The sequence below is a fragment of the Lepisosteus platostomus genome, chromosome 17 (genome assembly GCF_059453375.1).
Source record: "Lepisosteus platostomus isolate fLepPlt1 chromosome 17, fLepPlt1.hap1, whole genome shotgun sequence".
NCBI lineage: Eukaryota > Metazoa > Chordata > Actinopteri > Semionotiformes > Lepisosteidae > Lepisosteus > Lepisosteus platostomus.
Window position 1 is genome coordinate 13,249,679 of NC_142627.1, and position 54,989 is coordinate 13,304,667.

General features: G+C 39.6%; 1 protein-coding gene across 3 annotated transcripts; it reads left to right on the forward strand.

Annotated features, from left to right (window-relative positions):
• The first annotated feature begins 2,951 nt into the window (after positions 1-2,951).
• On the forward strand, positions 2,952-46,593 carry spred2b (sprouty related EVH1 domain containing 2b). 3 transcript variants are annotated; one of them, XM_088610106.1, is made up of 6 exons: positions 2,952-3,387; positions 30,683-30,860; positions 32,073-32,241; positions 33,969-34,033; positions 42,566-42,721; positions 43,210-46,593. In XM_088610106.1, exons 1-6 carry the CDS (start codon positions 3,362-3,364, stop codon positions 43,876-43,878), a joined length of 1,263 nt encoding a protein of 420 aa, XP_088466232.1. In that variant the 5' UTR covers positions 2,952-3,361; the 3' UTR covers positions 43,879-46,593. The 3 variants fall into 3 exon arrangements, with proteins under 3 accessions (XP_088466232.1, XP_088466233.1, XP_088466234.1); XM_088610107.1 differs by lacking the exon at positions 2,952-3,387 and adding an exon at positions 18,287-18,432; XM_088610108.1 differs by lacking the exon at positions 2,952-3,387 and adding an exon at positions 21,422-21,513.
• Positions 46,594-54,989: the final 8,396 nt, after the last annotated feature.

Sequence of the window (54,989 nt, forward strand, 5' to 3'; positions counted from 1 at the left end):
GGCAAGGACTTTTAATGGTTAGATAAATACATTTAACTCATGGGACATGCAGTCTAAGTCCTTTTCTTTATGAATTCCATTCCAGCAGAGCAGATGCTTGATCAATTCTAACAAAACAAAATGTTTAAATATGTGTGATATTAGGGCATTGTGTTTATCGGCAATACATTAACAGAGTGTCCAGCAATTTGAGGCTACTGTTGGAATACAATAATTATTGTTCTTCTAATTGTTCTTCACAAACTTAGATACAAGAAAAACACCTGTTAGTATACCAGCAACTTTCTGTTCACCTTTAGAATGACCTTTAAAAATTGACCACATGCATATCACTGCATCACAACTTCCAGCCTATAACATAATTGAAGTTTCAAATTGTACACAATATTGAAGATGTCAGCATTATATTTTACTGAAGTTTTATAAAGGCGAGTCACTTTTTCAATATCATCTACAACACGTTTACACTGAACATCAAATTAAACCAACTTTAATTGAATGTATGATTGTATTTCAGTAAAAAATAAATAAATAAATTGCTTACACTTACATAGCGCTTTTCTGGACAGTATAACGGGGACACTATACTGTAAACAGGCACCGTCCTTCGGATGAGACATAAAACTGAGGTCCTGACTCTCTGTGGTCATTAAAAATCCCAGGGCGTTTCTCAAAAAGAGTAGGGGTATAACCCCGGTGTCCTGGCCAAATTCCCCATTGGCCCTTACCAATCATGGCCTCCTAATAATCCCCATCTATGAATTGGCTTCATTACTCCTCCCCACTGATACCTGATGTGTGGTGAGCGTTCTGGCGCACTATGGCTGCCTTCGCATCATCCAGGTGGATGCTGCACATTGGTGGTGGTGGAGGGGAGTTCCCATTACCTGTAAAGCGCTTTGAGTTGAGTGGAGAGAAAAGCGCTATATAAGTGTAAGCAATTATTATTATTAAACTGAGAAAACTAGGCACCTGTTTACACAAAGGGTTGTGGGAGTCTGGAACAAGGTACTCTGCCATGTTGTCAAAGCCAGTACCCTGGCTTTCAAGAACTGACTGAAAAGAAATTGTGTAAGAGCAGTCAATCGAGATTGTTTTATGTTCTTGTGTTGTTCCATTTTTGAGTGTCTGCAATTGAGATGTTAATGGAATCCAAGCCTAGGATGGTTCTACCCAGAATAATGTCACATGGGAAATCAGCAAGGTGTTCTTCAGTTTACAAAACAATTTTCATCCTTTGCAAGCTTAATGGGGCTAAAATTGAATACAGTTGTAAGACAGAACCTCATCCCCTGCATTTTGTGCAATTTGTCTTATAATACACTAGAATACTGAATGTAAATATTTATGAAATGGCATCAGTACCTTCTCTCACACAGTTTGAATATGATGAACCTCTACTGCTTATTTATGGGTAATTTTAGACCTGTTGGAGGATTTCATTCTTACAAAGCAAGGGCTCTACCTCCTTTTAACTGTGTTGCTCTCATGGGTAATTAATAACATGTCTGTAATAGGTCTTTAGTTCGAATTGCAGTATTTCAGGTTAACCTTCAATACGTTAAATACATCTCCTCAATGTTTCCACTTGTTTGCACAGTCTTTTCTAGTGTAGTATTTCTACTCTAAGCGTTTCACTTGATATACGGGGTATGAGAAGACGTTTCATTGTGGTTTGGCAGCAGCTCGTTGTCTGACCCGAAGGTATTACAGGGAGTGATCAGGTCGGCCCAGTCCATGTTTCGAGTTAGCCCCCCTCTGCTGTGGACATTTTTACAAGGCTGGAAGGATTGCTAAAGATAACAATCATCCTGGTTTCTCACTTTTGTCTCCCCTTCTCTCTGGTAAGCGTTATAGGAGCATAAAGGCAAGTACGTCCAGATACAGCGACAGCTTTTCCCCTGCACTGTCAGATTATTGAACTCTATACCTCTATCTTCGACTCACGCTGATGTTTTTTTGCACACTGCGTGTGCTGACTTGCATTTAAATTGTGTGTTATTTAACAATGTTGTTGCTGTGGCTGTCCTGTGTTAATGTTCGGTGTTTCCTTAATGTATCTATATTGTAGTATTCGTGCAAATAAGCATTCCATTGCACTCTAAAAGACGATGTATGTTAAATTTGGACTGCCACTCGGTTGAAGGACAAAACATTTTGGTTAAAAATCCCATGCGTTCTTAGAAGGGAGTGCAAAAAAATAAATACCACCACGAGAGACATCGGGAATTGGGACATACGTTTCAATCAATGTGACAGAACAAATTGCTGGTATCTGCTTAAAATTAAGCATAGGCTTCACTTTCTGCTTTTTATCATGAGAAGAGTCTCCTTTATGTCCAAAAAGGTCAGTTCTTATTCGATTCCAAAAGTTGCCGATATACTGCAGAATTCAATAAGACGATTTCGCAAATTATCGTCTTATATTTTTGTGTGTGGTTGGGAAGAATATAAAGTACGACGCAACTGTTAAGGCAAAAAGCCTGTACTACGAGGCGTTTTAGTGGTTACAATGCATGCACGTTTTTCAAAAGGGCCGATAAACTAAACCTACGCCCAAATTAACGTTTTTAAAACTTTTAAGACTCCCCCAACTTTAACCATTTTAACACCCACGGTAATGTGTGCGGTCTATTCGCTGTTTTCAGTCAGTTGTTTCTACCATTAAACATTATTTTATTGGCAGGAACGGCTAAAAAAAAATGATTGCTGCGCTGGTGCCATAACGTGGAAATCCGCAAAGCCCGGGAAGCAGTCTATTCAGTACGAGCAGTTATAATTAGACGTGAAACAGGATGGCACCCGTCTTTAGAATAACTTGGCTCCTATGACAGCCTAGCACTATTTCATGAAGAGGTGTCCCGGACGACGAGCTGCCGCGGACGGTTACGGCTCTCCAGTCTCTTGACACGGGCGGGCGGCCCGCAGTCGAGCTGGTTGCTAAGCTGACGTCATCGCTTCCGCCCTGCTTCTCCTCCTCCCGTGTCGGCGGCGCTGCTGCCGAGAGAATCCAACATGGAGTAACAGGAGATGGGGCTCGTACGGGGCCACCCTCAGCAACATCACCGCACACTCACAACGACGGGCTTTCGGTAATCAAATTCACACTCCAGCACGGCGGAAAAAAGGGGAGGAGGAGGACGACGAGGAGGAGGAGGAGGAGGAGAAGGTGGTGGTGGTGGAGGGGGAAACGTGTGTGTGTGTGGGGGGGGAATCACACATTCGGTGGACCTGCACATCCAAAACAGCAACAAGAAAGCAACAGGAAAACCGGTACAATGTGAAAAACACCGGAGAGAGGAAAATGAAGAGCGCCGAGTGTTCACCCGCTGTGGGAAATTATTGTAGGTGAAAAGAGAAAATGACCGAAGAAACACACCCAGACGAGTAAGTTGGTTGCTGTTTCTTTTTTTTTCCCCCTTGTTTGTGGATTTTGCACTGGAGCTGGCGTGTGTCTGTGTGTGGTGTGGTGGTGGTGGGGTTGTTAGTGAAGCTCTCTTTACGACTTTGCATCTGCTGTTGGGCTTTGCGTTTCGGAGAAGTGAAGTTTGGCCAAGTTGCGGCACTGTTCCGGAGTTGGGAAAAGCTTTGTGCTGCCGCAGGCATGACAGGGAAGAGGGGGAAGATCGGGCCTCTTTCTCTGTCATAGAGCGAGTCTTCAGAGCGGAGTGGAGAGAGAGGGGGGGGCAGAGAGGGTGGAGGTGGATTGGAAACATTTGGTGAAAAAAAGGGATAAACGGTAAACAGATTTGGTTTCGTAGGAAAGTGGCGGACGACCTGCGGGTCGCTGTGCAGGCGCCGATGCCGTGTTGTTGTCGTTGCGGGTTGTGTTGTGCGTCTTGGCGGAGCGGGCGGCGCGCCGGGGTGCGGGGAAGAGGGCAGGGGCTCCTGCGGGCTTTGTGGTGTTTGTTTTGACAAAGACGAGGCATGAAAAGGGGCTTTCTCTCCGTGGAAGTGAATCAACTGATAGGCAATATCCGCCATTTCTTTTCTTGAATCGCTCTCATTTGCATACCGCACTCATTCATAAAAACGCGACCCGGAGGAGCGGTGTGTGTGTGTGTGGTGGTGGTGTGTATATCGGGGGGGCTGCTGTTTACAGGAAGCAGTTTTGACTTTTAAAACCAAAACACCTTTTTCATTTTGCTGGAAGACGCACGGTTTGCTGCTTCAGCCTGAATGTTTCATAATGCCGCTGTAGGACGGATCCCGAAAATGATGGTCTTTGCACAGTGAACCCGAAACTTAAATACCCACATCACATTTCTGCGTTTATTTTCACGGTGTAGCATTAATGGAAGACACTCTACTGTAATATTCTACGCATGTTAAAACGTCATTAAAGGGTTTGCGCGACAAGATATGTTGGGTGCCTTTTATTCGAAAACGTTAGCTGACGTTCTCTGATTGTTTTTTTTTACCTAAGAGAGTGCATCTGTGCATCATTGAAATCCGTGGAGTGATGGGCACAGTCCGGTCCAGTTCGGTTTAATGGGTGACGCGAACGCACGTTGAGTTACAGGCATGAGGAGGGGTGGGTGTGTTCTTGAACAATGCGGTGGCGGTCACATGACCCTGGTCATTCATTAATGCGGTAACCTTCAGCCTCCTCCATTCATGCTTGGACCTGCCGCACCTTGAGAGTCAGCAGGATGCAAAACAGTACCCCCTCCCGCCCTGCGAGGATCGCTGTAACACTTTAATGTCATTAGGATCACAGGAGACACTGGCCAGGTTCACACCCCCGTTTTGAGTGCGCATTAAAGGTCTGGAAAACGCGCGTTATCTTCCGACAGAAGTGTCTCCTGTCCTTGGCGTCACGGTAGTTTACCCTGCATTGTAATCTAAATAGATACGCAAACGTTAGGAATGAAAGCCGATTCCTTTCGGTAGTAACCTAATTCAGGACATTGTCGGTCATTTTTGTCTAACTAGTGTAACTTAATCGGTCGTGCTAAACGCAATTAGCACCCTTTGGGGGGACAGAAGCAGGTTCTTTTTTTAAACTCCTGGGTATTGGTTCAGAGAATTACGAACTTTAATACAAAGTAATTACTGTATGTAATGTGACTTGTCACACACCATGTTATCGGATTCCCCACACACCCTGCCGAGTACACAAATGAGTCAAGCTCAAGCAGGAAATGGGAAGATCCAGAAACGTGTTGATTTATGGTGCACGATGTGTACCTGCTAAGGGAGGAAAGGATACTTGTGTTAACTGGTGTTTAGTGGCAGCTGAGTAGTGATGAGGGTTCTGGATACCGCAGTGGGTGTTGTGGGTTTCAGTCCCAGACAGGGAGCTCCTATTGCACCCTGAAGCTAGTTACTTAACTAAGATTGCCCCCACTAAAGTCCCTACAGTAAAACTGGGTACTCCAGGTACATGAAAGTTAGTTCTCTCTAATTGTTTGAGTAGGTAAAGAGTGAAAGTAAATAACCCAGGTGTAGACATAAGTCCCTTTACTCACCTGTCAGTGTTGGCCACTGTTCTTGTTGATCAGAGCCCACCCCCTTCTCTGGGCTTTTTCTGTCCCTTTCAGTGATATAAAAAACCCACTGGTAATCTCTACCCAAGCAGTTGGCTGCATTATTTTAAAACTCATGTCTACGTCTTATAATATAGTGCAGGCTACTAATTAAATCTATTGAAGATAGTTCGCTCTCTGGTGATGGAGTCATCTTTAAGGGTTTGAATGGTTTGGCTCTTGTCTTCAGCTGTAAACTCCATGTGCACACTTGTGCTCCTTGGACTCTGGCCTTCCGATTGTTCCCAGTACAAGGCCATGTTCCCTGGGAGGCTGTGCTGTTTGTTCTGTTCCTCCGAAGATGTGTAGGAGAATGATCTCCCAGCCTCTCATCTCCCAGAGTGACCTAATCAAAAAATCCTGTTTAAAAACCTACCTTTATAGCCTAGTGTTTAATTGCTTCATTTGTTATGGTGCGTTTTCGTGTGTTTCAAATATTATTTTTGCTTTGTTTTATTGGAAAGCACCTTGAGATGGTATCATGGAAGTCGCAATATAAAATATTTATTTTCATCCTTACGGAAGGTGGTGGAAGAGTATAGAGAAGCAGGAGTAGCTTTCAAGCAACCCTTTTGTCTGGGAGTAGTGAAGTGAAGAGTGAGTAATATTTTAGGGTCTTCTTCACCCTTTTATATAATTTGGTGTATACATGTATTTTATCAACTTTAAGGAAGGCAGAATGAAGTTCTGTCAATACACGTGATAACCACATGAATTGTGTTTCCCATTTATTTGCTATTAGTGCAGGGGAAATCTGCTTGTAAACTTCTTCGTATGTTTTTTCTAAAATTGACATATAATTGACATAAGATCAGGAAAGTTGGAGTGACGCAATTAAAGTTGTTAAGAATATCGCACAACATTTATTTAGCAGTGGGTCATCTACATTTTTCTGTATTCAAATATTCCTTTCACAGATGAGATATTTGATCATAATTAGTTACCAGACCACAATCGGATCTGTATTTGCCTGTGTAAACTCTGCTGCTTTAAAGAGTCCAAAAAACTCAACAGGCACCCTACCATCCCTTTGGAACCAGGACTGGATATCCTTAGCACAAGGTGAAAAGAATGGTGGAATGCACACCTTGGTCTTTTGCATATGGTGCTTCTTCAGGGATAGCATTTCTCCATCTTAGTTTTCTATTTTGTATCTGCTCCTGTGTGCAACACTTAAAATTACTCCACAGGTATTTGCAATTGCTTTTGACCCCCCATTTGGAATTGTGTAGGCCTATCCTCAGTGTGCGGGTAAGATCATGTCCAAAACCAGCTTCCAAATAGCCTTTACCTTCATGAGCACAGCTAAGAGGTAAGATACATGTGGCGCTGGTTATTTTGCCCTCTGCTCTTGAGAGCCGTGGGTGAGCTGCTTAAGGTAGCCATAAGGTGCTCCTTTGCTTCCATCTGGCTTATGAAACCTGAAGAGAGAAACCAGTGTCAACCTGGTCAGAGAGTGGATTAATTTCTCCAACACATTTCTCCATTTAAAATGAAACTTTAATGTTTATCGCATGTCCTGTTTGGAGTATTTCCAGCACATTTGGATAAAGAGGAGTTTTAACATTTAAGTGACTTGTGTATTTAAGACATTTGTCTTAGTTTTTCTCGTTCTTATGTATACACAGGGTGCCACATGATGTTAAATAGTGTACGATTCCATTGACAAATTTACACCCAAAGATGTGACTGTTATAGGCACAACTGTCACCATTTATCTGCAGCCAGAGTGTTCAGACAGTATTTTTAATCTGACAGAACATGTATGTAATGTATGCAAAGATTGTGTTTTTTGCAATAGTTTTTTCCCCCCATTGGACCTTTTATTCACTACACCATTGTCTCATGCAGTAAACGTAAGGCTTGCATTTATGAATAAGAGAGAGCATTAAATGGGAATGTTTAGACATTGAAACTGTGGGCAGCTGAAAATTACTGGTGGAATACCATAATTCCTCTTTTGGTAGCCCACTCGACCATGCAATGTAGCATCAACCCTAGATATATAATTTACTACAGAGTCATTCTTGGGTGCACATTAAACTCAAACTCTGCATGCTCCCTTTTTAACAGTGGCACCGCAAGCCTCAGTAGCTGCATTGATTACAGAAATGATGCTCCTCAACCACTGCAGCTCCAGCTCTGTCGATAAAAACAAAAACAATAACAGAAAGTGACATTCAGAAAAGGTCATTTTGTCCCTCTCCTGTTTCCAGTCTTATATAACCAGATTGATTTCAGATCATCCCTCTTGTGCGAGTTAGTGTGCCACTTTTTCGTCCCGGGCCCTGGGACATCAGAAATGTACAAGGCACTATTTCACAGTAGGACTGGAAATTAAAACAAAAAGGGCCCCAAGTAGACATGCTTACATTACCTGCTTATGGTATAAGAACAAATGAGAGGAGGAGCATTTGGACCATTTAGCATTTTTGGTAGGTAACTGATCCAAGGATCTCATCAAGCCTTTTCTTGAAAGAAACGAGTGTTTTATCTTCAGCAGCATAGCTGGATTGCCTCTTCTATACTTTCACATACTCCTGTTCTTAATTTTAAGTGCATCTGCTTGTAGTTCCCACTTGTGTCCTCTTCTTGACATATTTCACTGTTTATTTAGAAGAAACACACTGAGTTGCCATTGGCATTTTGCTACCCTTTTCATCACTTTCCCAATTATGGCCATATACTCCCTGTTATCGTTAATGTAGCCATAATATGCACACTGTAGAGCCTTGAATACACCATTTTCATTGAATCAGCTTTCCTTGTTCTGATTAATGATTTGGACTTCTAGAGAATGAGTGCATCTGTTGTCTGGAGAAGCCTACCTGGACGCAAGGGGTTAAACATCCAAAAAGAAAAAAGCCTGAATAGAAACCTGCCCTCAGCCAATAGCTGGGCCCATCAACACATTTTAATAAGAGCTCTGCTGCACGCAGCTGTGTCGCTGATCAGGTGTGTGAGAGCAGAAGGGGAAGAGGACTCTGGGCTGATGGTTCCTGACGCCAAGCTTTCAATCCATTATTCAAAGTATTAAGAAAAATGTATTTCCATATGCTGTCAGATCTTGAGATTTGAATATACCTTTGGCATGCATTACTGTTGCAGTTTTAGCTCCCCTAAATGACATTTACAGTATTTCTCATCTGTAGTGGTGGGGGTAGCAGGGGGGTCAAATAAATACAATGCTTACGGTGTCTGCCAGATTAAAATGCATAGCAATGCATTTTGTAAACCCTACATTTTAATTTAATGTAATAGTCATAATGTTATTCTTTAAATAGTTTTAAGCAGATGTGCTGTGTATGACTTTTCCATAACTCCCAGCTCCCCGTAAGTGCTTCTACAGATCTGCTTACTTCTAATATCATCAGATGGGAAAGACATATGTACGATAAAGTTGCCCTAGGACAATATTATAACCAATTTGCTTTTGGTGATATTACATTATCAAGTTCTAAACTTTTCTGAGCTAGTTTAAAATTCTTACATTTAATAGTTTTGTGGGTGTGAAGATGGTCACTGTCCTTTTTTCTTTGTGGTTACCACATCAGAGGGTTGAAGAGTTTTTGTTTATTGTAATGGAGTGCTACTTACTGGCCCAGTACACGACTTTAGCCCTGACTGTGCCATAATCACAGTTCAAGTTTTGGTAAACGGCAAATATGGACATGAATGGAGCAATTTGTAGTTTCTTCTGGAGTTTTCAAGGAAGATGAAAGGAATTTGGAAAATGAAAAAAATGGTCGCTGACTCGCATAGGTGAAGAACACTACGATATTTTAATAATACGAATTGCATGATGTTTGTAATGTGTACAATGGGCTTTGAACTGAAACGGTACATTTTTTCATATGCTATGATAGGCTTACATAGGGCAAAGAAAACTTGGTAAAGTAACAATTGAGTCACTTTTATGTATAGTTCAATTTTTGGTTTATAGTTTATATTCTACATCCATTCAAGTTTGTTGGCTCTGTTGGCAGACTTGTACAGACAGTGATAATCTGGAAAACTCTTCATTGATGGCTCCCTGATGTAACTTGTATTTAATAATCACCTCTCGGGTTTCTCTGAACCCTGAAGCTGCGCACACCTGTGTCAAACACACGCAGCCAAAAGACAAACCTAACTTAGAAACGCCTTTTAAGTTCAAGGGGGTTTCATCACCCTAACAGGGTTATTATCACTAGTGAACCCTGTTACACCAATATAATTGCCCATTATCTACCAGCACAATAAAGTGTTTTTTCTTGTACTTCATCCCTTCTTTGGCAGCACTACTGCCCAGGAAATGCCTTGATTAGTGTGCTGATGGCTTAACCAGGTCCAAGTTAGTACAGGTGAACCTTAATTCTATGCACATTTCTTTGGAGCACCAGGAACATATGCAGTATGGAAGCATTGCCCATCCTTCTGTAGGATAAAAGGATCTAATTATTTTAAGGAGCTAGAAACACTCTAAAATTGTAATTGTCACAGTATATTGAAGAGGTTATCCTGCAATGAACACAGAAAAGGTAACATGGATATCTTCTATAATATTGCTGCAAATTAACTGCGTTGAACAGATTGCTTCTCATTAGTCACAGTGATGCTTGTTATATACATGAATTACTGCTGTCGAGAAACCTTGACGTCTGCTAATGCCATGTTGTTCTAAGGAGGAATAAACCCCTTTTCATGTCTATCCAGGAGGAAAATAACCCTGCTTTTGCCCAATATACATAGTGGTGCCCACAGAATTCACCCAGCAAGTGAATGTGAAGAGTTAAAAACAGACCAATTTACCAACCATCTGTTAAGTTAAAAGCCACTTCAAATTATATTGGTACCTGCTCATTTTTAAATGACTTATTTTTAGGAATTTTCTTAACTTTTTTTGTTCATATGCTATAAAGTTTATAGTTTATTTACTCAAGCAGCTTAACTGCACTGTAAACATGCCTGTACAAACAAGGCCTTTGGTCTTTCTATGACTCAGGCCCAGGGTGTTTCTTTTGAATAGAAAATACTGGAGAGGAGTCTCCCAAATGATCAGCAGGACTCATGAATGGGAATGGTTTCTTTTTTCTTTGTTTTTCTTTCTGTATAGGCTTTGGTCTGGTAGCATATCAAACGTTTTTTTTTTCATCCATGCTTTGTGTCTCTTTCCTGAGCTTCATGTCTGGTGGCAGTGTTCCATCGTGACTCTTATTTTAAGCACTATTGCCAGTAGTGTTAAAGCTAAATATAAAAACATGTTACTGGAAGACCATTCTAGTAATCGGCCGAAAGGTTTTCAAGTGCAGAAATAAAAAGGGCAGATCCATGAGTCTTCTGATTGCTTCTAAAAGTAAATGGAAGTACAGAACTATTGGGCAATAGGGTTTAGGTTAGGAAGAAGGGAAACAGATTTTCTTAATGCATTAAAGTACCATTCTTAATGTTGCAGCATTTTATCTAAACTAGCATTCGGTACATTTTCCTGGTGTTAATTCCTGAGAAGCAAGTATAGAGGTATTTCTCTTCAAATGTCTTTGCATTCTGTTCTTTTTTTAAAAGGAAGCACAAAAAGCTAAAACACATCTTATATAAAAGGAAATACAAAATAATTCAACGATGGAAATTTCTGGGAGAAAAAAGCTTCACAGTTATCGTTTCCAGGGAACATGAGGTCGCTGAGCTAATTTTCCTGCTTTGACACATTACGTTTTTCTTATTTTCTCATTCTTTTCGATTTTTTTTATCCCATAATGTAAGGAAATTAAAAGAGCTGCAATTAAGTGGCAAAAATGACAAAACAAAGAATCAGTGTGGATGTTAGATTTATATTACTTGTAGTAAAGAAAAAGAATTATGAAATGCACATGATTGTTTTAAGCAGATTATCAGTACTAGATACGACTGATAAACCATTGGCACTCTTATATATATATATACTTCACTCTTAGATATACTATATTTCAGTCATAGGTAAAATGTGGTGTTTTTGGGAACACAATGTTGTGGCCTTTAAGTGCAGTCTCTTAGAGTGCTCTGCTTCTCGGGAAAGAGCTTAGTCTTATAAGGGCTAGACCTAAATGCGTATATGGCTTTTTTAGAATACATTTGGAGACCAGTGCAGTCCCGTGCTACTTAATGTTCTCTCTCGATGTTTGTCTTGACTGGTCATGTAGAAACATATCCTAGTCATTCTTCTTCCAGACGTGGCACTTTGTTCATCCAGTGGTGGTCTCTTGTAGCCTGACATGTCAGCCGATGATATTGCAGGTCCGTTGTTGGGATTTTTATTTTAGGCCTGTTTTTAATGTAATCTCTTGTGTATATATACTTTATAGTTTGTGTATCTTTTAACAGTGCTGAGTACATTGGATCTAGCCACACTTTACATTCTTCTTGATTTAAAAACAATCAGGAAATGGTGATCTGTGATGTAAAACCTTTTCTGATCTGAATTGCTTTTGAGTTTTTTTCTGTTTTTTAAAAGCCCTTACTTTATAGAAAAATGTTCTTTCAAGCATTAATGCTGTTTAAAATGACTCACTTTGTTTTGCAGGACTGTGCAAAATGTAGGTGTGTGGCTCTTGTGAAGGCGATGCAGAGGCCTTATCTATAGATAAGGTTTATAAACGCATAGGAAAAGGCCAATCTTGCTGTGCAGGGTACTCTTGAGGATTATGCCCCAAATCCACTTTTTATGCACACTAAAGAAAAACTGGTCTTTTGATTGCTTTTTTGATTAAGCTATAAGGAAAAAATGCTGCAGACCATAGAACTCTTTAAATATTTTAAACCAGTTCTTGCAACACATACAGTTCATTTTTAATCCTATGTTGTCTGATATTGCTTTGTGAAATTTAAGAAATATGACTATATGGCTGTCTAATGAAAGGGCCCTTTGGTTCATTGAGATGAAATGCCATTTCCTTAACTAATGTGGGTTGGAAAATTAGTTGGCAGCACTTTGGGTAACAAAGCAGTTTGGTTTTAGTGCTCCTGACTACACTGTTCACTCCTTTACTGCTTTCTTTTTTGTTTGGCTAGGCTGGAGTGTAAGGAGTGGGCTTATCGGAGGGGAAGTAGCAGCCTCTTCTTATCAGGTTATCTGTGCAACTGCTGAACCCACCTGCCAAGAGGTCGGAAACAACTCAGGGCTGATAACTTTTTGATTACCCTGCCTTTGTTTTCTTTCATGTGTGTTTTTGGGTCTGGGAGCTGCCTGCAGCAGCTACTGCCTGCCTGCCTTCAAAGGGATCTGGTTTGACTCAAAGTAAAAACAAAGAAAGAAGAGGAAAAAACGTAATTGCCCACATATCATCTTCTAAAACCCGACAAACTGTACAAAACAAAGGGAGCATTACATGGCGCCACTGAAGTGTCCTGATATTAACAATGAATAAAAGTGGATTTACAGTGTCAAAACACAAGAGCCTGGTATGAATGAATATAAGGTCTATTTTGACCACATCAGGAGAAAAACTGAAACTGTCCTTTCTGTTTGAACAATTGTGTTTTGGGTGTTAAAACAATGCAGTCCAGAAATTTTTTTAAACTTTTTTTTGTTGCCTGTTGAAATTTAATTAGCAGCCAATTATATTAATGAAATAGACACAGAAAGAAGCAACTGTTAATGTTCGGTAGGCGGATAACAATGTAAATAGGTCCTTTGAAGAAAAGAACAAGATCCATGATTTTTTCTCAAATGCAATAAAATGGCACGCGCTTGTCTTTGCTGTCTACTGCACTCAGGATTTTCTCACATTTTTAATTTGAAAGAATAGATCATTTTAATTCTGCATTCTGACAGTTTAAGAGTATGGTGTCAGCGACCGAATTATCTTGTAAATTATCACAGATAAAAGGACAAAAGTCGTCTTACTTGCACTACATGTTTCTGAAATTCATTACTGCATTAGGCAATTGCATGTTTTAAAAGTAGATTTGTTTGGTTTAAGTCCTTAGGAGTTTGTGACTTTAAGAAGATCCTTTGCTTCTCATTGCCTGTAACAGACTTCAGTTCTGGCACATCAGTTCTAAGTTTAACTTTTTTTTATCACTTGCCTATGCTGCTTGCTTCTGTTAAAGTATTTAATATATAATGGGAACTATTTGTATTTCAATACAAATGTCATAAAAATGCGACCTAGGGTGTACCCCAGTGCTGCAACTGGGTCTGTGTTAAGTGACTACAGATTGTATGCTGTTGTCAACTCTTTGCAACAGCAGATGTTTTAATTGTGGGCATAACTGTCTCATCTTTGGAGGTATACACTAGGGTCTAAATGTCAAGAAAAAAACTAACTCTGTTCTTGTTTTCGTACTGATGAAAAGCATACCATCACCCTATGCTTTACCTGGGTACTTGTTTTATTTTAGGTTTCTTATTTATACAAAAATACATTTCTTGAATTGAAATATTTCAGTACCAGAATTCTAATGGACCTTGACAACAAGGCAAATCTTCTCCCATTTCTTTAAGCAGATGGCACAAAATTTCACTCTGCTGATTAAATATTGTTATATGTTGACAGTGTTTTTGCTTCATCTACTATTTTTGTTGATTCTGTATCACCATGGTATAAAACTAGGTGTTTTAGTCCACATTACAACTTTTACATTTAACCTTGGATAATTCCAGTTTACTCCTTAATTTGCCTTATTGTATATTGACAAAATCACTTTAGAATCAGAAAATTTGGTATGGAAATTTACTTCATTAAAAAAACAGCTTTAATAACATATCCAAACGTATAACGTTTGACTTGAACTGATAAGATACTGCTCCAGTTCTTTGCTGGCTTCTGTTTTCATTCCGTAAACAAATGGGATTCTTTGCTTTAATTTTTTTTAGATCTATGAAATCCTTTTTTTGCCCTCCATGAAAGTATTGGAATAAACTTGCATACTTGAATTTCCAGATTCATATGGAACAGGTTGGGACCACACAGTAAATTCTCCATATATCCCTGCCAAATTCAAAATTTTATATTAGCTAATTCATTTTGTGATCACTGTTTGGTTTAATCCTGACAGTCCTGCATCTTGGAGTCCACTTGAATCCCTGGCCTGATCATTTAGACTTCAAGGTTTGCTTTATTCTAGTGTTCCACTTAGAAGGTGTAGATTGCATTTTGGCCCTGTAATTTCAGTACTTGACATTAAGTGGAAAGACATGCAAAGTCCCAGAAAACATGGTATTCGTCTTGCACATAATTCTCCTACTTCCATTTGGAGTGATAAAGGGGTTTGCAGTTGAGCAGATATTCTTTAGTCATTCCAAGAATAGCTATTCCAAAACCAAGCTACCTGCTAGTTCCTCTTTTAATGACTTGCATGTCTGGTGTGACAATGGGGAGCCAGTTTTTTAACCAGTACAATGTCTGCGGGACATCAAGGGTAATATGAAGGGATTGTCCTTTTCTGTTTTCTTTTAGAGGCTTTGTAGTCTTAGCAGCCTGTTACGGATACCATGGACAGCAAGGGTCACCAATAAAGAGGTTCTGGAGCGCATCAAGCCAGAAATTTTGCTTGAGGGAAAGATCACCAGACTCCGGCTCACTTATTTTGATCACGTGATGCGATCAGATTCATTGGAGGAAGCAGTGATGCTTGGAATGGTCAGTGGAACAAGAAGACGAGGCCAACAAAGAACGCGGTGGATCGACACCATCAAAACGGACACTGGCTTAGGCATAGAACAGCTGGAAGAGAAAGTCCAAGACTGGAGAGCGTGGCGAGAGACGGCCTATAGAATCGCCGAGAGTCGGATCCGACTGACCGGATAACATCATCATCATCATCAGTCTTAGCAGCAGTTACATTTTGAGATAGTTGATGGAGGAAGACATTTCCTGGGATGACATTCAGGACAGTGTAAATTGGGCTTCTAAAAATCAATCTGACTATGCATACTTGAAATTGTTTAACGAAGTTGGTCTCTTAAATCCCCTCAGTGTAATATTTGGGCACCTGTGGACACCCAAATGTTTTGGGACCGTCCAGATATGGTTGTATATTGGAAACTACAAACTGTTTCTACTATTCTGAGTCATGATATTCCTTTCTGTAGCTAAGTAGATAAAATACATCCTCAAACCTACCAACTCATTGCCAGAGTTTAGTTTCCATGGTGTTAAGCAAGAGGAGTGCGTGACTCCCCCCCCTGGATGGGATACCTGTCCATCACAGGGATCAGCACCAGCAAATGGTGGTCCTTATCAATATCTATCCAGCTTGGTGGACTGGAGCAAATGGCATACTTCGCCCGTCTGCAGCTGGGGGAGTTGAACACACAACGCACCCAGTTATGATCTCAGGGACTTGCCCACTATGCTGTACTGCTGCTGTAGCCTTGTACTTTTGCTGAATAATAACTCTGATCTTGGTCTTTCATGACACATTTTGTTGGCTGGGCTCACCACAGATGAAAAAATGTTGGCGTTGGGAGCTTCTGAACTCCCTCCCTGCTGTCCTGATACTTTTGTATGGAGCTCTCCACTGCTTGGATCCATGGTGGCCAGGGAAAGAGCAGAGGCCTGACAAGGTCAAATTCTTATTTCACAGAGCTCCTGTCATAGCTGTCTGATTCTTCCTTATGGGTTTTGGGTTGTATATTTGGTGGAGTGTAAGTAGTGGGAGACGAGGGGGGGACCTTTTTAAATGGACAGTGTACTTCCATAGATTAATAAATAGATCATTTTTAGTTTCATAGATTGTAGTGTACTTCATTAATATAAGAATGAAATTTCAATTAAAAAACAATTCAGTCAGTCCAACATTCAAGAGTGTTCTTAGCTGAACTTTCTCCACTTGGTATAATAATCAATAATAATTCCTTACACTTGTATAGTGTTTTTCTGGACACTCCAGACAAAGCGTTATCCAGGAAATGGGGACTCATCTCCACCACCACCAGTGTGCGCCCCCACCTGGATGATGCAATAGCAGCCATAGTGCACGCAGTACACCCACCACACACCAGCTCTCAGTGGGGAGGAGAACAGAGTGATGAAGCCAGTTCAGAGATGGGGATTATTAGGAGGCCAGGATTGGTAAGGGCGAATGGGAAATTTGGCCAGGACACATGGGGTGCTTGCTACTTATAGGTTCAAAGAAACATTTAAACTAAGTAGGAATAATTTATAATGCGTTCAATACAGTTTCCTAATTTAATGCATTGAATAATGCATTTAGAAACAACATATGTGCTTAGTTTGAAACTTTTGGTATCCAGACATTTATGGTTCAACATGTAGAATTTACAGCTTAATATACTGTGTATGGTATCCTGTTCACTGACTGGCTGTGGAGTTCATGCTGGTCCCAGTCCTTATTAATTCTGGGCTTGATGGGAGAGGGTAGGGGAAGCACAGGGATGTTCTTGCTGGCGGGATGAATCATCTGTTTGGTCATGTGTTTGAATGTTTGCAGGACTTGAAAATTAGAAAAAAATGTTCCAGGGTTCTGGTCTCACAAAGCGTTAGTGAGAGTCTTCTACGCTAATGTTTCCTAACCCCCAGTCCTATAACGGACAATAGTGTTCTCCCTTCCAGCCCCATCACTAACACAGAGGTGGTATTTTAAAGCAAAATGTTCTGGATGTATTTTTCGTAATTATGTTCTCATTGCTTAATATTTTTTAATTCATGGTTATCACATAGAGTGGGTTTAGTAATTTGTCTTGTAAAATGTTATTTTTTGGATATTATGAAAAATGGAAAGCAAATTCATGAGATTCATCTGTCAATACAGTTCTGCTTTCCTAAAGGCAGGGTACGTACTTTCCCAGTTGAAAGGGTAGCATTGTTTTCATTGGGAAATACTTCGAGCACAATGGAAATCTTAGTCGTAATCAAATCCTTCCTTAAAAAGTCATTTTCCTATTGTTGGGCTTGAGCCTTTTTTTACAAAGAAGTCTTAAACAATTACAGTCTTAAATTCCCCCTTTAAAACATATGGAGAAGAGCAAATTTAAAATAGGAATTTCCATAGTGCAAGTGTTTTAAATTACTTCCTTTTTTGAAAGGAAAGGTGTAAAACTTAGTTTGATATCGGTGCAGTTAACTTGAAAATCCTTTTCTTGATGTGTTGCCCCAGTGGAAAAAATAATACACATCTGCTCCTCGGTATATAATTGCTTTTAACACCGAACATGTACAGTAAGTTGTTGGTACAGAATAATTTCATTTAACTTGAAATGTATTTCATGTCTTCCTAGCCCAAGGTTTGAGCTTTTCCAGTTCGGAAACATTGGCTTGTGCTTGAAAGCTTATTTGACAACCACATTTACAGTTGGATCCCACTCTTAATACAGAGCAATCAAGTAGTAATTATGGTAAACACAGTTTTGGTAAAAAAAAAAGGATCATATCCTACCCTAAGGCCTGCTGTCTCCCTTGAAGGTCCAGGCCACTGGATTGCGAAAGCAGTGCCTTAACTGTTTTTAGTTGTAATACAAATCAGCCTTGCTTTCCTTTAGGCTGGGATTTTGTTTTTCAGACATTTTTTTATATTTTCCCCTGCATTGTTTTCTTAATGTTGTTCCTCTGCAGAAGGAGGCTCATTTTATGATTTCGGGGTCCTGGGTGTCTTTTTCTAGCCTATTTAGTCCGCTCTTCCCCGGCTCCTCCACAGTAGTGTCTGTGAAAAAGGCTGTGAGCGTGGTGTACTGACACTGCAGGCCCGTGTGAATGCGGAATGGCCGTTTGATGACTCATACTCTACAATACTGTGTGTTTGTCAAGGAGACTGAATCATATGTGGGGAAGCACTTTAGGCAAACAGCCTCGAATCAGTGCAGCTAAAGATGGTTGTGCTGATTGCAAACTGCGTAACGTTAATTATGGGAATTTACAGGGAAATTTTGTTTCTTGAATTTCACGTTGTTCACCAAGAGATGTAGAGAAATGTCAGATTCCAGAAGGTAAGCCCGGGTCACTTTTTTTCCCCCCCTGCAATGTTTCTTAGCTTATAAACGTCTTATCTAAAGATGGTTCCGGACGTGTTGCTGTTGCCTTGTAGTGCATTGAATGCAGTGCTGATGAATAGCAGCTAAAGCTGAAAATGCAATGCCAGGGTCAATGAGGACCTCGTCAGCTGCATTTTCCTTTAGTGGGGATCTGTTGCTGATATTTGAATGGAGGAAATAGACCTGCTTCCTTCAGTATTTCTAGGGTTTCATTTTTTATGGTTGTGTGTAGCCTTACCATTTAAATACGTACTGTTACTACTAGCTGTATAGCATCCCCATCTACAAAATAATCCCTGTGCCGTTGCTTTTCTGAGAAAGTCCCTCCTCTCCTCCGTTGGAATGGATTTCTTGTCACCTGTTTGAAAATGCCTGAATCTCTAAAGGAAACATGATATACGTGCGTGTTAAATCTCAGTGATGTGTTTCAAAACCATGTAAAAGAATCATTACCTTAATTTTATAATGCTGTTTAGGGCTACAGGACCCTGTGTAATACACAAACAGGAGGAGGAAAACCGCCAATTACTATATATAGAATTGAAGCGGACACAATCTTTTTCTATAATACTTTATTTCAGTTGTGAAGGTTTTTCTTGCTGATGGATAATTCTGAAATAAGAATAGAAAATGCTGCAGAGGTTCTATGTTTAAGGCAGGCACCCTCTGCCCATTTTGAGTTATCCTGTTTGTCGCTTGTGGGTGTTAAAGCTAAAACTGTACCAATTATGTAACAGTAGTGACCTAGACTAAAAACTGGTCACAAGAAGGAGCTCTTGATTAAATACGTATGAGCTATTTTGCCTTTTAAGTTATGCAAACTCTTTTTTTTGTTGTAATGTACATTATATTCTGGGTTTAAAATGCCTGTTTTAATTCAAACTTCATTCGTTATTTATTTTTGTTAATAAACTAGTTCAGAATTAGGCAGTAACTTACTCAAATAATAAAGTTGCTTTGAAAGTTTTTCCGTAGGAATATTGATATTTGAACCTCTTTTGAAACATCTAGGTTATTTTATTACCTCTTTTGGATTGTCAGTACAGTATACATACCGGAATGGATCTATACCATCCTAAACCAATTTAAATTAATCTCTGCAGTTTGATTCATTGCAAATTTGAAAGCTTATACATTCACCAAGTATACTTAAAAAATAGTTTTCATTTTCTCTTCTTGGCCGGAGAACAGCTGCTAGAGTAGGACTACCCACATGAAAGCATGACACGTGCTAGATAGAGAATAGGGAAGGACCGTGGAAAGGCAGCTGAATCCCCCAGACCAGGGAATGACGGTGTACGTGAACGTGGGTATGTGTGGTGTAAGACACCCCAGGCACTCAAAAGGGGCAACATGGTCAGTTTATTTAAGTAGGAACAATTCCCTTCAGGATGGCTCAATTTCTGGACACCCTGCCTGTCATTATGAATAAAGTGAGGACCCAGGGGTATTCTAGAGATGTTTCCAAACCTTTTTTGCTCACACAAAAATGATGAGGATGCTCAAGAGGAATGGGGTGCCGTTAAAAGTGGCACTTGGAGGATGCGTGAGGGCCCTGAAAGTGATGCCCCAGACTTTTGCCCACCACTCATCTGCGTGTGGTAATGGCATGTGGAGGACGTGGCGCCTCCAGTGGTGAGGGGGCATTCCTGCAATCGACCACAAGAATGTGGGAATGTCCAAGGTCTCTGTAAGGTGCTCAGGATCGGCACCAACAGGAAAACAATCCTCATTGAGGATCTAGCCAAATTTCATGCTTGTCCTCTTACACTTGATGAGACATGCATTCTGCCCTGGGAAAAGAGTCCCTAGAGTGAGAGCACCTCTCTGCTCAACACGTTCTGCTCTCAGCCACCAATAAAATGAGTTAATTTGCTTTTGCCTTCAGTGGGTGTGAATATCTCCTATTTCCTATTACATGCTGTTTTTGATGTTTTGCCCTGAGTGTGTGATTTTTAAACTTTTTTTTTTAACTTAGGCCTTGTGATTCTGTAATCTTTGACAGGTGAGTTACTGTCGGTACATAACAGAAGAGCAACATCTTTCACCTTCAATCATCAGACTCTGGCTTGTCCAAATCAGTTTTTTTGCTTTCCCTCCTGTTGAAATTAAGAATTGAAAGACACTTGATGAAGAGGATAAGGTAATTTCCCCCCCCCGTGTTGAAAGCGCTCTAACTGTTTCCAAGCTGTTGAATTGACATTGCTGACATTCATCTTGATTGTTCAGGGCTTGTCCATCATGTTTTGAGCGATGGTTTGGATGAAACAATTAAATAAAGGGTAGGACCATTACTTAAGCATTGTTTTTATGCCTGCTAACTCATCTATTTGTATTAGTATTTTAAAATAGGTTTGTTGTAATCTCTTTCACACAGACCACTTAGTTACAGGTATGTGTGGTTCTGAGAATCACAACTGGTGAGATATACTCAAAACCCAATAATCTTCCTATTAATAGGAATTACTGCTTTGCTGCCCTCTATTTAAGGCAGTTTTTAGAAGATCGAATTAATCCCAATGGCAAGACCAGCATCTTGATTATTTCTAGTCCAGTTTCTTCGGAACCATATGCAGCTGGGTGAATATTGAGTGTTTCACAGTGCTTAGCCGATCTCTTGTGTGGTTAATAGAAGAGAGGAATGTGGAGCTAATAATCTGGGATTGAAGTGGTTTGACCTTGATTTGTTTATAGGCAAGAAACAGGATACATTGTTTGCATAGGATACCAAGGAAGACCATGAGGAAGTACAAATTTAGATTGTACTATATACCAACAGGTCCCCAGATCTTAGCAGACGATGAGGAATTGAGTAACTTTCCACCTACTCCATGTTGAGTACTGTTTTGAAGCATTTTAGGTGATTGATTTAAAAAGCATATTAGAACCGTCCCCTAAGTTGCAGTGACCTCACAATAGACTGTACCAGTGACACAGTGACAGTGGCCCGACACTCAGGTGGTAAGTGAGCTGGGCAACTGTCTGAGGAGCAGATGGAAACGAGGCAAAAATGAGACTAATTCCAGTCTGAACAAGGTGACAGGAGGAATCATGGTTGCAGCCGCCCTCATGCATTCTGTCACTCAGTGTGTGGAAGTTAAAATGCAGCCAAAAGGGCTATAACTCTTATCACTCATGGGTTTTTTTTTAGTTATCCAGATGGTCTGGCTAATATGCTGAAGGGGATGAAAAAAAAAGCCCCATATTTTGTTCCATTTTTCGTGGAGTTAATACAGCATTTGGGTTAATTATATTCAGCAATAGACGTGTTTGAGGAAGATTCTTCCAGGACTCTATATCTAGCATTGAACGGTATTGTTAAAGACTAAGACGATGTATTTGTGTGCTGAAAATATGCTTGCATGCCTTTTTAGAAAATATGAATCAGAAAATGGCTGTTGTGACTTTTGAGAAAAGGCCTTTTCTCAAAAGCTTTTGGAAAATTTTGATAAAGTGCTCCGTAAATGCCCCTCAATCTCTTCAGGTTTAAAGGATATTAATGTATACTATAACATGTACAGAAATGAGCAGTTGTGTAAGGTGTTGTTTAACTGCCTTGTTGCAGAGTATGAATCGGCAGATATTCTTTTCTGACTTCTTGCATCTATGCCTCAGTACACTCTTGTAACTTTATGAACAGATACTGTACCATAATGCAGCACATTCTCTGACCGAGACTATAGTTTTCAATTGCATTTTCTTGTAAGAGCATTTGTTAAAATTTGATTGTTATGGAATAGAAATATAAAGTGTTTAAACTTTTTTTCAAATAGGTACCAAACTAGGAAGACATGTTTAAAGCAGAATAAAAACACAGATTTTCCTGTGTTGTAATTTCGCACAATCATGTGGTGTCTTTAATTGTCATTTACAGTTTAAGCCTCTGCTGTATTATAATTGCAGTACATTCGACTGTTGCACATTCATTAAACCCATCCGCTAGCTCACTTGTAAAATTATTGCATCTATACAGATGACTGCCATGAACAAACCATGGGCTCCAAAAATGTCTAATTTGAGACCTTTGCAGTTCAGGGTGTTTTTAAGATGAATCCCAAAATATAGCCATGGAGCTTATTGCACAAGGGTCTTTCATTAAAATGTTAAAACTGTTAAATCCAAACTGTTTTGAGGGAGATCCGTTGTGGCTGTCGCTTTAGAAGCAACATTTAAAAATGGAAAAGAATGAGAATCTCTAGGTTCTTGCCTCAGTTTGCTGGAGTCTTTACCCTTCCACCATTTCCAAGATGTAACATGCAGGGTGTCACAGGGGTTAAAATGTAACCATGTGCTTTAATTGTCAGTTTTTGTTAAACATTACCCTCAATCATAGTGCTTGAGTCCAGTGTTCAGGCAGACCCGGGGTGTTTACATGTGGAGTTTGCATGTTCTCCCTTTTAAGTCTGGGTTTTCTCCAGCTTTTCTGATTTCTTGCCACCTCCCAAGGACATCCCATCTAGGTTGCCTGGCGTCTCTAAACTTTCCGTGTGCAGGCGTAAGCTCCACGATGGACAGGTGTCAGTTCCCTTCCATATGAGGAGCAAGCAGCCTTCCGATAAAAGATGAATGAGGAGTACTCTTCCTGTTACTTTTTTAAAAGTAATTATAACCATGCCCAAATCTGACCTTTTTGCGACAGAGCACAGTTTATCAAGCCCTTCACTCCATGCATTGCGTTATAACACGAGAAAAAGGACGTGGCAGTTGCCTGTAAACGATTTAGAGAGCTGCTTAAAAAAGCCAAAAGTAGAAAATGGTTTGCTGTCATCATACTCAAAAATATATAATTGACATGTAATCACTTCAGCGAACGGTAAGCTTTGTTGTAGCTCAGGTTAAATAAACTTGTACAGTTTTCTTTCTTGCTGCAATAGTTGTGCAATAAGGATACAGACCAATAATAAGTAGATTTTAAAAAGGTATAATAAAGGGTATAAAACAGCCATTTTAAGAGAAATTTTATGGTCTCGATTGGTTTGATTTGCAAGGATGATCAAAATACCAAATTCCCCTAATTAAAAGGATAATAATTAACTAGCATTTTTTAAAATGAGTAATCAAGCGCTACATTCTAGAAGTGTTTCAGTATTCTGGTAAAGTCATGGTTGATTGATGTTTGGCTACATGTTTCACTTTTTTTTTTACTGCACATCCATTATAATGTAGTTTTGCCTTCTATAGTGCAGAACTACACTGGGAACAACTCTCCAGGCATGTTCTTTTGTGGGTCTGGCCCTTTAATTGATCCCGATCAATTTGATCTTCCAAGCAGTGTTTCGTGAGGCCACAGATCTCATTCAAGCTGAGTGGATTTGACACTGATTATTCATGCACAGGGCCATCACAATTCTGTAAGTGGCTTTAAGTCTCTCTCCAACCCTCTGAACTTCAGGTTTGTTACTATTAAGTCTTCTTAAAGAATGCTAAGAAATGTTCAGTCAGCACTTCAATTGAAATTATAGTTAAGAAGTGTCTTGTTATGAATGGCTAGCATTTAGAAGCAAATTTATCTTAAACACATTGCTATCTCTTATTATGTCCACTTCACAGAACACAAGGTGAGGCTACGATTTTAAGAATTTAATAGAAATAAAAGCTTTTCTATAATCAGAGTTCTAATATTTTAGATATAAAAGTTCAACAACAAAATTCTAAATTAAAAATAAATACTACAGTTTGTGTGATCTCCATTCGAAAAAGTTCAACAGAAATTTCATAAGTTTCTGTAATGTGGTAAGAGAATTATTTTTAGGGTAGGATGCTCTACACATCTTAAACATCCTGTCCCATTTCATCTCAGCCCAACCGTGTGAAATAGATCACAGACTATTTCTCTATATACATTATTGTCCACTAGAAAATTGATACAAATTAGCCATAATTGATTGGCTGAATGTAGTTGTTCTATTTTAGTTCTGTGTGCACATTTAGGTTTAAGTGACTTTGTATGACCTCTGTTCGGAAAAAGGTCTGCCTTCCACCCTGAACTGTGTGCTTTATCCAGATATATTTTTAGGTACAGACAGACATTTAAAAAAAAAGATAGTAGTTCTGATGATTTTTTCCCCCGATCTGCCTGTCGATGTTTAAATGAGTTGTTGGACTTCCTGTAGTTTTATTTTGTAATAGGAATACTTTGAATAGAATATTTTGGATAAAATATAGAGGCCTCGTGTCTGGCTGTACATATCTTCTTGAAAATATATTGGGCATCAGTCAGGAATGCAACTATGTGGTGAACTGTGAACATTGGAAAATAACACATCAGTAAATGATAATTGATCACATTTTAATAGTCGTTATCCATGATAGGCCATCTCTTTCAAGGGCTGAGGGTTTTTGAGACCTTGTGCCGCATGCATTCATAATGTATATTCTTAATTGCCATTTTCCTGCAGGAAAGATAAATATATTATGAATTATAATTTATCACTAAGTACATCTTAAAGTCGAAATAACACCTTTACAAATTTTCATTTGAATCGGCTGTTCAGTTCTGTCGCTTGAGAACTGGAATATATAATTCCAACTCTGATCTTAATAGCTTAATGAGCTCACACATGGCTTGTTTGGACAAATTAATTTACTCTCCCAGCTCTTCAGGTGCTGGTGCTTTAAGGGGACCTAGGAAACCTGTAGAGACAATGGTCCTCCATGACGAAGACTAGAGAACACTGATTAAAACAAAATATATAATTTAAGGCTTCATCATCTCCCATCAACTGTTCAGATTGCAGATCTGCTATCAGAAATATTGCAAAAATGCTTTTTTGCTGAATGCAAATTGCTGAATCCAGCATTTTCAGTGGTGACACATGGAGAGGCTAACATGTTAAGGGGGTTTCAAAAATCTTTTCTTTAAACATTTTAAAATATTAGCCATCACCTAACATGAAATAGACCTCTACAAAATTTACTGCAATTCATTTTTCAATTTCCACTGCTTGCTGTACCAGTTGCTGAAAATGAGAATACCTCTCTTTTCTCAGACTCAGATGTTTTGAGTGCAGTTAAGACATTCTTTTATAATCAAATAGTCTATTAAAACTATCTATGTGTTTATTATTAATAATATTAAATTCATACAGCAGCAGTGTCATCTCCACAAATGCTTTCTACCCTAAAGGAGTAATTACATCTTTTCAGGAGTTCTGAAAAATAACACATCAAACTTAAGTCCCGATCAGCTTTTGGACTTGATAAGCTTGAAAAAGGGTATTACTTTGTTTTCCAGATATCCCTTTTCTGATACAAAAATGTCAGGAAGAAAAGGGAAATTTAATCAATCATGTACTTACATTTAACAGGATTCTCCCATGTGAAGTAGTTATTGGTATTTTAGATATCTAAAGGGAGGAAAGACGGGAAATCTAAAATAACACTGTCCTGCCTTTATTAGCCACCTTGAGATGTACCCCTTGTCTGGAGCTGCTATGCGGGACCCTCTGTCCACGTGGTGTTACTTTAGTGCTAAAATCACTGATAAGACAGTACGAGGTGGTGAATGAGTCTACTGTATAGGGTAGTAGGATTTGTTAGACAACCTTAATAGATCATTTAGGCATTCTTCATTATCTGCAGTACCGAGTCTATACTCAGAAACCATATCAAGCTGTTTCCTAAAAACACCTTCTTGACATTTTCAACATTTTCTTGCTCTTGTCGTTTGGTAAACGTATGGTTTCCTTATCAGGCAGTTAAGATATGTCACGGGCTTCTTCATTTGTAGGTATCTTGATGGACTCCTAAGTATGAACTCAAAGGGGAATTAAGTCATTGTCAGTGGATTATTTTCCCTGTAATGAATGAATAAGCATGACGTTAATTTGCCTTTGCTAAATGTATGCAAATGCTTGTGTCAGAACCCAGTTCAAATAATTCTTCTAAGTGTTATGCCTGTAATAAAGTGCCAGAAAAAGGTTAACCGAATGTTTTCTAACTTGTAGAATGTGTTGAGCAATTTCTCAATCGGGCCCTTTGGCACAAACGCTGTAATCCCAGGTTTCATTGAACTACCTGCTGCCAGCACATAGCAAAGCATGCCACTGGTGTTTGTTTAAACTTGCTTCGGCTGAATAGTGCAAGGAAGAGTTGCCTAACAGCTGAAGTTATAATAATAATTGCTTACACTTATATAGTGCTTTTCTGGACACTCCACTCAAAGCGCTTTACAGGTAATGGGGACTCCCCTCCACCACCACCAATGTGCAGCATCCACCTGGATGATGCGACGGCAGCTATAGTGCGCCAGAACACTCACCACACATCAGCTATCAGTGGGGAGGAGAGCGGAGTAATATAGCCAATTCATAGATGGGGATTATTAGGAGGCCATGATTGGTAAAGGCCAATGGGGAAATTTGGCCATATGTGGATATTGATAGCGAGATGGTAAGCAGGAGTTTTTGTAGGTCTGCCTACGATTATTCTGTGATAGTTTTTGGAATGGTGCTCTTGCCTCACAACTGTGGGATCCTGGGTTCAATTCCAGCCTGAGGCTTGGCCTGTGCAGAGTTTATACAGTCTTCCCTTGTTCATGGGGTTTTTTTTTGCCAGGTGCTGCAGTTTTCTGTCTCTGCACACAGTTATGCTGGCTATTCTAAATTGTCCCCTTCTGCATGGGCTAGTAAAGAACTTGGAGTCTCTTCTGGTCCAGGGGTTTGATTAATCACATGTAGGACAGGCTCCGTTTTTCCCCACAGCCCTCACCAGGATGAGGCATCCCAATAATGGATTGATGAATTGTGTTTGAAATGGGTGTCTTGTAACAGTAGTGAAATGACCACACAAAATATTTTTCCTTTTTAGTAAGTACAATTGGTTATGCTGCAGTTTGTCTCGGATTACTCTGTCACAATATAAAATGATACCATAGTGACTTTATATTTTTTAGAATTAATACCTACTGACTGCTGTAAGCCGTGAATGTGTGGTATAGTCTTTTCAGGAATTAGGAAACCTCTTCCAGTGGAAATGCTCCTGGTTTTTTTTGTCCTTCCCAAAGACCCAATATTTCTAACATGGAGATCATAAAGCTTTCAGTTTCCAGACAGTAACAGTTTTTCTTCAGCTGTGGCTCACAATGGCTAATTGGGATTGCCTATTGATGTACTTAATGTGATCAAACAGTCTACCCCATCATTGCACACAATGCCCCCTAAATTAATAAACCACATAAAACAGCCATTCTGTTTGTATGTGGGTTTTCTGAACACCAAAACTTGTTCTGCTTCTTTTCCTGTGCAATGAAATGTCAATGTATTGACATGTTTAGGTATGGACACCAAAGAATAAAAATAATGTAACTATTAGTTTTCCATACTGACAGGCTTTGTCTTGGTTACCTGGAAGAAAGAGAATGCAAAAAAAGCCAGGGGATGTATTGAACCTGAATGTGGTTGGATTTCAACTGTAAAAGCTGCAATACCACAGACACGTCATCCTAATTATCCTCGACAACGTATACCTCTAAACAGACGATCGTTAAACAAGCTCAGGTGTTTAAAAGTACAGTGAAGGATGCCGTCTTCTGCAGCTTTATGCGTGTCCTTTGATTGTTTAAGTTATCATAGGTCTAAGAATGTGGCATTTCGTTTTTATGGTCTTATAGATTGTTAACAGTATCGGTCATGAAATTGAATTGGTGCCTTCAGAGGCGGCTTTGCTGTTCTTGTCATTTTTATCTGCTGGCAGTGTGCTGCTAAAGAAAGCAGAATGTGAGGGGGTGAGTTTATAAAATTGAAGAAAACAAATTTTTGGTTTCATGTCACAGATGGTAAGAAATGACTCAATTACGATTTAAAGAAGACTGCTTCGATAAATGACTTTCAGACCTCCCAATTTGTTCATCTTAAATGCACTTACAGCTGTATATGCATGTTCACCTTTCTGTTTTTTTGGGGTTTGCCACCACTTGAAGGCTTTCCTTCATGTCCCACTAAGAGTCTGTGCTTGCAGTGTGGAAAACAATCTTGAAGAGATGTCAGGAGAGCTGCGCTTGGCTCAGACAGACATAGACTTGCCTGTAACGAACCTGTTTTGCAAATTGAGACAAAGCGGAGATCTGCATACTTTGATGCGGTTAGAGGCGAGCATCACAATTTTAATATGTAGGGCCTATTTTTATTTACAAATGTGAGATGAACCCAGATACCCACGCCAATGACTAAATTCCCTGCTTCAACCAGGCCCCCCAGGGAGGTCTTCTAATCCTATACTAAAGCAAAATCAAATCAAACAAAATTATAACCTGTAACATACAACCACACTAAAGCCTCAAACATTCTAAAGCCTTTGTTCCACTTTGTAACTGAGGAAAGAACATTCAGACCGTTTTCTGTCATACTGCTCAAATCAAAGATGCACAAATTGGAAAAGTCTCAAATTGACTATTTACAAGTAACAAAATGGAAGAAACTGATCTTTTTTTACAACTGAACTCAATGGCGAACTCAAGATAAGGGTATCTCCGTTTTCAGTATTTCTGCATTAATACTAGACAAAGGTTTTACCTTTTTTTGTAAAATAGAGATTTGGGTACTTTCTAATTCTATTTAATTGTTTTGCTTTAAACATTTATCTAAATAAAAAAAAAAGTTTTTCTCTCCTGTCTGTAACAGTAGCTCAGCTTCTACTGGCTCTGAAAAGTGATTTTAATAAGAGTGTACTCATGAGAACCGTCAACCATTCTTCCAATCCACCACTAGATCCTACAGTCCCCCCCAGCTCAGACCCCTCTTTCCCTTTCCCCATGCCTCTGTACACCCACAACAGTTGGATCTCACTGTGAATCATTCTGCTGTTTGCAGGAAAAGCATTAAAACTGTGCAGATGGGCTCTTTTACATGTTTGTGGATCTAGGTTTTGATTTGTTTTTTTGCTGAAAAATAAGGATTTCCTATGAATTCAGTAGTTGCATTTACATGTAGATACAACGTAGGGTATTATAAATTCAGTAAGTGCTATATGCTCTGTAGAATGTTAACTTCCAGTATTTTTGCACTGTAGCGGACTCCCTATTGACCAAAACTGCTTCCTTGTCTCTGGTTGAAAACCAATCACATTAAAGAGAAAATGGGAATTAAAATAGCAAGACCAGCATCATTATGCTTTATGTGTTAATTAGGCACATCACAAAAGACTTAATTGCTACCACAGCCAGCCGAGGGACTGAGTGGAAATTAGCCAGTGGACTCAATGAAGTGCACAATGCATCTCTGTTACGTTTATGGGACTTCGATGTCTGAACTGTGTTGTCCTTACCAAGCAGCATAAAATAAAATTAGGACTTAACAGGGCTTTGCATCCTCCTTTGTTTTAGAAAATTTCCCCTGCATTTCTGCTACTTAAGCCTTGGGGCTCTTCCAATAACATGAACAATTTATTGTAGCAAGAAATGATAAATATTCTGTAGCAAAAGCCTCTTAGGTGACTTTGAAGAATAAAAAAAGGTTGTAATAGTGGCTTGTGAAGCTTGATCATTGAAATCGCTATCCCCTGTGACTCTCTACGTATCGATTTTGTGTCAGTCTCCGTTGTCCTAAGATGCATTGTGCTCTGAGCACCTCCCTGGTTAATTATTTAAAAGGTAAAGTGAAGTAACCATATATGGCTGGCTTCCTGCTTAGCAGGCAGTGCAGTTGGCAATTAAGCGTCCCAGCAATGAAATGAAGCAAGTTCAAAAGAAAACTGCAGCAGTGTTTGACCTGTGTGCTTTTGTGACATTTTTCTTATGATTAATTCTTGGAAGAAGAAAAACATGAGGGGTGCTTATGTTGAAGCACACGCCCAAATACCTTTGCTCAGAGGGTGTGGTGATGGCAAGTATGCTACTCAGTCACGGTGCTCAAGGCTTAGTAAAGTCAAGTCTGCTATTACTGCATTTGTGTGCTACAGTGGGGATTTCCCACTCTTCATAGTCCCTTTACAGTTTTGTTTCCAGTCATTCCTTGGTGCGGAGTTCTACTAGGGTTTCAAATGAGAACTGTTCACTTATGGGGGAGCAAACTTTGTCAAACGCCACGCAAAATTATTTCTTGACTAAAAACTACATTGAAACAAAAGAGCATGGGGTTGTTTTTGTAATTGCAGGATTTTGTAGTTGATTTTGTCACTAGGAAAAAGGGGCTTAAAATTTATTTTGCCTTTTCTACATTCGAAGACTGTTTTGATGTCTGACCGAACCCTCTTTCTCTTTCCTGCACAGTGACAGCTACATTGTGCGTGTCAAAGCAGTGGTTATGACCCGAGATGACTCTAGCGGAGGATGGCTTGCACAGGAAGGTGGTGGTCTGAGCAGAGTTGGCGTCTGTAAGGTTATTCACTCGGAGCTGGGCGGGAAGAGCGACTTCCTTATTCACGGCGAGCGCCTTAAAGACAAGCAGGTACTGATGGCCGTGTCTTCCATTTCAGACTGCCTGTCTCAAAATAATAAAAAAAAACACCCTTTGCCTTGAGTAGGCTTATATCAAAGACCAATCTTCTCGCCGTAAAGACAGCTGGTCACAGACTTTGAAGATTTTCTAACAGACACTGGGGTCCCACCGTTTGTAAAACAGAACACAGCATGACTCATCTTTAAAAGACGCCATACCACCTGGTATGCAGGATGAATCCCACAACTGAGAGATTACCAGTCTCTTTCTGGTTGACTGTTTGGGAGTTTGTCTGTCCCTGGTGTCCCAGACACTGTACAATATACAGGACCAAAGAAAAGGAAACTACATGGAAATGCATTTGAAACAGAGGCACTTTTTGCAAAGGGTTGTGAGAGTATGGAGCAACCTACCTGCCATGTTGCTGAAGCCGATATCATGGCTTCTTTCAAGAAATGGCTGGATGAGATCCTTGGATCAATTAGCTACTATCAAATGAGCTAGGTGAACCAAATGGCCTTCTCTTTTCTGTAACCCTTCTTATCTTATGTAGATCATTTTCCAAGGTCAGTGAGAGGTACAGTGCTGAACTCAAATCGAACAGCGCTTCAGTTTCTCAATTATGCTATAATCGAAGAAGGCTCATTAATCTTCAAAAAGCTGCCATGGAACCTGGCAAAATGTATCTAAGTCCTGTGTTATCTTGAAGTTTTGTTTTTATTTTCCTGAGGAAATTGTGTCATTAATTAATACACAATACATTATGTGTTCATTTAAACCTGGATATTGTGGACCCTCATCCTGTCAGGGAATGTCTTTGTTGGGTAGCACTTCACTGAAATTATTCATGTTGTCCCCTAAAACAAGGGGACTTAGGAAAGGAAGAAAAATAAATCTGTGGATTTTTTTCTAAAGTGCTTAGGACCATTCCCCAAGAGCTGCAGTCTGTTGAAGACTGTCAAAATAAGAACGTTATTTCACACATAGTGATGGAGTATTTCCTTGAAACAAAATCATTGAATATTACTTTGCTCTATTAGAAGTCTGTTCTCAAAAGATAATCTAGCCAATTAAAACTGAAAGTGTTTTGACGGAAGGGCAGAAAAAAATAGGTTGTTCAGGCTTTTTGGATAATTTAAATGTAACTTCTGTTGGTACTTGCATGTTTTCGGAAATATTTTTTGGGGGGAGGGAACCTCATCTTCCTCTGTTTTCTTTCAGGTAATTCTGGAGTGTTTCTTGAAGAAAGATCTGATATACACCAAGGCAACTCCGACGTTTCACCACTGGAAAGTCGACAACAAAAAATGTGGACTGACTTTTCAAAGTCCTGCGGATGCTCGAGCGTTTGACAGAGGCGTACGGAAAGCCATCGAAGACCTGACTGAAGGTATTCTGCTTGAGAGAGCTCCTCGGGTGTTTTATTGAATAAAAATACTAGGGTTCTGACATTGTCAAATATATCCGTGTTTTGTTTCAGTCTTTGGGGGATTCAGTCAAATCTCATTAAGAAGGAAAATGCTGAAAATTTGATTACAGAGTTTACAAAATGTTATAAATTTACTTCTACAGCTCTTAACAGAGTTCGGTTTAAACTTCATTCAATGTTACATCTTGTCACTTCCTGCACTTACTACTGCAATAGACCCTTTTGACCATGTCTATTTTCCTTATCCTTTTGAAAGCTAACACTTCTTTTCATGTCTGTCAATAGTTTTAGTATAGCTAATACATTTTTTGTAAACATCCTTTGTTAATTCTTTTAGTTATGCAGATTCATTTATTTTAACATGATTTGATGACGTAAATTAAAACTGAAATTTTCATTCATTGCCATAGTTGAAGCTATCGGTGTATTTTTAGGGCTTTTGTTGTCATTTGTACCTTTTTTGTAACGTGTCAATCAAACCCATAGAAGGCATTACAGGGATGTTGCATCTTACCTTCCTTTTGACAATAAATTTACATGTGCAGTTTCTGTGTGGATTAAACCAAAACTCTGTACACCTCAGGTACCACCTCCTGAGCACTGTCTCTTTCTTAGAAGAAACCTAGATCTCAGATGTTCAGTATGTGGGCTAAATGGTGTAGACAGCAAGATGCAATTTTCTGACCATTCGGAGCCGTGTGCAATTAACCTTTCACCTTTTCACATCGCCCGTTCTGTTCGTCTCAGAGTGACATACATTAAAACAATTTTATACCAGAAATCAGTGGGGGTTTTTTTCCTCCTTTGATTGTGAGGATCATTACTGCTTCATACACTTTCTTTTCAGTTACATTGAGGCCCTTTTTTGTCTGTTTCTGATTTAACCAGCACATCATCTTGTATGTGTGAGTATGTATTCCATTACCAGAAAATCATTAGTGGATTTAATTCCATTGCTGTTTCTTTCTTTGACCCATTTACGTGGGTTTAAAGCCAAATCCCGTAGCTGTTCTGTTCTTCATTTTGCCTTTTGAGCCAATCGCAACATAACCATGATTTATGCCTTCAAGACACTTGTAAGTAGAAACACAAGGCTTCAAACTGGAGGCCATTTCCCTGAGTGAATAACAAACTGTTTTTCAAAGACGTTCTTCAGACCTTTTTCTTTCTTGACTGTACTGGATAGCAACACATTTAGAAGTAGTAATACATGTTCAGTCTACCTAAAACATTTATCCATACCATGTCCTTATCAGGGTAGGACTTAAGTTCTGTTGTACGCTCATAATAGTGCTTTATGTTTGCTTTTTTTGTGTAGAATAACTTTTTGAATGAAATCGTACCTCTGTAATGGTGTGGTACTGTAATAGTGGGTTTGATCATAGTTGTCTTTTTTTTATTGTCTATGGTGTTGTATTTTATATGGTCCAAGCAAGACTATAGGTTTGCTCAGCTGTCATGGAATTCCATGCATGTTTTTTTTTTTTCATTAGAGCAAACTACTTTTTGTCAATATTTTTCATGCTTTTTGTAGTGAGACAAGCCAGTGTAACTGAAAGGACAGAGCTGGAAGAAGCAGATTAATTGCATACTAATTCTGCCTTCAGTAGCAATAATTCATTCAGCAATTTAACTACCAAAACCAAAAGCTCTTAATATTGAGTTGTTTTCTTCCATTTTCTTCTTAGGATCCACAACCTCCTCTTCGACAATCCAGAATGAGACTGAGGTTGGAGATGATGATGTGTTCACAGTAAGTTTCAACACTAATGCAGAGCTCAGCCTTTTCAGTTCAGGACATCCTTAGTGAATCACTACTGGTAAACTCCTCATATGTGCAGTTGGTCTCCTGTCTCTGAACGAACCGCTTATCCTGCCTTAAGTCACAGTTTCCCTTGAATATTTTTACTTTATTTGAATGTTTCCTCACAGCTTTGTTGTTTTTTTAACCGTTCTATTTTTCTGTTTATTTTTCATTTGAAGTATTTTGACGTGCGTGTGAAGTTTGCCAGAAGTGCAGAAGCTTTTGTTGTTATTTTTGTTCAGAGTCTAGTTGGAAGAGATGTCCCTTTGTTTTCTTGAGATTGTCAGTGTGATAAGAGGCCAGCCAGGTTTCCTGTAGTGTTTTGACCAGACTCTCCCGACACTTGGCATTTCATTTGTTTCCGTTCTTTTGTCACAGTCATAGGAGATGAACAACAGCAGGCTGGGTTAAAAGGTGATTTCCTGTACTCCACAGTAAAGCTATCATTAGCAGCTGTTTCCCAGCTGCCTGCCAGGGTGATTTATTGGTGCATAGGGAAAAAGGGAAGCCTGCCCATAGAGCTAATGGTTTACTCTTGACAAACAATCTTTAGAGGAGTCACATAAGCTCAGACAGAGCTGGTCACCTCTCGTGGCACAACCAGAAAATATTGAGAAGACAGCACTCTCGGTGTAATAATGTGCAGCCATTTCAGGCTGTCATGGCTTTGCGTTGCTCCATAAGTACGCATCTGTGTCATCAGGTCTGTCAGGGACTCGGTGACACTTGGCGGAGTATTGATTGGTTTAGTACAAGAGGAATCCACTTTCATATTATTGACAACTGTCGTTTTCTTTAAGACTTTGACACTTTAGATTTGCAGGAATTCTGTTTGTTATTAAAGGTGTACTTTTTCTTAACACACTGTAGCTTGGATACTTTGTGTAACCCTACAGCCTCTTACTGGAAGATGGACAAAACAGTAATTCTATACAGGATTTCTGTGGTGATATGTTATGTTGCCTGGGATATTGGTAGTTGTCTCACTATAATGACCAGGTACTCTACAGAGTAGATATACATTTTAGATAACTATTAGGATGAAACTGCTAGAATCTTGGAAAGACAATAGATTATGGTTGTCTTGTTTTCAAAGTTTTATATAATTCTTTAGGAGGAGAATGCTTCGTGTGCAATTCAAATGTCACAGAAATTAAGCTGCATCCCAGTTTTAGGGTAGTGTGAACAAAAGAGGCTCCACGGCCGAAACGTTGTGTTCTCTTTCTTCTTTTTTTCAGCATGGAATAAACCTATGAGGTGTATATTGTACAGCCTCATGTTTGAGCCTAGATAAATGAATTATGTCGACCTTATTGCTTTTAAATTTGTGCTTCATCTCGTATAATCCCGTGTTGGATGGAAGTTACGTTATGCAGAGGCAGTGGGGTAGTGGCTTTCATGCCTATCATTGCTGGCTGGAAACCTGGGTCTTCCGAAGCCATGGAAGTGACCTTTCCTGAAATTCCCTGCACAAGTCAAGTCACTGCAGACAGCAGCAATGCTGTTCTGGATTTACAGCTTCTGAGGCAGGGAGGGTACATTACTTCTGAACTGTTCCAGATAACACAGCCCATACTTAACCCTTGTGAGTACTTAAGTTCAGTTGTTGAGGGACACTGACAATCTGTGGTGTTCCCAGTTGACTAGTTGTTGAAAGTTAGTTTTTTTTTAACAATTTAAAATGGCATTTTCATTAACATCTAAAAGCTAAAATGTTTGCGTTTCTCTATCCTTGCATGTGAAATATGACTCGAATGTTGAACATCTTACTTATTTTCAGGTTGAACCTGTTCTCCCACACTGCTTAGCAAAAAAAGTCTGAATATTTCAATATGTAAATCTTGAGTTTTCTGTCTGGGTATTCCACATTATAATTATAGCACTTCCTATATGTTTATTACACTCATTACTTTTGCTATAAAATGTTAGTGATGGATTATGGGTGGCTTGTAATTATTGTAATGCCAGTTTTTGATCTTGTTTTAAAGAAAAATAGAAAAGGTAGAATATCTATATAATAGTTTGATTTCTTTGACCCACATAACTCTTAATGTCCATCTAGGATAGAGACAGTGTTCTGAGTTACACATTACTTTATTTAATTTTTTCTGGCAGTGCAAAAGCACTTATAATCCCTTCAATTTACACTTTATTGAGATTAGATTTTTTTTGTTAACTAAAATGTGCAAATACTCAACATCTGTTTCCTCGCACTATGGAAATAAAACCTCTTTAATTCCAAGAATGCAAGTATTTTATTGTTGTGAATAGTTCAGTTTTGTTGCATCCTAATTCTGGCACTGTTCAGTAGAATACTGAACTATATGAAACCACACATAAGGTTTATCACGCAAACAAATGTAAAAAGTGCTGAAAATGTCAATAAATCTGTTCCTCCTTAAAAGTTACCATCAAAATGCTGGTACAGCTCTAACAGCAGTGTTATGTCACATATTTTGAATAGCCCTAATTTCCACAGTCGAGATCTTTACATGAGTCATCGGGACTTTAGCAGTTCTGTCTCAGCCCAGCAGCAGAAATGCAGCATAACAGTGCTGCAAAGGCTTTTATACTGACAATGATAATTGTTTATTTTACTGCAGGCTTCTCTCCAGTAAGTAGCCACTCCTGATAGGTAGTAATACGTGAGGTTAGTTGGGTTTCATGATTTCCAAAAATAAACCTCATCGCCGCGGAAGGTGCCCCCACCTTTCTTTGTACCCACACGCGATTAATTTTTACATCGACGTATTCTGCACCACTGCATGTAGGCAAGTTTGTTTGCGTGCCTTGTACAATCCTGCTTAAAAAACACAGAACTTACTCTGATGTAACACTGCCAGTGCTCGGCAGTGAGTTTTCTTAGCAGCTGAGATGACTTCTGTGGAGTTGGATAGAGCCAGCTGTTTCTTTTTCTGTTTTTGGTTCAGATATTTAGATGATATTTTGGTTATGGGAAGGTTCACAGTTCGGCTGCACTCGGCCTTTCACGGCATTTGTGGCCTGGGACACGTTATTGATGACGTCACTCAGATGACGTGATGTTTCATGTTCCTTGTCTAAGCAGTTTTCTCCCCCGCTTTTCTCCTACAGCAGTGTAATAGGTCATGTATCTCTGGAAGATGTCTGTGGCCAGTATTCTTCTGTAATTGTTTTTTCTCCTTCCCCATGGAATTGGGGTATAAAAGAAATAAAAGTTAAAAAACAAAACATACAAAACATGAAAGCCCTGGATTTTAGTAGTGTTGCACAGCTGTATGGGTAGAACCTAAGTGGTTCAGACAGGTAATTCTACTTTGTCAAATATCTTGGAGTCTTCGATGTGCAGCGGCCTATAGAAAATCACCCCTTACCCGCATTTAGGCCTTCGAGGAAATCAAAAAAAACCTCTCCACAAAGCAGGGGCTGTTTTCTGCCTCTGGAATGGTTTTTGTGTTCTGAGCTCTTGGCGGCTGCATGCAGAACAGGCCCGGCTCAGCTTGTAAACATTATGTTGTTCAAGAAAGAGGCAGCATTGGCCGGGTGACAGGGAGATGATTGACAACTTCCTGTTAGCACTGAAAAAGGATCAGGGAATTGCCTTGCAGAGAATAACACCACGCGCAGAGCAAGGCCTGAGGAACATGCTGGGAGGAAGTGGGATCTGAAATCAACAGCCCTGAAGAGAGCCATGCCTGGTTTTTGTGCACCCTTGCTTTTCAAAACTCCCAGTTCCCCACCTCCCCTGGCTGGTTCAGACCATCTGTCTTATTGGTGACAGGAAGGAGTTTAATCAGAGCCCAAGGGCAGACAACTTTTTTTTTTTTTTAACTCCTGCTTTAGAAGAGTTAGCTTGTAATTTCCACAGGATATTCAATCTTGGGAACAGGATTGACATTAATCTATTGCTGCTGAAATGTTTACATAGCTGAGTGTACTTTTTTGTAAAAGCGCAGTTGTACTTTCATGAATTACACGGTTGTTAATATTGCTTTTATTTCTTAATATTTATTTATTCCCTCTGGTGATGCAGTGCTTCCACATTTTTTCAAATCAAGGTTTTGGAACGTTTCTTCAGAGCCCTGTCAAAGCAGGGAGGAGTAACTCATACCAGAAAACAAATCCCCAGATGACAGTTACGGCAAGTCCACACTGTAGAAATGAGCTCTTTAATTACCCCTTTTAGGGCCTGTTTTTCTGTTTAGGACCTACAGTGTTCTGTTCTTTGTATGTAATTGCTGTTTTGGCAAATTCGAAAACATCAAATGCCACCTTCTTTGTTAACTTACAGTTGCATCAATTACAGAGTTCCAATTTTCGTGCCAAAGTCACAAACACATCAGACAATTAGTTTTTGACATGTATTATCCCACTGTCCATGTACCTTCTCCAAATTACGTTCAGGGAATTTTTTTCTGGAATTCTTTGTCGTGTTCTGTCTGACAGGTTCGTTATATCAGCACAGCTTTGTTTTAAAGTGAGTGAGATTTATATAATTTAACGTGCTTTGTAAACGTACGACAGCCTTCTTCAATTTCTCTTCCATAACTAAATGTCAGACATTTCAAACCAGTACACTGATCTTCATTCATTATGGTATGAAGCCTTAATTAGTGGCACAGATCAATTATTTTTACTTAAGTTTAATAAGTTTTACTTATGTTTTGTTTAGTTTAATAATTTTTGAAGTCACTGGGTAGATGGGATGAATGGCCTCCTCATTTGTATCGTATTTAATATTATACAAATGCATAAATGGTTGTATAAATCTAAGTTCTGCAGTGGAAGCATCTGTTTTGGTGTATATAGACAACCTGAAAGCATTCACATTCTACATTCCATGCCTGGTTAATCCCAAGATTAGCAGCCATATCATCCTGCATCTTACAACTGCCAAACCACTGAAGCTCAGCAGATGTGAGCCTGGTCAATACCTGGATGGGAGACCTCCTGGGAAAGCTGAGGTTGCTGCTGGAAGAGGTGTTAGTGGGGCCAGTAGGGGGTGCTCACCTAGCTGTCTGTGTGGATCCTAATGCTCCACACAAAACATTGTCGTCCTTCGTAAAACCAAGGTCCTGACTCTCTGTGGTCATTAAAAATCCCAGGTCATTTATCGAAAAGCATAGGGGTTTTACCCCGGCTTCCTGGACAAATTTCCAATTGGCCTTCACCAATGATGGCCTCCTAAAAATCTCCTTCTATGAATTGGCTTCATCACTCTGTTCTCCTCCCCACTGAGAGCTGATGTGTGGTGAGCGTTCTGGTGGACTAGGTTTGCAGTCAAATCATCCAGGTGGGGCCATACATCGGTGGTGGTTGAGGGGAGTCCCCATTACCTGGAAAAGGCTTTGTCTGGAGTGTCCAGAAAAGCACTATGTAAGTGTAAGGAATTATTATTATTAAGCTGAAATGTGCACTTATCGGGCAATGGTTCTGTTTGAAAGAAAACAAAACACAGATTTTTGTTAATTACAAAACATGTAATTGCTTTCCTCCAACACTATAGGATGTACGGCGTAGTGCAATTATGCTGATACAGGGCATTTTGTGCAGTTGCAAAAATATTTGAGTCCTGAAATGACCCATCAGCACTTTTCGTTGGCCATGTCTCACTTTGAAAAAGTTTGCGATTCATGTAGTTTAGAATGAACCCAATGCTACAAAAAGTCATCTTCAAATAAGTGTTACAGCAAAACCCCTTTGAAGTCGCACTTATCTCTACTCTGAAAAATTCCAAAGAATTTTAATTTTTCTTTCCTGTTACAATCGCCTATTATTAAACCTCAGATCTATTATTTTATACTGCTTTCAGTGTAAACATTTGAAAGGGTCTGTGCTTTTAATTATCTTTAGCAGACGGACCCGGTTATCCTTCTCAACATATTTTTAAATCATGTTGGCTTAAGCTTTTGGCAATGCTGGGAGGGAGGCCTGTATTATTTTTGGCTCTCTGTTCTAAAGTCTTCATAGGCACATGTAAAAAAAGAGTATCAAAACCTTCTGGGCAGTACATCCCGGGTTGCTTGTGTTTATGACACTTTCAAAACTCATGGCAGCTCCAGGCATGTACTGAAAGAATACATTTTGGTATTTTACTTTTTGAGATTTTATAAGCATATATAACCAAGTAACATGTCTTAGGATGCACGAACATCAGTGGACGTTTTGGACTTTCATCGTATTCCGTATGAAGGCTTTGAACACTGTTAAAGGTTGCCTATTTTGAGTCTAATTTGTCCAGACTCACCCCTGGATGGTCACTTTGTCTGAAGGTTTTCATTCTAACTTTTCTCTTAATTTCCCAGTTCCACCCAGTTCATAAACAATTCTACCAATTATTGTTTAAACTGGACCATTTTCAAAGCTTCACTGGGTCCTAAGATTTAAAGAGACTATAAAACGTGCTGACCTATGACCCTCCACGTCTAGGATTAGATGCTTCTGCAGCATGAGAACAGTGCTCTTTAAATCCTTCGTTACAGGACACTATGGTCTGCAGCTCTACTTTGAACTTTATTTTGTTTAATGTGTGATGAGCAGATCAAAGTCGCCTGGTACTGGTGCTGGGGACCATATACTGTAGTGTTTTATAGAAGTTAAACTGTATTGTACCATAACATGCAGGGACAGATTAGGGCAGCTGTGTGTTGTAACAGAGCATTAAAAAGTAAGGTAGAAAGCCACCTTAAAACCATTAGGTGTAGCGATCTGGTCTACCAACCCTTTCTGACCAGCTGTGTACTACTACTCCAGAACTCGAGCACAGTAATGAAGGTGTTAATTGCATTGCAGGAAAGGTCTTCATACCCCAACTAAAACAGGGCTGTTTTTCTTATAGTATAAATAACTGCAGTGCTCTGGCTTTAGTCGAAGTTTCCTGAATACTCATGGCACTTGAACTGATGGTGTTAAGTGTAAATGAGAAGTATGTGTGGAGGGGGCAGGAGGGTTAGTTAAGGTTTCAACCTATTTCATTTTTCCTCACCTCACGGCTGAATTCAGAATAGTACACGTGTTTTTTTTTTTGGTTTGGTGGGGAGGGACAATGTGGCTTGCCTGAGAAAGACCAGACAAAAGAGGTTTATTTTCCAGTGTAGGTAGAGTGCCTTAAATGACGCAGCTGTGTTCGAAATAAACCCGTCATTGGAAAGGAGACCCAGAGGGAGATAAGAGACTGGCAGTTCTTGCTTCATTTCACCCTTGACTTCAATAACACCACTTCAGTGCCCGAAGTCTCACTTCCACCTGGCACAAAAGACTGGCACTGCCAACTAGGCTGGCGCCACTTCAGATCAAAACTATCTTTGTTTCCGAAACATATTGCTTGCAGTTATTGAAAGACAGGACTTTTGTAGCCTATTCTAATGAAAGAGAGAGACTTCATTATTTATTTGGCCATGTAATACAAGTATTAGATGAAGTAGGCCTTGTTTGAGGGAGGAACAACAATGTATTTGAGGTCAGACTTTGCAGATGCAGTTTTGTTTTAAAACGTTTACACAACTTTCAATGGGTGTATTAGGATTGTTAATGACTTAGTGTAGTCAGGACATTTTTAAAGTATAATCAAAAGGATGGCACCTCTTAAAGTCACATACTGGTTTATTGGACTAGAATTTCTGATCCAGTAGGAAGAGTGCCACCTGCATTTACGTATATATTATAGTGGATTGAAAAAGTTTTGTCCACCAGTGAGGTATGAGAGTGAGACCTTGTTTCACCAAAGAGTTACAGCTTTGGTTCACAGGCTTTTCATAAATAATGTCAGCGGATTTCATCGTGGTGCACAACGAGATCTTAATCAAATTCTATGGCTGCCTTGCTGGTGATGCAGCTTACTGATTTCAATAAATTCCTAACAGAATAACAGCCATGGTTAAGGTTTTGTAAGTTACTGAATGCTGAATTCACCCCACTCACCCTACCAGATATGTAGTATTTCAATTCTTTAGTCTTTAAGTATAAATTATGGACGAGACAAATACAGCAAATGACCAGTAATTAATTCAGAGCTAATTTATATTATAATGGTGCAAACCATTCCTAATGTAGAGGATCTCTTTTGATAGGACAATGTGAGGTTTGGAATATTGTGTGAAAGAACATTATCCTGTTTAATAGATTTAGGATGGTCTGTCAAGTGCTGCCGTAACAGATTTGAGTGTATTTTAATATCATTTCTTTGACCCTCTTTTTTTGTGGCCACATCCCCTCAGGTTCTTTCCATCCACAAAAGCACATGGACAGATTACCAGTCATGTTCCCTTAGTATGACTTGAAGTCCAATCAGATTAGGTTCCGTTAGATGTACAGCTTGTAGATTCATCCAAAGAGACAGTCATTCTGGCTGATTATTATGCAATGCAAGTTAAGACATTTTCTGCTTTTCCAAATCTCAGCATTTAGAAATTGCAGAGGACTCTTGTTAGATAACTTGAAGCTGAATTATGATTTTGTTATAATATTGTAATGATGTGCATTTGTTTCGCCCCATCAATAAAGAACGCTACGGATAGTTCTTCGAACTCTTCCCAAAAGAAGGATCACTCTATGCAGGCGCTAGCCTCCCCTAACTTCTGTGAAACCCGGAGACATCGCTGTATCCTGGGCCACTTGCACGACCATTACAGCCCCCCAGATCACTACCTTCTGGATCAGGTCAGTCTCGTCAGTCCCACAAGCAGGGGGGCCTGCCATTGTACACCAGGATGTTTACTGAATGTTTCAATCTGCTGTCGGTTGTGTTCTGATTTCTTGTGTATAGACTCGGGCTCTTTGTATGCGTTCATCAAGCTGTGGGGTCTTCCCTTTGATCTGTGGGGAGTTCTGGTACAATGACATGCTCTTTTTTAAAAGGAAGGGACTGGTCTGTTCACAGTAAAATTAACTTGAAAAGCACAGGCATTTCTTTCAAACCCCAAAAGGAACCACAGAATTTATGTGCTTCAGCTTCTTGTTTTGTTTCTTGCTCAGTGGTACCTGCACAATTAAAAAAGAATGTGCAGAATTGTACATGTTTACAAGTTTGTTGCCTTCCTGTTGACTAGGACTTAAGTTCCAGCAACATTGGTTACCCTTAGAAACCATTTACATTCACGGTGCTGAGATGTTTTCTGTCAATTAACCGATTTTCTTCCTCTTGCTAGTCCGTGCCCAAGCTGCCCCGTCACGTCAGTTTCCAAGACGATGACGAGGAGATTGTCCGGATCAATCCTCGGGAGAAGACCTGGCTGACGGGCTATGAGGACTACAGGCATGCGGCCGTGCGGGAGAAGTTCATTGACCCCGAGGAGGTCGACTCCTACGTACATTTTGCCAAAAGCGACGCCTCAAAGCACGATTACAACTACCCCTACGTCCCCAACTCTGACTTTGGCCACAAGGAGCTGAAGGGCAGCGGGGGTGGTGGGGTGGTGAACACTCAGCCCCGATCTTTCAAGTCCAAGGCCAGGAGGCGGAAGGAGGATGGCGAGAGGTCAAGGTGCGTGTACTGCAGGGACATGTTCAACCACGAGGAGAACGGGAGAGGCCAGTGCCAGGATGCCCCTGACCCTATTCGAACCTGCATCCATAGGGTCAGCTTCATGTGGTGCGCAGACAGCATGCTTTACCACTGCATGTCTGACCCCGAAGGGGACTACTCGGACCCGTGCTCCTGCGACACCAGCGACGACAGGTTCTGTCTGCGCTGGCTGGCCCTGGTGGCGCTGTCCTTCCTGGCACCGTGTATGTGCTGTTACCTGCCACTGCGGGCGTGCTACCAGTGTGGGATGGCGTGCCGCTGTTGTGGTGGGAAGCATAAAGCAGTGGGGTGATAAGCTCTGTGTTTTCTTTCTTCTGAATTTCCAGATGGGGGGGGCGATATAAAAGACACACGGTGGCTTGAAGAATTTGTTTCCCCTCCAAGTGGATTTTTCTCCAGCCTCTGGCAAATGGAAACCTCCGTCTGTTTGGGCCTCTAGCGTCACAAGTCATGCATTATAAAGGACTAACCAATGATTACTCATTTATATGTAACAGGTACTTTATATTTTTACACTGATTTGTTTTAAGAACTTGAATTTTTTATGTTGCGTGTGGTTGATGTGAGCAGAGTTTTAGTTTAGTTCTTTTGCTCTAGCTTGCCAAATGAAGATCCCTCATTTCTCCTTTTGCGTGCAAAGGTATCGGCAGTTAACTGGCGTATATCCCCTCCCTAAAAAAAAAACCACCCGATTCACCCTGACGTGGAGTGTATGCGTGCATTTCTGTGTGTGCATGTGCATTCGCCGTGTGCGCTTGTTAGGAAGGTGAAATGGAATGGTAGTGGTGTGTCACAGCATAGTATTTGTTACTAAATTGAAGCCGAAATTGCAACCTAAGCAGCTTAAATATAGACGTCCACCGTTTGTAATTCGCAGAACATCTTTAATAATTGATCCTAAGCAGGCTAACCTTTTATTGTTTTGAGAGTAAGTATTAGGTGTTTTAAGTTGTAATGTTTAATGTCCAAAGAAATCAACAGGCTTTTTTTCCTTTGAATTGAAATGCCAGCCATAGGGAATGGGGGAAAATAACATTGTCCCATAACATAAGCACACTCATGAATATGAAAATGTGAGCAGCTGGAGTAAAGGTTAATCATCACTTGTAGTATTAAAGGTGCTTTATTGTTATAATGAAAAAAACGAAAACACTAAGATTTTTTTTTAATTCAAAAATTGAGCCCATGTTCGGAAACACAATCTGTGCAAACCTAAAAATATTAACCCATTTAAGGTGGTGTGAGGCAGTTTTGTGATGAAAACGAAGACTGTGACCTTTGCATTGTTTAACAGCATTATCTTAAAAAGATTTCAAAATCTTGGTTGTCTGATTATGAGGGGTTATTATTTTCATGCCATTTTGCCAAATTATTTTGAATGCATTTTTCTACACGCCCCCCCAATATAATTAAAGATGTAAAACATGTCTTGAATGTATTCAAAATACAACTACGTCTTCTACGTTTTCCCCACATAAAAGGAAACTTAATATGTGGTACAAGCTACATGAAGCTCTTCCATTGGTGTGGTGAGTCTTCACTGATTAACCTTTATCAATATATCCGAGAGAGCAACACAGTTTTATTTTACCCATATTCAAAGCTTGTAATTAGCTTGAAAAGAGTATTTTTGTAATATATTTCAATAAATGTCCACATTTTTTAAATTAAAAATAGCAATTATAGCTAATGGCATAGTACAATCTGAAGTTCTTATGCAGCTACCAGTGGTCTGTCAAAGTCAGTGGGGCTGTTCCTGCTAATTCTGCTTTCTGTAGGGATTGCCAATGGCAACAATGCCCATTGTCCATTAAAATGGTCTGAAAGCAGGAGAGAACACCCGCCCCTTCGAAAATCATGCATAGAGAATTACTTGTCAGCCTTTGATTTACATAACTGTACCAGTTTTACATTGTATACAGATATTTAGCTGCAAGGTTGAGCTCTTTGGCTCATTTTGTAACCCTATTCTTTAGCTTTTTGCTGCTTTTGGTGTTAGGCTTAAATATTGGTTACAAAAGAAAGGGATGAAATTAGTCTAGAATAGCTAATCAATAAGGGTGACATTGAAATTTGTATATAGACTTTGTATGTGTGCATATATATATACATGCATATATATATGTGCATGCAATATGTTTAATAGAAACACAAACCAGCCTCAAAGTTAATACTACCCTATGACCTTACATGTAGGACAACCTGTAAGGTTTTATCTTTGTAAGAAGCACAACACTAATACAAAGTTTTATAAATATTGTGCAAGTTACTATGAAGTGCCCCAAACTTCTTGTCATGCATACGTTGGTATGCACTTAAGTTTTCTTTGTCCTGGTGTAAATCGATAGGTATTGAAAATTCTCAGTGTACTCACTTTCTGGTCGTTGAAATTGTAATGGAAAGGTAGGAAAACAGGTGGATGGATTTTTGTATATAACGTTCTCATCGTCTCCCTCTCCCAAGGTCTCCAATGTGTATTGTCATCCTAGTCAGCTTTGCAATACTGGCATCAGACATTGTTAGAGAAAAATTAAATTTTATTTTTGTATCTGTGGTAAGGAAGTTAACCAGAAGCATCTTCATCTGTTTGGTGCACAGTTTAGCTAATGCACACATTTAAATATTTAAAGAAAGTGCCTGAAGCATACTGAACATCTACTATCTCCTTATATACTAAAACAAAATAAAATAAACCCTGTTGTATTGATTAGTTTTGTTTTTTACAATAAGCATTTTTACCTCTGTAAAAAGCAAAAAAAATATATCAAGTGTATGATGTACATTTTTAGTTCTATTTTTTTTATTGTTTCTAATATGTATGATTGATGTAGCTCTTGCTTTACAAAAATGTACTGTGTAAATATCAACACATCATATCGAAATACCGGATCAATGGTCTGGCCAGTACGTAATTCTACATTTGTGTCATATGACATGTTATGTCTGCTTCCAATGTATTATGGCAGATAAGAGGGTAAAATAAAAATGAAAAGAAAAAAGTTCAAAATGCTTTGCTTTGGTGGTAAAGAGAAATTTGAGATTGTTTTTCCCTTTTTTATAGTTCCTGTCCACAATGCGCAGAGTGCTTGTGGCAGTTTGTGTCTAGAGGTGTGGAGGTAACTAGTTTCTGCATGTTTGTTCTCTAGCAAATTAATTCTTCTTACGTAGGTCTTGCAACCACAGATACAGAAGTAGTTGAAGATAATATTAATATGCATTTTGGTCTGTATGTCTTTGTGTAATGTGGTAGTTACAGATTTGCACATGTGCCTTAATTGTATAGAGTGAAATGCACTTTTCACTAGGAATAACCACACCCAAGCATTTGGAAGGTGTTTGCGTGCTTTTTCACAATAAATTTGGCTTACCTCCTGGCCAGTGGACAAGGAGGTTGAAACAGTCCTGCAGCTGCCCCTTGGTCACTCCTCACTCTGCAGGGGTGGAGATGGGCTGGAGCAGGGATGCGAGGGAGAGGAGGGGATTAGGTACAGTATTAATAATGTTCAGGTGAGGTAATGGCATCAGGAGTGTATGACCACTCAGGCTCATTGAACTTGACTATTTTCATCCCTCCAGAGCCTTCGATATAAATGTCATTTAAAATCTTTACCAGACTAGGTTTTATTTTCTTTACATGTATACCTGTGGTCTTGAAAGTTATGGCATCAATGCGATTCACATTGTTTTCAGTAATACATAAATAATACTCCAGGTTGCTAAAGTTTTTCTCATACTGGAGCTTGGTGACTGTTAACAGTATCAAGCTCCACATATGAAAGCATTTAAAGTTTCCCTCGCTAATTAGGTCAATTTTTTTTTTCTCAGTGAGGAATAGAAAGGAAGAGAAAAAACATTCCTGATATTCAAGATGAAGAGGCATTGCTTTTGCATTCTCTGCAGAGAATTAAGAAGCCTTTCCAGTATCTGTCTTTTGTCTAGTTTTGTTAGCAGTTGCATATCTAAACGTGTGCCGGTAATTAATCACCAGGTGCAAATCCCTTACTATGTGTGTGATTTCTTCAGCTTCACTCTGTGGATTTGTTATCTCATTCATTAAATATTTCCTGATCTCAACTCTTATGTTAAGGTCCACAGAGCTCAGCACCTGATTATTTTACTATTGTTGTTGACAGCAAGATTGACTTACTGGGCTGTCAGTATAGTCTGAAGGCTGCAGTTTATGGGCACTGGACTAATGGTGGTCATGTTAGGCCTTTCTTTTCAGTAGGGATTTCATATATAGTGGTAGCTTGGTATCCTTTACCTGAATCCAGGTTCTTATTTCCCACAGCATCTTACCAGGAAAGAGTGTTGAGATTATAATGTACCACAGGGAGCACCCTACAACAAGGGAAGAGCAGTGACTGAAAGTATATTATTCTGATGTGTTGGGCAGCTTCAAACCAGATTGTGCCTGTAAAGCTCACACAAGAAGAACAAGAGCAGCTGTTAAGGGCACATGTTGGGGCTTAATTGAAATGTCTCTCCAGAAAAAGAAGAAACATGCCTGTGACCTGGATTCACTCGTCTTTTTTGGGGGGGAAGCCTTTTTTTCCCCACTGATGTTTTTAATACTGTACTTCTATTTGTATTAACATATACCAAACTTTTGTAGTTATACATTCTTCATGCTTTATCTATCCTTGACATCATATGTAACCTGAAGGAGCTGAAATGCTTTTGCTGACTGATATTCCCATTCTTTAGTACTGCAGTGTTGGGATGATGCTCTTACGATCAGTGGCAGGTGGGCTTTGTTCAGTATGCAAGATGTTTGTATCTTTGTTTTTGTAGGCTGAGGAAAGTGCAATTAATTTTCATTAAAAAGAAAATACTACTGCTTAGTTAAGCCTCCTAAATTAGAAATATTCTTAAGAACCTTGTTCTGCAAGGTTTATTAATTATACATATGAAAATTGTGTATATATCTGTGCAAATCCATCACAATAGAGTACATACAAGTATGTATAAGGAACTGAACTTGAACTGCCTGCCACTGTACTGCAGAACACCATCAAATGTCTTGTGTGATTGATGGAAGCCAGTGTTTTGCTAGTTTTGTCCTCCTTCAGGATACTACAGTTTTCAGTGAAGTTATTGCAAGCAGGTTAACCTACAACCTGCCAGCCAAAGACTGCAGCTACAACATGGCAATGGGGACAAAGGGCTCTGTTATAACTCGGCCCTGGCTTCCCCCATCCAGCTGATGAAGATAAACAGCATGTCTGCCAGCTCTAGAAGTTATCCCACTCAAGGTTGTGGAAACTGCAGATGTGGAGCTGAACTTGCTACCCTCTCGCTGCCCCCTGCTAGCTCTTTATCTTTGTCGTAGTCCAGTTATTTCTGTAAGATTCCCTTTGGAGGGAACATTACACTACACACATCAGGATGTTATTGTGCACAGATAACAGCAACCTCCACATCCTCTGATAGGTAGGAAGAAAATTCCCACACAATGTAAAACGGCCAGTATTGCCTTGTTCACTCATCGCTCCTTATCTCCCAAAAACGTCAGTGCAGCCGCCCCAGCATTTAAAAAGTGTCTTCTGCTCTGTCAGGTGAAATCTCAGTGCTGAATTTGACCTCATGTTGAAACTGAAAAGACTGATAGCTGCCATTATTTAGGCCATGTTCAATGTTGAGATTTGGAATGTGATTTGTGAGAAAGTTGGTCTTGGAAGAACAGGACACATGTCAGCAGCAGTATGAAAAAAAATTAAAAGGGGAGAAGAAAACATAATTTTCTTCTTTTCTCATTTTTTCCTCCCTCAAGAGTTTTGTCTACTTTGTGGAACACGGGAATATGCTTGTTATTTTTTGTATTTTTACAAATGGAATCTCATTGTCCATTAACTCAGATTGACTCAGAAGTGTGGGACGTGACTGGTGAGGAAACGGAAGAGTTTGAGTAATATTGATTTTTCAGATGCCAAATGAGACATGGTGTGGTTATGGTCAATGAGGGAAGGCTGGCCATCAGACAGAGATGTATTCAAAACCATGGAGAAGCCAGAAAATGAAGCAAACCGAGGTCGAGAGCAAAGATGAACACTGTAGAAAAGTAACACGTTTATGTCTTTATTTTGGAATTAGATGGCAGTGAAATATCTAAGAATTTGGTTATAAATTAAGCAAACAAACTGGCTAATATCAGCAATACCTTTGCATACTCCTGTAAATTTTCACCTGTACTGAAAAAGTATGTCTTTTTCTGCCTGTCATAATATTCAGGTGCAGAAAAATACTTGAATACGGCACACTGCTTTGTGCTGTATTGGTCTGTGATTATATAGAAAGTGACCCTTCTCCCTTTCCTGGCTCTAGTTTTAATTGCTGGCTGAACTTGGTGCCAGTTTCAGTTTTGTGTGTAGACCGCAGATTATGGAGCGCTAATATGACATTATCACAATCGCATCATCTGTTCCCCAGACCCACTGGAAAAACAGCCTCTTGAGGATGGACTGAAGCAGGTTGGTGCACTGGATTTTCACTGCAGCCGGCATCGCGTTTTAATAAAGTGTTAAAACAGACAATCAGAGGGACTAGCCAGCAGACTTTCCGTAATATTGCTCCCAAACATCCTTGCAGCCCCAAATGGAATGATGTCATTTTTTTTTTTACATGGGAGAAACTCAGTGGAAATGATACCGTGTTGTTGAAAACATGCTTTCTGTGTCAGACTCAATCTTAACTTTCAAATCCTGCATCTTAGCATGTCATCAAACATAAATGAGGAACGTTTTTAAATGAAATTGTTTATCCAACCAAATTCGAACCCATCAAAGTTAGTTTTGACTCAATTATGACTTGAAAAAGACGTCAAGTTACACTTGACAGATCTATTCAGGCCTCATTTAAATAGGCCCCAGATTGTCTGCCTGCTCCTTTTGTTTACATGGATGAAATCTGAAACAAATGTGAACATGATACCCCTCTGTCCCACCACTCCTTAGGAAAGCAGCTTTATACTCTGACTGAGCAATGTGTGCTATTCTCCTGCTCTCTACACTGAAATTAACTTGATGCAAACCGCACAGTAAAAGAGCAAGGTTAACTCCAAGCATGCTTTTTATAGTGTGGCTTTATATAGCTGCCCCTTTTCACTAATTGGCCTTTTCTCTGTATGGTTACTTTGAATTCCTAATGATCAGTTTTAGCCTGGGCAAGCGCACAAAGAAATAGAAAATTGTCATTTTCTGCTTCCCTATTCTTTTTTTAAACTGCAACCTTTAACGGCGATCTCCCATCAAGTGCATACATGTTCTCTTTGCTTTTCTTGTAACACAAAACAAGCTGCTTTTCCTCTGAACAAACCCATAATTCTGTTATGGTGACTGATAGGACTTGGCTCTTTATTAAGGCTGGAATAGTAATATTGTCCAAGAAGGCACAAAACTAATGCCTTATCTAGTTTTATTTTTTAAAACCCTTTGAAGACAACAAACAGGGAGACTGCCAATTAGGAGAGACTACTTCTGTTGAACACTTATTTTGTGGTTTCCAGGTGCCAGGAAGAAATGTGATGAGACAAGTGGTGGTAGGTGTCCCGTGACAAAATAGTCTTCACAAAACCTTTTTTTTAAAATATTTTTGTGAACATTACAAATTGAACTTCTAAATGTCATCTGTTCTCTAGTTGTAGGAACATTAGCGAAGTCAGTCTCCTACACGTAGTGCCTGTCTGGAGTCTCCAGTATTCTGGCATGTTTACATTTCCTTTGTCCATCTGCAGTTTTTTTTTTCCAGAGTCTTTCTCTGTTTATCCTCTGAAAAGTATTTCCTTCCTTCCTTTACATTGAGCTCCTGAACTCTCCAGGGCCTCTGTTTGATAGTCTAGCATGTAATTGTGCTCTCCTGCCTCAGAAACACGGATTATTGAGGCTTCCTCAGCCTGCCTTCCCAGCACTAGATACAGAGAGAGTGTACTGCCAGAGGTTTCAACACAGCCGCGCATTGTCTGACAAATCTGGGAAACATCCATGAATGTACTTAATAGCACTGAGTGTACTGAGTGGGCCCAACGTATACTCAGACCTACTATAAAAAAATATATTCCTCATCTTTCCAAGAGTAATACCATTCTAGAAACCACAAATTTGAAAATGAAAGGTTATTTTTTAAATTCTGTCTTTCATAAACATGACCATAATAAAAATATGAAATCATACTTTTGGCTTATAAATATTTGACTGGAATTTAAACTGTTATTTCCCTGGGCGTCATTTATTCACTTAATGTCACAGCTCCTCGAGAAAGATTTTTGATCTTGCCATGCACTGGACTTATCCACACTTTCACAAGTGGCATGTCATAAGCTGCTGACATCTCATTTGTAATGCTGTACAGATGTTATGACTTTGTTTTGCTTCGGATTAGAGATTCTAACTAAGCTCTTATATGTTTGGATTAAGTTTGACAATAGAAACTGCCAATAAAAATTGGGTTTTCAATGCTCAGTCTGTTTTAAAGTTTGCAGATGAAAGGAAAGTAGTTCTGCATCATTTCACAGAATCAAACATGTTGTTTGGCAGTCAAATCTAATTGGAAAAAAATGTGCAAGTGCTTAAGAGGTGTCCATACTTCTGTGCAGCAAACTGTGTAAACCTCAGTCACTTTTTATAACATTGGTGCCATTATAATGTATAAGTGAAAAGAAACTTGTTTTTTTCCATTTAATTTTTTTTTTCTGGCAAAAATCAAAGTGGAAAAATGTTAATGTAGCACAACTAAAAATAAACAACTGGAAAGATGTTGTTGGGCACGCCTGTGTGTGTGCACTGAACCTCCTTTTCCAAGTTTTCCCTAAAATATTTCTGCTGGTCGGTATAGCACGGATGTATACTCACTCAGTGTGAAGTGCAATGCAAATACAGTGGTTTGAGAGTGTCTGGCAGGTTTGGGAGGATGTCTGACAAGAGGTGGGAATGGGCTGACTGTTCAAGAAGAGCCTTTTCCATCACTCCTGCCTGAGCTGTGCCTTTCCCCTGCCCCTCGTCTCCACCTGCACAACGTGGTTAGTGGGCTCCCCGCTCCACTATTCATGGCCTGCTGTTTGCTTTAGGTAATTACACAGCATACATGAGACCTGGCTGCACACAATCTGCCTTTTCTTCCATGTGGCTGTTGAACCTCTCAGGATTAAACGGCAAGCATGCTGCAGGACGTTCTGCAAGCAAGGGGAAAATGTCAGAAAACAGTCTGGGCGTGTATACCGTCAGAATGGTATCGTGGTTTTAACAAGTGGTTGGCACGGCAGTTCCGCAGCTCCAGGGCCCTGGGTTCGATTCTTGCCTCGGGTTGGTGGAGTCTGCATGTTCTCCCACACTTGCATTGATTTTCTGCAACTCTGGTTTCCTTCCATCCTCAAGGATGTACTGGCTTGATTTGACTGGTTGTTCAAAAGTTTCCTGTTCACTGTAGCCATGCAGGAGGACACTATCCCTTCCAGGGGAAGATCATTCATGTGCTCTTGGTACAATGTGGGGGGTAGTCTGAGTTTTCTTAGCAACCGATCCAAAACACCCTTCTGCTTGGAATGCAGGTAATTTAAGAGACTGAATCTCTATCTTTTACAAGTTGCTCTGCCTCCAGAATTTATCATCATTATATTGAAAGGTGACTCAGGTATAAATCCTGCATTCTCTTAGGCAGGCTAAACTGTATGCGTATATCGGACTCTTGACCATGAAGAACCCAAGAGCTAGTCTAAAGTATGGGAGTATAAGTAATATCATTCTGGGTTTCATTTCCATTAGAAAGTGACACATTTAAAGGACTGTGCAACCTTTCACAAATCTAAGTTGCATTACCATCCTGATGGTGAGAAGCCTTTTGTTGATTTGAACATTACTCTTTAAAAAAATGTCTCTCCTATTTGGATTTAAATGGAATATTGTCTCCTGCAGTAGTTGACATCAACTCTTACTAAATAGGCGATTTAGTTCTTATGCAATAACATCAAGAGTATCATTGTCATCTTGGCCAAAACAACAAAAGCTTTTAATCAACATCCAAAATCCTTATTTTTCCAAAAAGCATGCATGTATAAATAGGTTTCTTTTGACGGTCAGTGTTGTTAACATTATGGGGACAGGCTGGATTTTCTATGGGACGATAAGCTCTCCTGTTTCTGTATTTTAAATTCTTTAGAAAATAGTTTGATATTAACCTTTGATTTGGCGTAGCCTTAACCAGCTTTTCCGTGAGGCCGTTTAGCAGTTTAGTTCCCATACCCATGAAAAAGCATTTCAACAATGAGAATCAAGGCCAATCCCAGGATAATGTAGGATGCCATGCATGACGTTTGCACAACTGGCACTTCATGCTTTTTTTTTTCCACCCACAAAGTTCAAAGGCTTTGCTAAATCCCCTTCAGGTCCCCGATCCCACTGAAGCAGATCCACCCAGTTTTAAACAAGACTGCTTTTAAAACTGAAAAACAAGCACAGGTCCACCACTTCGCTGTGCCGTCATTCCATCTCTGCTTTCTAAACTATCGTGGGAGAAGATTAAAAAAAAACAACTACTTTACCTGCACTGTAATTCACACCTCCCGGTCACATATGGCTAATGGACGTTTGGATGGAGTATAGCAAGCAGGACAAGCATGTCACCTTTATGGAAGTTTATGGCCAGAAAAGGAGGGATAAATTTCTAACAATTATAATGGCAGGACTGTCTCATTAGTAGGTAGGAGTACATGTTCAGCCAAGGAGGAACCCTTACATAGGTTCACAAATGTACCTGGAAAGCCCGTGGCTTGTAAGGAGTTCAACAGCCTGCATCACCAAAGCACAGCAGATTAGATGCCACCTAGTGTTCATGAAAACACCTCATTTTACAGCTACATTTTTAAATTTGTTGTATCAAAAATTGTTTTCTTACAGTGCAACATCCATCTTCTAAGAAAATGGGATATTTGTTTATGCTGTAAATTAGCCAGAGAAACTACTGTAACTATAGTGTAATAACCTGGGCGATTCTGCTATTTTAGGATGTGTTTAGCTCATAACTGTAGGGAGAGGTGTGCCAACAGTGGGGTTCCCTCTGCAGATCAAGGAGGTATTTGGCTGACAACACCATTACTTACCTGTTGAATATTATGTCATTCTTGGCTATCCTTGCACGTGAAAGGTTTGATCACCTTGCTCTGGGTACCCTGTAAGGGCCCAAAAGAGAAAACGGAAAGCCAAATAACTCCAAACCAAACAACGCTAACCGTAATGAACAAGTGGAACAGGGTATCGGGGGCATTCCTACAGAAGACTCTCACACTATCCATAGTGATTCCGGAAATCTTTTTCTGGCCTATTGATTGTGGAGTCCCGATAAAGTACGAGCGGGATTATAAAACAAAAAAGTTCACCAATGCACATTCCTGCAGATCTCCATGAGGCGTGCGTG

Excerpts from the sequence above, each read along its gene's own strand:
- spred2b (XM_088610106.1), top strand. The coding sequence starts at position 3,362 with ATGACCGAAGAAACACACCCAGACGA. Across the intron at positions 3,388-30,682 it reads GAAGAAACACACCCAGACGA|TGACAGCTACATTGTGCGTG; the intron begins GTAAGTTGGTTG and ends TTTCCTGCACAG. Across the intron at positions 34,034-42,565 it reads GAGATGATGATGTGTTCACA|AACGCTACGGATAGTTCTTC; the intron begins GTAAGTTTCAAC and ends CCATCAATAAAG.